General features: G+C 35.4%; 3 protein-coding genes across 4 annotated transcripts in view; 1 reads left to right on the top strand and 2 right to left on the bottom strand.

Moving 5' to 3' along the window:
* LOC125645696 (CD9 antigen-like) overlaps window positions 1-23340 on the bottom strand; it is a 27064-nt gene extending 3724 nt beyond the window's left edge. Inside the window, exons 1-9 of one of the 2 annotated variants that reach the window (XM_048871474.2) lie at window positions 23188-23340; window positions 21855-21928; window positions 19114-19323; window positions 12656-12730; window positions 5521-5616; window positions 3667-3732; window positions 3348-3476; window positions 3019-3102; window positions 1-1577 (exon numbers count right to left, since the gene is read on the bottom strand). The exon at window positions 1-1577 is cut by the window's left edge and continues 3724 nt beyond it. In XM_048871474.2, coding sequence (XP_048727431.1) covers window positions 1524-1577; window positions 3019-3102; window positions 3348-3476; window positions 3667-3732; window positions 5521-5616; window positions 12656-12730; window positions 19114-19323; window positions 21855-21917 — 777 coding nt within the window. In that variant the 5' untranslated portion in view covers window positions 21918-21928; window positions 23188-23340 and the 3' untranslated portion in view covers window positions 1-1523. Of the gene's footprint in view, window positions 1578-2680; window positions 3103-3347; window positions 3477-3666; window positions 3733-5520; window positions 5617-12655; window positions 12731-19113; window positions 19324-21854; window positions 21929-23187 lie in introns of those variants that run through there. The other variant, XM_056140935.1, reaches the window with a different exon arrangement.
* Window positions 23341-52283: 28943 nt separating this feature from the next.
* On the bottom strand, window positions 52284-60591 carry LOC125645691 (zinc finger protein 93-like). The gene is made up of 2 exons (XM_048871466.2): window positions 59918-60591; window positions 52284-55255 (listed from the first exon to the last, which is right to left on the bottom strand). Exon 2 carries the CDS (start codon window positions 55236-55238, stop codon window positions 53007-53009), a length of 2232 nt encoding a protein of 743 aa, XP_048727423.2. The 5' UTR covers window positions 55239-55255; window positions 59918-60591; the 3' UTR covers window positions 52284-53006.
* Window positions 60592-72083: 11492 nt separating this feature from the next.
* Window positions 72084-72089, top strand: part of LOC125645688 (general transcription factor 3C polypeptide 2-like) — an 86128-nt gene continuing 86122 nt past the window's right edge. Inside the window, exon 1 of the mRNA XM_048871462.2 lies at window positions 72084-72089. This exon is cut by the window's right edge and continues 216 nt beyond it. The gene's annotated coding sequence lies outside the window, so the exon portion shown is untranslated.

Raw genomic sequence — 72089 nt, 5'->3', positions numbered from 1 at the left:
TGAGAAACAGAATTTATTTTGATTGGCCTTTTTCTCTCTTCAATACACTCTTTTTCTCTCAATAATAATTTGAAATATCAAAATTTAAAATATAGATTATATAATAAAATACTGCGTGTTTTAATATTCATATAAACTACAAATTTTTCAACAACCTAGTTTTGCATCAAACATTTGATAACAAACATTTTAACAACGATTATATATCAAATAATAACAATATAGCGAGGCTGTTCAGGCTTACTCAAAGCACAAGATACATAATTGAAAATACAATACCTCGTGATGAAATGATGATGAATTCTAATTAAAATCAATCCACTGATAATGATGATTGATTAAAAAAAAATTTCACAATCAATTACAAGTACAGTATGTATGTACTATCAACACCAAATATCATTTTGATCAGTCAAATAAATCTTGTTACACACATATAAATATACAAGTCATATCAGTGATTTTCCAAAATTATTTGAATTTTTAATTAATTAAACAACAGAAAAATAAATCCCATTGTAGAAAATATTTCTTTTCAATTAGTACTAAAATATATGCCGAGGGAATGAGAACTAGGAAACACTTATCTAAAGGCACTAATGTCTACTACTGATATTACCCACTTATTGACACCATATGTCTTCTAAAAATATGACATGTACATTTGGAATGATTTTCAAATCAGTGTGAACATCTATCTTCACATGAAGGTGTAAAAATGACAAAGCAAAGATGCAAACTGCCCCGAAAATTATTACAATTTCTTCATTACAGGATTTCAAAGTCACTAGCAAAACAGAAAAAAAACACCAATAACTACAAGTAATATTTCACCCTGGGAAAAGTTCAGACCATTCCATGTTTTCCTTCCTTTGAATTCATCGATAAACGGATATTATGTAATGGAAATAATGAGAGGTTTTGACTTGTGTATCAAAAATGATTTTCAACACATTTTCAAATCTGACTCTTTTCCTTTCTGGTTATTTTAAAAATTTCTTTTCATGGGATTTTATGTCCATTCTATATTAATACCATGAGTGGGTTATTTTCACAATAATATGAATTTCATAGTGTGACCTTACTCTGGCAAAATTAGTGAAAATTAAAGAAACCAATAAGACTGTACACAGTTCTAGTAAAACATATAGCAGAATGGTGTACAAACAAGAAGGTGTTAACTTTCATGAAATGATGACTCAATCCCAATAGTGGACCAAAACCAGAATACATAGAATTTAAAACTTGGAATGGTCTTCTACTTCCATATACACCCATCACACAAGAGTGATACAGATTTTTCATCAGGATACTTAAAGCTTACACAATAACAAATCCTGTCACATTATCACAAACAGCCACTCTGGCTGCTAAATTAGAAAATATTTCAGGAGTTCATATTACATTGATAAGATCTTCATTTCTTCTTTTAAAGCTTATTGTATAATTATAATTACATGTAAAGGTTTTTGGTGATACTAATAGCATATTGGTTTGGTGAAAAACTTGATACCCATCCAGCACTAGTCTTTATTGATTTCCCGACAAACACAGATGGCAAATATAATGCCTACGACCTGGAAAGAGAAATTTTCAAGACTTGTTTTAATCCTTTTATAAAAAATATCATTTTGTCATATATTACGCAGCAGGGTTAAGGTGTCCCGAGTAAAGTTAAACAAACATCATAAAATGTACCTCGGTGCACTTCATACTATATGACGTCACAATATAAAAGTACGTCACGACGTACAGGTCTATAGTTGTATCGCGGGGAAAATGTCATAATATTTTCTCGCTATTTATTGCCGTTATCTAGTGTTCAAGCTGTATGTGTTTTAATCTGTTTGACAGATGACCCCCCCCCCCCCCAAATTTCTTCGATAATATATAAGTCTCATATATTTATATATAATATGTGCACGAAAGACTGTAAAGTAATCTTTACATCACTTTGTGACCTTGATATCGCCCCTGATGTGTATAGTCATTTGGAATAAAGAAAACCAACGCATGTACATATCGACTCGTTACAGGTGAAAGATGACGATATTTTATTTCAACCTAGGCATATTCAGAAAGGTAACTAGTTGCAGATTTAGGATTTTGATACGGAAGGTACAACATTTTGCCTCGTTTAGATATGATTTGGATGTGAATGTGGAAAATGCCCAACATTTGAGTTGAGATTATGGAAATTGCTATATTTGAGAGGATATTGTACCGATCCGTATCACTCTTTAAATTTACCATATTAATGTTGACATATCAAGCCCAAGCTGCAAATGAATTGAGTGCATCTTTCACCTGTACCGAGGTGATAAACAACTAAAAGTCTAGCGGATAAAAATAGCTCTACGTCACTTGTATGACGACGTAATAGGTAAGCAAAGGATTTCCCCACGTGATACGATGTTTGTTAATGTATTGACAAACGATTTTTACTAAAAATATGCGACACTTGAAAGAATTTTACTTTTATATGAATATGCTGTTATTACTTGTTATTTTACTCGGGACACCTTAACCCTGCTGTGTAAAGGTTTATCAACACATGAAAGAATATTGTATCATTTTACAGATTAATGAAACCGATGGTTTTAACCAACAATGAACTGACAGACAAATGAAGTTGTGCCATGTTACATAAATACTAGTATATACAAACTTTTTTTCAACGGAAATTTCAGTAACAATTAGAAATGTTGTAGAAATAAACTAAAAACACAATTAAAACATCCTAAAAAATTTTATGATGTTCTTTAATCTTTAGAGTCTACAGAATTTAGGAACATCTTAATTTATTCTCAAATGAAGTAATAGAATGCATTTTTCAAAAATTTAAACTTAGATAAAGTTATCTGTCTTTGGTAAATTGATTCTGAGAGAATTAAATCTAGGCTAATTAAGTGGAAACAAAAATATCAGACCAGAATTCACGAATTCTGATGAAATAAAGTTCAATTTTAAACTTTTATTAAGATCAATGACTGGAACATTTGGTTTGTGAAAAAATACCTCAAGAGCTGCAATTCCAATAGCAACTCCAAATATAATCCAGTTGTATTTGGCTATTAGGTCTTTCAATCCATCAACACACCCCTGTAATAGAGATCCCCGGAATGAGTTCATACTTCAGGAAATTAATGTCATACTTTTATATATTGTTTCTAAAATTATAACACTACCATGTTGAAATGATTTTTAAAATGAAAAACACAAAATAATCATCCTCTATATATGAATATCTTATTTTTTCATAACATGTCCATCTATTATTGAATGAATTTTTATTTTCGATGAGGAACAAATTTCTTAATATCAATTAATGAAAACAGTATACTTACCTTTGAATGAAAATAACCATCCTCTTTGCCAAAACATGCAGTTGAATTCATTGGCAATGCACTTTCCAGATCATCAATGGCTTTCTCTTTGTCTTTCAATACACAGCACGTTGAAGGAAATGGCACATCCTACACAAAAACAAAATGGGTCACAATCACCTACGTTACTGGTGTAAATTTCACAGAGTAAGAAAAAGGAAAATTTTGGCCACCATTTTAATTTCATTCAATTCACTCTTATTCAAAGTCTAGGTGGAATTTTCCCTGTATGCAGTACACCTGATGACTTCAGGAAATGAACATTACAGACAATAACTACCTCGCCATTATATGGGATGCTCAAGTTTTTCCAGGTGTCAGGAGACTCCGCCCCACAACAGTTCAGCTGTAATAATTTGAAATAATATTCAGGATATGATACATGTACTATGTACTTAGAACTGACTCATTCATCTAATCTCCATTTGACCAATCTTATACTAAATTCAGCTTCATTGTGAGTTAATGATTTAATATCTAACCAATCTTATACTAAATTCAACTTCATTGTGAGTTAATGATTTAACATTTAACCAATCTTATACTAAATTCAGCTTCATTGTGAGTTAATGATTTAGTATCTAACCAATCTTATACTATGGTAAATTCAGCTTCATTGTGAGTTAATTATTTAGTATCTTGTCAATCAGTATGGTAATCAACTTTCATCTGAAATTTTACATACTACACTGAAAATGTACATTAAGTTTCAGATGTTGACTAAATACTGTATCAGAAAATATGCTTGGTCAAGTTTTATGTGCAGTAAAGCAAACCAAGCTAGCTACATTTGCTTCTAAGCAAAGACTGAAGGCAGGATATTTCCTGACATTCAGTAAATAACCTTTCTATTACACATTTTTCAAATTCTGTGAATTTCTAAATTAAGAAATGCACATTCGTTTACCTGGCCTGGAGGTTATAAAATGTTCTGAGTACGTACTCCATGCATACTCAACCCCATAATCCTTGCTCCCGAAGCCATACTCATACTCAACCCCATAATCCTTGATCCCACAGCCATACTCATACTCAACCCCATAATCCTTGCTCCCGAAGCCATACTCATACTCAACCCCATAATCCTTGCTCCCGAAGCCATACTCGTACTCAACCCCATAATCCTTGATCCCGAAGTCATACTCGTACTCAACCCCATAATCCTTGATCCAGAAGCCATACTCGTACTCAACCCAATAATCCTTGCTCCCGAAGCCATACTCATACTTAACCCCATAATCCTTGATCCCGAAGCCATACTCATCCCCATAATCCTTGCTCTGAAGCCATACTCAACCCCATAATCCTTGATCCCGAAGCCATACTCATAAGTTAAGCATGAATTAGAGTGGAATATTGAGTGTGGTTTGGAGTACTGGGGATGTGTTAAAAGTATGGGGTACACATAAAAGATTTAAAACTTTCAGGGCTGGTGACATCTCGAGGCTTAATATCCTTGCAGGCAGGTCTGGTAAAAGGACCCAGTCCCAATTTAAAATTGATTGTTTTCTCCCAAATTCTGATTGAAAATTTCACAAATTATCATCTCACACACATAGTAAGAATGACATCAGTATGTGTTACGTAGAATCTGCAACAATCTTGGGAATGAGTTATTTAATACGATGGATAAAGTTCACTTATCTAAATGAAATACATCGTTGGAAACCCACGGTTGATTATGCTTCGTTCCTCTCTCCATCACCCGTGGGTCCATTCATTCCTACTTGCTTGTTCTATATAAGCACATAACGAAATGAGTCAAGCCCCCCCCCCCTTTATTTACACAATACCCTTAACTTTTATTTATATCCAACATAAAACTTGGAGCATGTATACCTTTAATCCCAATATATAAATGACTGCATTTTCTTTTTCTACCTACAAGGCATTATTTTTTTGTTGAAGTAATTTTCCCAAAATATCAGTTTTTCGACATAAAATTCCCAAATTGAAATGGTACCGGACCCTGTACCAAAATACGGTCAATTAAGCCCTGCGTCTCATTATGAGTTTGAGTACATATTCTTAAACTTTTATAACCTTCTGGCCAGGTTTTTAAAAGCTCAGTAAAAGACTGGGTACTATCTATAAGAAAAATTATTAAACCATGCAACATGATACAACAGCCCACCTCAATCTGCACGAAGTCCCAGGCATTTCTCATGTTCTTCTTCACTTTATACATGTTCATGGTCTGCTTTAGAAGGTCATTCACCTCGGTCTCCACCTGCACAGAGAGGACATTTATACATATACATGCATATATTACAAACTTCCCATTCATCAGAATGAGTTAATGAATGGCTATCAGAATGAGTTGATGAATGGTTATCAGAATGTGTTGATGAATGGCTATCAGAATGTGTTGATGAATGGCTATCAGAATGTGTTGATTTACTGAAACTTGTTTTTGTCATCAGTAACAACCACAGAAATAATGGAAATGGGCATTCAATGAAAAGAAACCATAACACACGTTCATAGCAATACCATCAACTGCATGGAAAAATGAAGAAACCATAACACACGTTCATAGCAATACCATCAACTGCATAGAAAAATGAAGAAACCATAACACACGTTCATAGCAATACCATCAACTGCATGGAAAAATGAAGAAACCATAACACACGTTCATAGCAATACCATCAACTGCATGGAAAAATGAAGAAACCATAACACACGTTCATAGCAATACCATCAACTGCATGGAAAAATGAAGAAACCATAACACACGTTCATAGCAATACCATCAACTGCATGGAAAAATGAAGAAACCATAACACACGTTCATAGCAATACCATCAACTGCATGGAAAAATGAAGAAACCATAACACACGTTCATAGCAATACCATCAACTGCATGGAATTTGAAGTTGAACTTCTGGTATTTCTTGGCAATATATAGGTGACGCACATAGCTACCTATTGTAAAGGTATGACCTTACCCAAGACACTGGTGGACAGATGATCCTTAGCTGTTCTACAAGCTCAGTAAGTGACACAAAATCTGTCTGACCAGTTTTGCATTGTGACATCATCACATATTTTTGTGTGTTCCAAACAGCTGTGATCCTTGACCTTTCCTTATCAAGGACTTTGTATATATATATATATATATATATATATATATATACATATCCTATTAGGACATGAATATTACAAGCAACTGTTACAGACAATTTATGTTTGTAAAACACACTGCCCTCGAATATGGTTACAGTTATCAACTGTGATATATTGGACATTAATGAATGACCTTGACCTTTAACAGTCACATTGCAATGATTTTGACCTCACCTTTCAGTTCACCAAGAATGAAGTAAATATCTTGTATACTTCAAAAAAATTATGACCAAGGTGAAAGTTACAGACAGACCAAAAAGATATCAACAAGAAGTCTATTGGCATTGAAATACAATGAATAGCTGTTGCTATTACATTCAGGTATGAGTACAAAAAAATATTAGACAAAGTCAGCCGCCACCAAGATAACAAGCAAATGTATAATTTACACCTAACAGGTGATGTATGTCAAATGTGTCAGAAAGCTGTGTGTATATTGGTTTGTGTAGCTCATCACATGATATCATGCTCATTGACCACCTTATCAGAGCAATCAAATACAGATGGTAGATGGGAAATTTATTGTTATCAATCAATAACTGTCAGTGTTCAAGGACCAAGTTTCATGTTAAAAAAATGCCACACCCAACAATTCTCATAACAGACTACAGATAATTGAAATATGATCCATCTGACTGAAACCTTATCCACGGTGTTTATAATGTAACTGAATGGTAGACAACATTTACTGAAGTTGTTCACATTGAAAAATAACTCTACACATTGTCTTAGTACTACTAAGTATTTCAAGCAGCAATTATCAAAACCTTCCCGAGTTTTGACATTCTGACATTTTCTCCCAGAAATTGGGGAGTACTTTGTGCCCCATCATTGCAGCTACAGCATTTTGTATCCTCCTAGAGCAATCAGCATTCAATTACATTGAAGGGCATGATATTAAATCCTTAGAGCATGTATATACATGTGTAGGTGTATGTACCTAGCATTTGTCACCAAAAACAGATATTGTGAACATCTCGCTGCCAATCAATACAAATACTGTAAACGTACTTTTTTCCACGGGTTCATAAGTCCGCGGAATCACAATTTATGTTGATTCCGCGGGTAGAAAATTGGGCGGATTTCTTAGATTGCCACTTAATGTCTTTCATTTACTTTAAGTACGCCGAGATAAATTTCCATGGAAAATTTGTGACCGCGTACATAGCGTAAAGTAATACTGTGCGGAAAAAAGTACTTCTACAGTATCCACATGTATATATTAGTATTATACAGTACTGTATACAATACCGATTTATGCTATATTCTAATTTTTAGTTTTTGTTGTAAACCACATCCATGAAAAAATTACAGTAAATGTTACCTAGTTCTAATATTAACAGAGAATGAATTACACACAAATTTAAAAGTACTTAAAGGGGCATTAGCTGTGAAAGTGATGGCAACCTTTCTCTCTCAAAATATCGCAATGTCAGTCAATGACAAAGGAATATATATTAATGATTAATAAAAACATTTATTTTGTACAAAAACAAAAGAAGCTTAATAAAACTACTAAAATCTGTTATCTAAGGAAGAATTATTGTCTTGCAAGACAATCATAATTTAATCAACAAGTTTAAATATTATGTACCTGCTTTTATATTAAAGTGTTTGAAATAATTAAATACTGGTGTTATTACTGAAACATATGACATAGAGCAATTTTCATTGAATTCAATTTTTGGTAACAAACTGACAGCAAATGCCCATTTTAAAAATTGATATAGACAAAAAAACCACAATTTTTTTTCATATTAACCAAGCTGCAAAATTTAAAAGATGGTTCTCTAGCAAAAATATTGCAAAATCCCAAAATTCCTCACCAGAGAATGTAACAGTTCTGCAGCTAAAAGAATAACTATGATCAAATTCAAAGCTATTTACAGTGTATCACAGTAACAACAAGAGGCTCATGGGCACATCATTCACCCGCGTCATCTTGGCCTATTTTAAAGATTTTTCTATATAATTGCATGTAAAACTTTGATCCCTATTGTGGCCCCAACCTACCCCTGGGGGGGGGGGGGGGGGGGGGGGGGGGAGAGACATGATTTTTACAAACTTTAAACTTTAATTTGCATTATGTCAGGAATAAGCTTTGATGTTAATGTAAACTTCTTTGGCCCAATGGTTCTTGAGAAGATCTTTAAACATTTTCTCTATATATTTGTAAGTAAAACTTTCATCCCCTATTGTGGCCCCATCCTATTCCCAGGTACAATGATTTTAACAAAGTTGAATCTGCCAGGAAACTTTCAAGTAAACCTCAGCTTTTCTGGTCCAGTGGTTCTTGAGAATATTTTTAAAGATTTTCTCTATACATTTGTATGTATAACTTTGATCCCCTATTGTGACCCCATCCTGCCCCTTAGGGATCATGATTTGAACACACTTGAATCTGCACTATGTAAGGAAGCTTTCATGTAAATTTCAACTCTTCTGGTCCAGTGGTTCTTGAGAAGATTTTTAAATGACTCCACCCTATTTTTGTGATTATTTCCCCTTTGAAGGGGGCATGGCCCTTCATTAAAAGATACTTAAAAGCCCTTCACCCAAGGATACTTTGTGCCAAGTTTGGTTGAAATTGGCCCATTGGTTCTGGAGAAGAAGGCAAAAATATAACAAGAGGCTCATGGACCACATCACTCACCTTAGTCACTTTGGCCCAAATCTGAAGACTTTCCATATATATTTTTGGATGTAAAACCTTAGTCCCTATTGCAGCCCCAACCTACCTCTGAAGGCCATGATTTGAACAAACTTGAATCTGTACTATGTCAGGATGCTTTCATGTAAATCTTAGCTCTTCTGGTTCAATGGTTCTTGAGAAGAAGATTTTTAAAGATTTCCCCATTATATTTCTATGTAAAACTTTGACCCCCCTATTGTGGCCCCATCCTACCCCCCGGGGGCCATGATTTGAACAAACTTGAATCTGCACTATGTCAGGAAGCTTTCATGTAAATGTCAGCTCCTCTGACCCAGTGGTTCTTAAGACTATTTTTAACTGACCCTACCCAAATTTTGCATTTTTGTGATTATCTCCCCTTTGAAGAGGGCATGGTCCTTCATTTGAACAAACCTGAAAGCCCTTCACCCAAGGATACTTTGTGCCAAGTTCGGTTAAAATTGACCCAGTGGTTCTGGAGAAGGAGATGAAAATGTGAACAGTTTACAATGCCGACACCGACGACAGACAATGGACAAATTTTGATCAGAAAAGCTCACTTAAGCCTACGGTTCAGATGAGCTAAAAAGTTTACAGACAGACAGACTACCAGATTTATCATTATCACTAAATATTGAAAAATTTCCCTTATAAATGTTTCAAAACCACATTTATATCAACATACATGTATTGTTAAATTAACTTCATGCATATTTTGACCCAACATATATAAAGCATTGTTTTGAAAAGAAGAAATTATAAGGTATGAGCTACATTATAATTTACATTGGGGTCAACTTTGCAAAGTATGTAAGATGCAACTCTTAGAATTATGTTTGTATAAAGAACTACAAATGATATAGGCGATATTTGTCCATCAAATTCCAGTTATACATTTGTTAACAAAATTAATAGCATTTTTTGCATAAATCTTCTTGCAACACAGGTGTTCAATTCAATTTCATGAAAATGATTTAGAACCAGAATTATGACACTATGGACAAAAGTTGTTAAAGAACTCGGGGTTTCCGTTAACACACATGTGCAAAATTTACGCACAAAAATTTCATTTGACCCCCTGAAAAAAATTACTTCATCAAAATGATGCACAGTCGGGGGGACCCCCCCCCCCACCCCCCCCCCCCCTTCCCCGTTAATGCCGATGTTTTAATGCTCTGTTTCGATAACATGGATAAACAGATGTTTGTTTTCTTATATTGGTACTCCTCGGATATTAATTGGTACTCCTCAGATTTTTACCTTAAATTCACCTGAATGAAGTCAACTTGTTCGTCAGTTGGTCAGCGAATTGTCCGATGAGCGAGTTGTCAAATTATTGTTCATTCCCGCCTAAGGTACAATTTCTTTCCTACTTCGGCATGGATTTAGTAAATCATCTACCAAAATCTCGGAAGATTCAGTAGAAGACGTCAATAATAATAAAACGACTACGACTCCAAGTTCAACTTCGACTGTGGTCAGCAAATCAGTCTGGAATTTTAATCAAACCGAGTACACGTGGTTAATATATGACCGAAAAACGGATTCTTTTGTACATAGGCAATGTGAACGAGTTAAAAGAAAACTTATTGAAAATGGCACAAACAACTTTACTGAAAAAGTAAAAAGGAGGAAATATTAGAGAAAGGAAATAAACTGAGCACTTATAATTGTGTTTTTATTTACACTGACTATGGTGCACAAGAAATGACCCCCACTATTTGAAAATGACCCCCTGATACTTACCCCAGAGGGTCAAAATGACCCCCTATTTTATAAAAACCAAAAAAAACACTGGAACTTCACACAATTAGACGTTTATATAAACGTCATGTATGGATATCTAAGGATGTCCTCGTGGTATGAACTTTACACCATATCGAGATTATAAAAGGCAAAGCAACTGTTTCGTAACGCTCTAAATGAAGAATATGGAAAATACATGTGTAAGGTTTACTGTGACCTTGACAATATAGCAGAATGTGACATACATCTATTTTGGAAATTAGCCAAACGCAGAAAACCCCGAACCTCTAGAATTTATCCCGAAATAGAAGACAACAATGGTCAGATTCATAATGACCCAAATAGTGTAGCAAAAGTCTTTGCTTCTTATTTTGAAAAAATTTATAGTCCTTTAGAAGAAGAACATTTTGATTTTAACTTTAAATATGAAGTTGAGAATAATATTAGCAACATTATAAAAGAATGTGAGGTTGATGTTAGTGACTTACCGGGTGGTAAAATAAAACTGGAAGAACATACACCAATTATAAATAATCTAAAGTTATGGAAAGCACCTGGCCATGATTCACTAACAAATGAAAATATTATTCACGGAGGTAAAATTCTTCCTCTCTGTCTTCTGAAAATGTCCAATGCAGTCAAACCCTGCGGTAATATTCCCATGAATGGAAGCAAGGCTTAATAGTTCCATTATACAAAGGTGGTGACAAATCGAAAGCCGCATGTAACAGTTACAGGCCTATATCTCTTTTGCCCTGCTTTTTTAAAATACTTGAGAAAATAATTCTATCTCATATCTCAAATTCAACTCTTGTATCAAAACATTTCCCAAATGCTCAACATGGTTTTCAAAAATATCTAGGTTGTTAACCACATCGTTCAATTTACAAGAGAAAATTTTTCATAATATAGAAAATATACTTGACCCGATTATTTTCATATTGGCAAAACCTATCAGAAGTCCAATATGGTTTTATTCCAGACGTTATTAAAACCTTACAAACATACAATCTTACCAATTATTTAAGTACATGGCTTGACAACAGAAATACTGTATCATTGTATCCCCAAGACCAGCGACAATTGAGGATGAACAGTCCAGATTTCCATTCATTCAGAAAAATATTTTCAGCTATAAAACCTGCGACAATTTGGAAATTAGCTAACATTGATCTTTGCAAATTCATACGCAAAATATACACAGGTATGCATGTAAATGGCCTTGTTCATTTATGTGGTAATTCGTTCACGGATGTTTTCTGTCATTCGTCTTGTTCATGTCCAAGTACCGCCTGCATACGAGAACAGTGGTGGAACGCCATTGCTAATAACTTCAGTGTCGAACTGTGTGCAGAACTCTGTGGGCTTTCGGAATTTGAATGGTACCTTGTTCTTCTTGGTGGCCAAATATCTACACCTTTAAATCAGATGGCTGCCACATCATTCCGTCTGATGAACTTTAAATTGGTGCGCAGCACATCAGCCCTATACTACAGATGCTCAATGCATTCATTTGGGAAACATAATTACAACTTCTTGAATTAAAGTATGGAGAAAACAAGTCCAGAAAACCAAGTTGTGACTGACGGAAAGGAAATTTGTAGTTCCCTTTGGCTTTGCCAGTAGGGGATCAATAATTATATTGCAAGACCAAACAATGACTATAGAGCGACACCTAGACTAGTCCTTTCCCTGTATACAGTTCTGCTGTCAAGCACTTACCTTATCTTTATAAATGTATCCCAAGACGGCAGCTGCAATTTCTCCACCAATGATGAGCATCAAGAAGAAGACATACTGAAAGAGACAACAGTGTTAACGATCTATTAATTGATGGCAGTATAATTGTACAAGCATTACTTTGGCCTTAAAAAAAAAGGTGACCTAGGGTAGAATTCAGAACAGCCTAAGAATGTGAAAGAACAAAGATTGCAAAGTGCATGATAAATCAAATATTCTACAGTAAAGCATGAATTTTGTGTGTACATGACGTAATGATTCAGCCGATTTTTCTCATTTGTTGAACAACACAAGCAAATGAATAATTTCAGTATGTTTTCCTATGGAAACAGTGATCACATATGATATTGAGCAACACCAGATTCATGAATGTTATAACTGATGATTACATGTATGTATATTGTAGATATCTGTGTGGTTCTTAAGAAAATTCTAAAGTACCCCTATCTAGGGTCATAGTGTAAAATAAACTTGAATCTACAGTTCAGGAGAAGGTTTCATATCAATTATAGAAACTTACAATGCCCTTGTAGTTCTTGAGAAGATTTTCAAGAATTATCCTGTATATTCCAATATGAAAATTAAAACCCTAGAATTGTGGCCCCATGAAGATTTGAGGGGTTATGGTGTAAACAAACTTGAATGAATGAGTGAATGTTACTTCAACATCTTATACCCTTGTGGTTCTTGAGAAAAAGGTTTTCAAAGAATGTTCTCAAATGTTCCCATGTAAAACTTTAAATCACATGTGTTGCCACACCCAAGGCTGTTAACAAACTTACACCTATATGTACCATAGTATGGTAACTGGGACAGTCACATGATTGAATGTGGATATCCAATGTACACAAACAGAGGGCATTTTTTTAAATAAAAAAAAGTCACATTGACAGAGAACTCTGCAATACTTTAATGGATAAAATTTATTATCCTTGACATATACCTTTATCTAGCTGCAATAATGTAGCCCTCTCTGATTTTTTTTTTTAGGGAGAGGATAAAAAAAAATTGGATAGGGCTACATTATTGCAGCTAACCTTTATCCTGTTTGATCCTTGACCTTTGTGACCTAAAAATCAATTGGGGATATCTACTTCTTAGGAGAAACAAGTGTTCCTAGTTTGATGTCTGTCAAGCAAAGTGTTCTCAAGATATTCAACAGATTACCATCTTGACCCTTGACCTTGTGACCTAAAAATCAAAGAGTCATCTACTCTGTAGGGGCAACCACTGTCCCAACTTTGGTAACTGTCAAGCAAAGGTTTCTTTAGATACTGAGCAGACAAGACTTGGGTCTACAGACCAAAATGACTGACCCTTTGACTTTTTGACATGAAAATCGATAAGGTTCATGCACTTTCTATGGGCAACCACTATACCAAGTTTAGTACCTGTTAGTGTTAAGCAAAGGGTTTTCAGATATTGAACAGACAAGACTTGGTCAACACACCAACCAACCGACAGGTGCAAATCAATATGTCCCCTCTTTTTTCAAAGGGTGGAGTCATAAAAATAAAATTATGAGATGTTCACTGCCAATGGCTTCTTAATATGATTATGAGATGTTCCATGTGCAATAAGCCTTTCCTTTCGGTAAGACTTAGTCAAATAAATCACTAGTTTAATCATAATCATGAATGGGTATTTGATAACACTGTGAATGCCCCTTTAATAGTTTGACAATGACAATATTGCATGCATCTATGTCTGTTTAATGACATGGACCCCCCCCCCCCCCTAAAGATTACTAAAGGTAAATAATTTAAATATTTGATAGCAGTGAATGCCTAGTGCACTGTTTCTGAAACAGAATACTGAGGAACATTACTAATCAACCTTGTTCTTCATGAAGTGTTTGCATTTTAAAAAATCCTGTATATTTACTAAATAAGAATATAATGAGCTGAATCAAATATACTTTCATTCATAATATCCCAGAATTGTTAAGAATAGTTATTTTTCCTATTTAAACTAAACTCTTCTTGATTTGCCAATGAATAAACTGAAATTTACTCATTAAAAATACCGTCAAATATTGCAAGTTGTGCAGCAAGAAAAAAATTACAGCAATAGTAAGCATGTATAAGTCAGACATAGTCGTCACAGCCAAAATTTACCTCACAAAATTTTTTTAAAAATTACAAATGAGTATATACAGTACATAGTTTACATTAATCCAGTTAATATTTTGAACAAGTTCATCATTCAGATATTTGTTAAGATGATATTCATTTGAAGCTAAATAAATATGTAAATGCAGTCTCAAAAGAAAGATGAACCATTTAAAGTCAATCTAAGGAGAGGAACGCTTAGCAACCATAACTTATATAAAATTAAGAGCTGCAATACTACAAAACCAAGGATAAAATGATTGCTTCATTCATCATATCAACAAAACAGTTATCATATTGATCCGAGTTAGTTTTAATTTCACAACAGAGAATCAATGTAATAAAATGTGTTTACTTCCTACGTGGTGTCTCATTTAATCAGATATCATGACAGTTCTATATCATGCATGTTTTCATATCATGTAGTATGTGTAATGTGATCATGCTTTGTCAGACTTGGTGTAACATTTAATAAAAAAAAAGACTATAAACAGCCACACCCTTAACTATGTGACACAATGTTGTCATAGTTACGTGTATGAAAATAGAAATGAAAACATCTACGCAGCTAGGCAACACTTCTGTCTCCCACACACTGGGTATTTTACTGGGTATTTTACTCCATGTCTAGAGGCAATGAAAGTTTAGTGAAACACTTGCCCACGAAAAAAATGCAAAATAAAGATAAAAAAAGGATAAACATAAGAATTTTAAAGTTATTTGCAGATGATGCTTATTGGTAATTCAAATCTATTAATTTACAAAAAATCACCATTAAATGATTATTTGCCTGAGAATCTAAAATATTGCAACTCTTTTTATTTTCCATAAACTGACATAATGTTCATCAAACAAACAACGAACAACTACATAGTCTCAAGTTAGCGACACGTAAATGTAAACAAGTTCACTGCCCAATAAACAAATAATGAGTAAGCTTTCATATCAACACATCTCCAATTGCTTTCTTAGTTTACATACTTTTTATTCCATCCTGAACACCTATCTACCCTAAATAAATAAGTGTGTATATACGTCAATGGTAGGGAAAGAGTTAAGACATGAAATACAATACCACTTCCCTATCCAATTTTAGATTAAATTTACTAATATGTGGATTTTTGCCCCTTTTTATTCCGTCCATGAGATACATAGATATCGCTTTTCTTTCCTCCTGTACATCTAATATTAATTGATAAGGAAGTCTATATAAATAGACACAGTAACATTAGTAAGTTTGGATCATCATGATGAATTATAATTGGTACACAAATTCTAAATCTGTATATAATGTAAATATATGTCATAGCCATAGCGAGAAAATACACCAGTAGGATTAACATAAGAACAAAGACAACAGAACTCTGCTAAAACTATCAAAGCTTATTAATTCATCCTGTTTCTGGTAAATATATCCTATTCGATAATTGGATCTCTTCCAAAAATATATCATTTGTTGTTAAGATTTAAATTTGGAAAATAAATTGTAATCCTAATAACAAAACAAGAGGTCCATGGGCCACATCACTCACCTGGGCCCATATTTAAAGATTTTCCTTACATATTCCCATGTAAAACTTTGATCCCTATTGTGGCCCCAACCTACCCCTGGGGGACATGATTTTTACAAACTTAAATCTGCACTATGTCAGGAAGCTTTCATGTAAATGTAAACTTTCTGGCTCAGTGGTTCTGGAGAAGATTTTTAAACATGTTCCCTACATACATGTATTAGTATGTAAAACTTTGATTCCCCCCTTGTGGCCCCATCCTACCCCCGGGGACCATGGTTTTAAGAAACCTGAATCTGCTCTATGTCAGGAGCCTTTATGTAATTTGTACTATCCTGTCCCAGTGGTTCTTGAGAAGAAGATTTTTAAAGATTTTCACAACATATTCGCTTTTAAAACTTTGATCCCCTACTGTGGTCCCATCCTGAATTTGCACTATATCAGGAAGCTTTCATGTAAATTCAGTTCTTCTGGCCCAGTGGTTCTTGAGAAGGAGTTTTTTAAATAACCCCACCCTATTTTTGCATTTTTGTGATTATCTCCCCTTTGAAGGGACATGGCCCTTCATTTAAATAAACTTGAAATCCCTTTACCCAAGGATGCTTTTTGCCAAATCTAGTTGAAATTGACCCAGTGGTTCTAGAGAAGAAGTCGCAATTTGAAAGGTTTACAGACAGATAAACAATGGGTGATCAGAAAAGCTCACTTTCAAGAGCTTTCAGTTCAGTTGAGCTAATAAAAAGTAAACAAACTAGAAAACTGACAGACCACCCCCCCACCCCCCGATAAATCTGAAAATCAAAAGGGGTCTTCCTCTGCATAATCAACAGACAGACAGATAGACAAACAGACATTACTTTAGGAACCCAAGCAGTCTATGCGAAAGTTTTTTGGACCACACAGGACATTCGGTCCTATGTAATCAATGAACACACCGGACCAAACCAAATTTTGTCAGACCGAAAAACCTAATGTAAAAAAGTGAAACACGTGAAAATGCAAAACCAAGGAAATCTTATTTATTATACTATACCTGGGATCCCTCCCGCATAATACTTTAGACGCCCCTTGCGGTTTAATCACATTCATTTACGTATTTGGATTTGTGTGATATTTTTTACTTATAACAAACATTTAAATGACTCCCCGTCATAATAATAAAGCTTAAAATCGGATACTGAGACATCGGACATTCCGGTCCGGTGTAAAAAATGACACATCGGACCTGAGGCACTGCACATCGGTCAGGTCCGACGGTCCGATGTCTTTCGCATAGACTGCCCAAGCATTACCGTTATTTTCTATAAAAATCTCTCTAAGCAATCTCAGGTTATTGTGTGTGATAGATAGTGCCATTATCAGGCCATCATTAAAAAAATTTTTGTTTGATGTACTCCGACCCACATTTTTCAAGTCAGGTAGGTAGGTCGGTATTTTTTAAAAAAATTTTTTGAATGTCATGGAAATCAGATTTACAAATTTACTGATGTTTTCATTAAACACATAACGCTGCCAGACAGAATAGAGTTTAGAACATTCATTTTGTACACATTGTATATTATACACATAAATCTTCCAAAGTCTTCTGAAATTTTCTCAGGACGTTTTGTATTCGTCACGGATGAGGACCTCTACCAGTAAACCGTTGTTAAGAAATAAATTAACACCCTTTATTATTACCACCAATTGATTCTTCTATTTGTGGTTCGACATTCATAATAGTAACACATAAATGTGATCCATGAATATCCAAGTGAATTACATGATGATGGCAATTCACAATCAGTTTTAATATTGCCCAATATAATTTTAATGCCGACTTCTCCGCATCGTTCAGTTTGTTGTGACGATCATGTTCCATTCGTTTGTCTCAGTTTAAGAGCAAAGTAAAAGTGCCTTTCACCTATTAAATCGTCATAACATTTAAATAATCCCATATCAAAATTTTATGCATGCTTTTTCAAAAATATATATAGACCATCAACTTGAACGCAGACTCATGGTCCGCCATAATTTTGGTGCGCTCATGTGATTTTTGATTTAAGTAACATGGCTTTCAAACTTTTGTACACAAATACGATCAGCCTCGACAGGGGACTTCGTAGCTCCTTGTTCTATCTTGTTGGTAGATAATGTGGTAATTTGGGGCAGAGATGCGGTATATTTGATCGTTCATATAGATAAGTGTTTGAAAAGTTCCCGGATTAACAAATGGTCATTATCAAAGTGAAAGTAGAACCGAAAGATGTCCAAAGAACATTTTGATACAGTGTAACAAAAATTCTGTAAAACAAGTAGTCAAAAAAAATGGCATCAAGTTTAAAACTAATTCGAAGAATGTCTACTTTCCAGGAAGCAAAAAAAATTTAAAAAATTTAAAAAATTAAAAATTTCGAAGTGTGGAAAAAACGATTGGGTCGGGGCAAATTTCACGGGTCGGTCGGAGTACATCAAACAAATCAATTTTTATTTTAAGCCTCATATCAATATTAAAGAATTCCATGTCTCAAAACACTGTAACAACAAGACTATAAATCTGAAAATCCAAAGCAGTCTTCCTTTACCTAATCCGAGTATCAGGAACAAAATATATAAATGTCTTCCCAAGAAAACTTAAACTTGTGTGCAAATGTACTGTGAATACTGCACTTTCTTTTAAGCAGTGATATGTTTGCTTCACCCAAAGAGGAATGAAATCTTATTCATTTAATAAATGTAGATATTGCACCCCAAATATCATTATTCATGGTACAGGATTACTTATTGACATTTTGTGTAATTCATGGTCATTAGTTAAATAGTTTAGAAGAAAACTTACAAATCCAAGCAAACATTTGCTCTCCCTGATGGCACCACAGCACCCACAGAAACCTACGAGGAAAACGAAGGCGCCAAACCCTATCAGGACATACACGGCGTAATCAAAGTATGGGTCCTGTGTGTCCACATCGACCACATCGAAGTAAGAATTGATGTTTTTGTCGACTTTGAACCAGATTCCAACACCCAAAAGAGCTGCACCAGAAAGCTGTAAAAGATGACATCTAGTTATTTGAGAACATAATGATAAGAAATACTATCTTGCTAAGATAAACTGATAAAATAAATCAATACTGAACCAAGTTTTCTCTTGGAAGCCAAATACAAAACTGTAGTACTAGAGGACATGTACAGTGGAATCATTCAAATTCATAGGTGCCAATTTTCAGGGAGTATCTAAATTTTAGTTTCATTGGCATGTAATTTTGTGGATATAGTAAATTTTCTATTTCAATGAACTTAGTGAGGTCAGGATACCCATGAAAATTAAGCTCACACACAATCTATTGATTCCACAGTACTCAGACATGTACAGATGCATTTTGGAATTTGTGTGTTTAGTAGCATGTCGATCTGCCCTCTAAACGATGATTGAATAAGATTGGTATGTATTAATGTATAGCAATGCCAAAGTATATAATTCAAAATAATTATTGTTTTCAGTCTTTCTCTCTCTCCCCCCCCCCCCCCCCCCCCTTGGTCTCAATTATATTTTTTAAAAATAAGACGGTGAAATTTAGAAGAAAATATTATATAGAAATTAAAAATTTTTATGTGCTATTAAAACTGAAAAATATCAATTTACATTAAATATCAATTTATTTAACGTTAAATATTAGATATGTTTTAGCAAAATTCTAATCATCTGACGCGATAGATTTTTACCTTTGATACAAAACCATTGCATAGAGAAACAAAAGTTGTCAGTAACCATCAGTCTTCCAGGTGGGTTAAAATTTGTGAAGAAGAGCAATATTATGTCAATCTGATTAGAATCATATTGACATATATATTTTAAATGAGGACTCGCAGTCATTGAGTTAACCGAATCCAAATTTTAGGATATCAAAGAATAAAGGGAGATTTCAAAATGTAGTTAATAGTTAATTAAACAGACTTCAAACTTTAATCTTATCTAATCCTCCTACAGAATTTTCTTTACTTTAGTGAAAAATGCATTAATGCTAGCTAGCCTGATAAGAATCATCCATGCAAGTTTGAATTACATAGAAACTACATTTACTGAGAAATAGACCTGTTCTATATAACCCAATCACTCATCTGGAAAATATAGGTCAGTAGCAACATCCAAAGTTGTGCTCATCCATATATATACATCAACTGTGCAAGTTTAAATCATGAAGGGTTAAAAGCTTCTTTTAATACTTAATAGACTGACTGATCATATAGTATGACATTACCTCTCCAAATATTCGTCCCTGTGAGCTTAAATGGGGGAGAGGTATGATAATTATCAAAATGTTAAACTAAACTTTGTGATTGGTTAGCTATAACTGGTATCATATATTTGTGAGAATCCCGTAAGTTGAAAGAGCTTGTGTTCAAACCTTTTGTATAACATACTCTTATACAATAAAATATGTTCAAATCAATCATATATTTGTTTTATTTCTTTATACTTGTTGTAAAAGACAACAGTAAACTTCATTGTTCAGACTGGTAAAATTTAGATCACTAAAATGACAGTTTATATCAAGAACTCTGGAAATACTTAGATCATTCTTGCTTTTTCAATGATCAAATTTTTAAAATCAAATATCATAACTGTCTTTTAAGACTACTTACTTCCTAATTTTGGTATTACGTGTACATATGAAGTATCAAAAGGTGGAGCCACTGCACTACCTCATCCACATGGCAAACAATGGCTTAGCCCACATCATTGAATGCAACTGTGACTGACACTTGCTACTTTTTAAAGCAATTCCTTTTTGATATGCTTATACTGGAGGAATACACATAGGCTATAAAACAGTTAATGAGATTCAAAGGCCAAAAAAATCCCATAGCACCATACAAGGGACAAGTGCTATTTCTGTGAGGGCAAACAAACATTTTACAGGTACTAACTCATGGACACAAGTAAATGCTTAAAGGGACAACAAATAAAAGATAAATTCTGTGTGTTTGATCTACTCCGATTATCAATCATGACTCTGATGTTCAAGGTACATGTACCTTAGCATGAACTATGAACCAACGGAGATGTAAATTAAATGAATATTTCAAGAAAATTTCACTTGATAGAACATAATGAACACTATTTCAGATGGTAGTCTTACTTCTCTGTGTATAATAATGACACGTATATCACCATGTCTGAGAGGTACCACCTTGGAGTGATGGATTACATATTTAATTTATCAAATGTGGCAGACAGTAGCAAATGACACATAATTAAGTATCATTTCGATCACATACCAGAGTAAGCAGATTCTTTTAATGAACAGCGATGCAAACGGTAGTACTTTTTGTTGAAAGTTTCTAGCTATTGCAAACTCTAAAAACATATGTTTACCTGAATATTGAATAAACTTGCTACAGTCTGTACTTTCTTTTAATGGCAACTGAAATTGCAAAGTCAAGAAGCAATAGGGACGTCCCACTAGAGCTCATATAACCATTTTATTAGCCACTGCAGGCAAATTGAAAGTGCTCCCCACATCTTTAAAATTTTGGCATTGCTATCATGTATTTAAATTTGTCATCACATGTTACCCAAAAGATGATGTTGAACAAAATCAGCAATCCTCTTGCTATGGTATTACAACAGCCTGCCATTTTTGGTTTTTCTACAACATAGAGATATACATGTAACAATGTCAAATTAGATAATTCACTTCCTATGACTCTTGTCTAAATCACAAAAGAGATTGATTGATTGGTGTTTTCCGCCACTCAACAATTTTTCAGTTATGTGGTGGCGCCCAGTCTTTATTGGTGGAAGAGAGAACCCAGATACAATGTACCTGGGAAGAGACTACTGACCTTCCAAAAGTAAACTGGGAAACTTTCTCACTTACCGGCGCAAGCGGGATTCGGACTCGCGACGACCAGAGGTGAGAGGCCATGTGATATTGGGTGCGATGCTCTAACCACTCGGCCAGGGAGGCCATGTACTATCAACAAGTGGCCTATGACCAAAATGCTTATAAAAACACAGCTAACAGTTCAGATGATATTGCCTAGACCAACTCTTCTCAAATGTAGATCAAGATCCAAAGTAAAAATTTTTGGTACCAAAAGAAAGGTCTTGTCACAAGAAAATTATGAACCACCACACGATGCATTTCGCTAAAATACGCTATCTGACACTATGAACGAAATTAAAATACACTATCTGACACTATGAACGGAATTAAAATACACTATCTGACACTATGAACGGAATTAAAATACACTATCTGACACTATGAACGGAATTAAAATACACTATCTGACACTATGAATGGAATTAAAATACACTATCTGACACTATGAACGGAATTAAAATGTTGTTTATAAAGAGTGTCCTGACCTATAGATGATAGAACACAAAGCTGTAACTGACAATATCCTTGTCAAGCTTCCTCTTGCCTATTTAATCCTCTTAAAGCAGTCCGAGTAAGACACACTATACATGTAGCGGGCACTATGTAACACTAGTGTGGTTATACTGTACTTGAACCATAAAACACACCATTTCATGATTTGAAATTTTTTCAAAAAGTTTTGTTAATATTTTTATCTTTTGCTCCTGGCCAAACTACAACTTCAGTATATGTTTGTAGATGTAACCGGTTTTTCGTTCACTGACACCCTGTGGTGAATATGAATACTTGTCAGTATTCCCACTACTGTAGATCTATATAAAAAAAGCAGTAATACTTCACTAAAACAGGTTGGGCGGTGGTATAACCTATATAAACCTAAGAACAATACCGTGTTGTTAACACTAACAGTTAGCTACTTGAAGGATAAAATTAAAACAAAATTTCTAAAAATAACGCAAGAGACGAAACTGCTAAATATAACTAATAAATGGTTGTTACAATTTACAGAAATATATTACCTGAGTCACTACGAATAATATCCTTGTGGTTAGAAAACACAGTAATACACCTTGGAATTTGGGCGTGTTTTGTTTTGTGTTTTCTGCTGCTTTTTTTCTGCGACAGTCTCAGAAAACGCGCGCCACCTAGCGGACAAAATCAAAAATTCTTTTATCCCGAACCCGATTGCATTGCATAATTTTCAAGTTGATGCGTCACGCTGTGTTTACGTTACATGGGTGTTTATATTTAGAGTAATACATGTCATAGATATACAGAATATGCAAGAATCAAATGAACTTCAAGAGTCCACTTGATAGTCCTTATTTCTCGTATTGTGGACGCAGGGCTTCATTTCTCTCTCTCTCTCTCTCTCGACTGAGAACAAAATGGATAAGAAGTCCCTGTCGTTGGGCGTAGTTCGAACAGAACACCTTGTTAAAGACATTGGTGATGGAAAACACAGGTGCTAGGGTCTAATTAATATATGAATTGTGGGCACATAATTATGTGTTCACTACTTATTGGCTCACCTGAGCTTTTCTGATCCCCGTTTGTGTGTCATCCTCCATTTGTCCGTTAACTTTTCATGTTAATTTTCATCTTCTCCAGAACCGATAGTCTAATTTCATACAAACTTTAATTGTACTGTAACAGGTAGAGAGAAAATGTAATGGACCAGACTAGGATTCGAACCCAGGCCCCCTGAATCTCTAGATAATCAGGTGCTCTACCAAAGGAGCTATCTGGCCATCGGCGATCAAACCCAGCTGACCGCTACATTCCTACCTCCTTAAATGTCTTCACACCTGAAGACATCAACCCAGGATCTTTATCCCCTGGCAGGCATTTTCACCTGTCAGTTCCAGGGGCTGGTCACGGCACCAAATGTAACAGGAAGGGAGAATATGCAACGGACCAGACCAGGATTCGAACCCGGGCCCCCTGAATTTCTAGTAAGGTGCTCTATCAACTGAGCTAAGTACCATCAGTGATCAAACCCGGCTAACTGCTACACTCCTCCCTCCTTAAATGTCTTAATTCACCCTTGAAGACACAATCCAGATTCTTTTTGCCCATGGCAGTGCTTCCCTGGGTCTGGTACTTACTGGACATTTGGTCCAGTAATGGTTGAGATATTACTGGACCAAATCACATTTTACCAGACCAAAATTTTATAGGCAAATGAATCCCCTATTATGGCCCCACCCTACCCTTGGGGGCCAGGATTTTGACAAACTTGAATTTACACTATATCAAGAAGCTTACAATTAATGAACTTTCTGGCCCAGTGGTTCTTGAGAAGAAGATTTTTAAAGACGTTTCATATATATTCCCATGTAAACCTTTGATCCCCTATTGTCACCCTACCCTACCCCCGGGGGCCATGATTTTAATAAACTTGAATCTGCACTATATCAGGATGCTTTCATATAAATTTGAACTTTCTGGCCCAGAATGGCATTGGCGACATACTTTATTAGCCCAAGCATTTCACTTCAGATTCATCAGTGGAGTAAAGTTTTCCAACCCGTGTTCAACACCAGTGTTATGAAATACACGTGGTTTTTTTTAAAACCCGAGCAATTCGTGTAACTCAAATGCAAATTGTTCAATCAAACTTGCCCATGTTGTTCAATGACAAGTACTTCTTGATCAGAGTATAGTTTAAATGCTTTATTTACCTGTTATTTATTACCTAATTCAAACGCTTCAAAGACGTCTGTAGTTTCACGGGATATTGGGGGAATTGAAGATGATTGCAAGTTTGATAAATATTTGAGTTAAACGTAAACACGTTTTCTGTTTGCAATGACTAAAGAACAGAATAAATTTTGGGACATGCTGCTAAAATTGAAAATTTATCTAATCATGTATTTTATTCAATGGGGAAAAAAAATTATCGGACACTTGGTCTGGTCAACAACTGATATTGATCGGACCAAAACAAAAATTACCAGACATTTGCCAATGTCTGACGGACCTTCGGAATCACTGCCCTGGCAGGACTTTCACCTGCACGTCCAGGGGTGGTCAACGGCACCAAATGTCACAGGAAGGGAGAAAATGCAATGTACCAGACCGGGATTTGAACCTGATGGCAGTTAGCTCAGTTGGTTGAGCACCTGACTAGAAATTCAGGGGGCCCGGGTTCGAATCCCGGTCTGGTCCATTGTAATATTCTCTCAGCTGACCACTACATTCCTCCCTTCTTAATTGTCTTCACACTTAAAACAGAATTCATTCAAAAACTTCTACGTGAGAACAAAAAATCTTTTGCTGTGGCTTTTAATTCGACATTTACATATATCGACAACGGTTTATCTAAACAATAATAACTTTCATTCATATGTTGATTCAATATATCCCTGTGAACTCAAAGGCTTGTTGAGCTTTCCTTTTCCGAGCTTTTATGTCTTCGTCGGTTCCACCTGAAGTGCTGATGATACTGCCCAGGTATGTAAATTCTTCTATATTTTTTACTTCTTTGTGTCTTATTTGTAGTTCCCTGTCTGAGCAGTGTTTATTGTCATTATCTTTGTCTTTACTGGATTGATTAGAAGGCCTGTTTGTCTTACTGTTGATTTAAGACTGATGGTCTGTTCTTTTGCGTCCTGAAATCTATGTGATAGCATACATACATCATCAGCAAAGTCAAGATCTTCCAGGCGGTTTTGCATTGTCCACTGTATACCTTTTGGGTTTTTATATGCTGTTTTAGTTACCCAGTCTATAACCATCAAGAATAGGAGAGGGGACAGGAGACAGCCTTGCCTTACACCGGTGGTGACATCAAACGGATCGGTCAGGTTTCCATCATGAACTATTTGGCAGTTATATCCATCATAAAGCTGTTGAATGATAGAGATGATTTTATGAGGTATGCCATAGTGTTTGAGAATATCCCACTGTACTTGGTGGTCGATACTGTCAAAAGCCTTTTCGAAGTCTACAAAGATCATATACAGAGATGTTTGCCATTCAACTTAAGGTGGCTATCTGGTCTACACAGGAAGGCAAGCTTCTGACTAACAAGTTCATGGTACAGGATTTTCAACAGTCTTGTTTAAAGTCAGCATTTCGCAAATTCTATGGTCATTATAACGATCTATTTTGCCAATACAACCCATCATTGGGTCAAATGTTGTCTGACATGTTTCATACCAATTGTTAGACCGTTCTTGACACACTGATTTTAACTATGGATAACTCCGTTTACCTGATCAAGATATAGGACTCATGGCGGGTGGGACCGGTCGACAGGGGATGCTTACTCCTCCTAGGCACCAAATCCCACCTTTGGTGTGTTGGGGGGTCTGTGTTTGCTCAACTATCTATTTTATATTGCTAATGGGGTTTTTCAGATTGATTACTGTTCGTTATCTCAACTTATCTTCACCTTTCATATGTATATGAAAAATCTTTAAAATAATGATAATGATAAAAATATCTCTTGAACTATTTGAGTTAGGGCTTTCATATTTTGTTTCTACATTCTCTATGACAAGACCTTTCATGTGATACAATGATGTATGACCTTGACCTGGAAGTTTGACTGTTTTAAAAGAATACAGACCTATTCAATATTTTCTGGACTATTTAAGGTAGATCTGCCATCTCTTTCTAAAACCTTTCATATCATATTCTGTGACTTTGAACTCCAGAGTTTGACCTGGTTTAAGAAAACATAACCTAGTATTAAGTATGTCCAGAACTATTTTGTGTAGGATTTCATATTTTGTTTATATATTCTTTATGACAAGACCTCATGACACAATGTGAGTTTGATCTACTTTTTAAAAAACCTGACTTATTCAATATATTTATTGAACTATTAGGTAGGGCTTTCATATTTTGTAAATGGATTCTTTATGGGAAGACCTTGTTATAGTTTGGTCATGTTTGGTGTTTCACTTTGACCTGAAAGTTTGACCTACATGTACTTTTAGTAAAAATCTTACCTTTTCAATATCTCCTGAACTATTTCAGATAGAACTTTCATGTTTTGTATATAGATTTCTTATGACAAGATCTTTTGAATCATACCATGATCTATGACCTTGTGACCAGCTGGTCTTATCCAGAACACCAAGATCATGTTAGTCATATTGGTGCTCGGGCATCTCTGTGTTATGTGAATTAATTTTCAGTTATGTTGTCATCCTTTGGGGCCACAATATTGGATCAAATTTTTCATGGGAATAAAGATTAATAAAAAAATCTTTTAAAAATCACAACAGCTGAACAACGGCAGGTGGTTCAGGTGAGCGATATGATCCATGGGCCTCTTGTTTATCAAGATACACACACATGTGGACTGCACTATGGACAGGGGGCTGCATCGAGGTTTTATTTATATTTTATTGTTGATCTGCGCTATGGACAGTGAGATGGATCAAGGTTTTATTTTTATTTTGTTGTTGATCTGCACAATTAATTAATTGAACTTGAAATAATCACTTGGGATATCAAGCACAAGATGCCCTCTGCTACATTAGTATAAAAAAGATTCAAAATTAATTAATATCTTTAATCTTTACCACAGAACTTTGATCATTGGGTAATAAATAACAAAATATTATTTTGAATGTTCAGCTTTTACCAAATTAATCAACAAAATAACGGTATACAAAATATGTAGCAAAATAGTTGAATGGCAAGCTGTTCAATCTTTTTCTTTAATTGGGGGGAGGGTGGGTATGTACATGAAAAATATATGTCTGATATGAGTTTTTACTCCCCTTGGGTAATCATCGATGTTGTAAGAATTAAATTATGAGTCGTAATGTCAGTGACAGGTATCGAGGGGTAGACTGAAGCGTGTTTAAATGGAAAGGGCCAGTACCGGATAACTGAAAATCTGCTATACAACAAGAAATGTTTATAAAACATATACATGTATTCCCCCATGGTGCAAATGTAACGATCAGCCGTGTTCGATCGCTGGTGGCCAGATAGCTCAGTTGGTAGAGCACCAGACTAGAGATTCAGGGGGCCTGGGTTCAAATCCCAGTCTGGTCCGTTGCATTTTCTCCCTTCCTGTTACATTTGGTGCCATAGACCAGCCCCTGGAACTGATAGGTGAAAATGCCTGCCAGGGGATTAAGATCCTGGGTTGATGTCTTCAAGTGTGAAAACATTTAAGGAGGGAGGAAGGTAGTGGTCAGCCAGGTTCAATCGCCGATGGCCAGATAGCTCAGTTGATAGAGGACCTGACTAGAGATTCAGGGGGCCCGGGTTCGAATTCCGGTCGGGTCCATTTCATTTTCTCCCTTCCTTTTACAGAAAAATGGAAAGGGTTATACACATGCATCATTTAATTGATAGTAGTGCCAAACCAATTCAAGATATTGAGCAGACAATATCTTCCTATGTCCAGAGTGGATTGACCATGTGACATAAAAATCAATAGGGGTCATTTACAGTCTGATTAAAACCATCCCCCCTTCTCCTGACGACGATAGGAGAAGGGGGACTGGTTTTAATCAGACTGAGGTCATTTACACCTTAGGATGTACCAGTGTACCAAGTTGGTGTCAATCAAGCAAATGATTCTTGAAATATAGGAGACAATATATTACTGTGTCCAGTTTGACCTTATGTGATTTCAAAATCAATAGTGGTCATCTACTCCTAAAAGATGTACCAGTGTACCAAGTGTTTGATATCTGTCAAGATATTGAATTGAATGGTCAGTATATTCCTATCTTGTTTGACCATGTGACCTCAAAATCAATAGGGGTCATTTACTTCTCACATAAATGCACAGAGTGGATTGACCCTTGAAGTCAAAATCCATAGGGGTCCTCTTCTACTCCTAACCAACCCACATATAAAATATCATTACAATCAAGTGAATATTTCTAAAGATATTGAGCAGACAACATGTGGTCTCCTGACCAACCAACAGATGCAAAGCAATATACCCCACTTCTTGGGGGGGGGGGGGGGGGGGGGGCATAAATAAAGGCAGGTAAAGACACTAGCTTTTTTATGTAGTGTAGATTTAAATGTGTTCACACCATGATGCTCAAGAGGAAAACTGGTCAAAAAGGAAGGAAAGCACCTCACCCTACTTGAAAAAATATCATTTTCTGTCACTTTAGATGAAACCCAGTGTTTCTTTTTTTTTTTTAGAATTGAGACAATCAGAGGATTTCCTCTGAAAAGAGGAAAAATCACACCCCTGCAGTTGTGTATTTTCAAAAATGAAATTTATTTTTCATATTTACATTCTACATTCTTTTCTGTCGGACTTCCCACCGGAATGACTATCAAGATTGATACCCTGCATTATTCATATATATTCACTGCAATGCATTCGTGAGGAAATGACCATTACAAAAATTAAAGGCAAAAACATTGAAAATTTAACGTAAATATGATCATATACATGTATGATTTAATACGACTGTGATGACACGACGAAGTGATGTAAATGAAACATCGGAAACCGTTGACAACCTATCAAAAGTGGTGTATATAAACCCAAAGAGGATTGTACTATACTTTTGATCATAACTGGTCAGTGTACTTCTGATTTTTTTAATTGGCTGATATTTTGAGAGGGGCATCATGTACAATAAGTATATTTACCGAGTGTCTAGTTTGTTGGGTATATGAGGTGATTAACTACAATGGAAAACACCATATGATACATATTTCATATATAATGGAGAAAGGTTCAGACTAGAGAACTATAGATATATACAATTTCTTGTAAATCTACACACACAAAAAATGTTTAAACCTTATTTTTGCAGAGATAGCCTAGCTTGAAATTTTATGTAAAAATAAAAGTTTTCTCAACTGGAAAGTCATTTACAGTTCCCAGATGAGAATTAATACACATGAATATAAGTATCATAAATAACTGAATCCAACAATAGCCACTGTTACACAGTCAATGTATGGATGGAAAACATTTTGTGCATACCAAGACATATTTTGCCCAGCTACTCAATGGCAAGATTTGGTAAGTTCAATTTAACTTAGTTTGATAATTATAAGTTTAGTAAAGAAGATGGGTGACTTTATTGAGCCGAAAACCCACAGAAGGACAAATATCAAAGTTAGAATTGAAACTCTCCAGAAAAAGAAAAAATTTGCATTCTAGTTAAAACAATCAATCCATAGTTTCCAAAAATACTTTTTCGATATGCCCCATTTCAAAGGAACATGGAAAAAATCCTATTTGAAATCATGTATATGTGAAAAACGCACAAAGTAACTGTACAGTATAAATTTAACTTTTCCATGCAGGTTTTCATTGGGAGTGGGCCAAGTCTTCATTGTGAACTGAGGTAAATATGCTAGTAAATGTTCAGGTGTAATATATTTTGTAAATAAAAGTATGGAGACTTGACTCACTCTATGAAAAAAACTTACTTCTTGTGTATAATGTTTGTCGTATTATCAAGAAAATTTCAATGTCCACGACGGGTGACTTTAGATAACTTGAAATTCGATAATTCTTCATGGGATGGATAGCCGAGAAGGTATAGCGGCAGTCTCAATGTAGTTTTGGACAGGCCCAGATTGTATATCTGTGGTTCGAATACCAATTTTTCCTACCTATTTATTTTTTCAATGAAATATTAGACTTCCCATAATTATTTGTCTCTGGCATTTTGTGCTAAGTTTTACTCATGGCATGCAGTCTTAATGACGATCACAAGTAATTGATTCCAACATGCAGCTAGTGAATAAATGTAAACAAGTATGGGGCCTTCTGTGAAGTATGGATGTTGTTTATGTAGACGACAACTTAAAGGAAAGTTTAAGAAAACAATTTCAACAATGCTTAAGAATTAAGTTACTTGAAGAGATCATGACAAAAAGCCAAATATGCAACCAACTGGTGCAGACTGTCTAAAGCCTAGCACAGTGAACTACAGTTCAGTACAAAAACAAAAGCAAACCAAGCTAGTGTCTGTTTCTGCCCCATTTGTATTTGCTGGGAAATCTAACCGCAAATGTGTGTACTGTAACTGTAAAAACGGCCTCAGAGTTGTACCAAAAGAGGCGAGAACTGATGCCTTTATTATATTCGGTATACTAGTACCAGTTGTAAAACTGTTCAAAAACGTTTGTTGGAGAAAAACTAAATCCAAATCATAGCATTAATACTGCACCATACAGAAAATGCCATTCCACATTAATTTTGATTTACACCACAAAACATGCGAGGTTTTTCATTCACATCAGTTAATATGTCAATGGAAATGCCGGAGCACGTACTGTTGGATGCTGCGAGCATATACATGCAGTGTCATTTGGTACCTTGGGTACGCCAGGCATCAGTGTGATTATGTATGTGTTAAAAACCGCTTAATGTCCGATATACATGATCCTGCCTGTGAAACAAATTTTGATGATGATTTTGATTAAATATCCTTCTATATATATTTTTTTACGTTTTAGTACGATACTGTATCTATTGTAACTATGGGTACCATCAATGCGGATTTTAAACTCCCGATTCGCGACTGGTGCCCAACCATGAATATAAGCTTATTGTTTGCCAAGTTCACCCATCTTCTTTGGAATAATGATCAAATTTATTCATGTTTAATATTTATTCATCATAAAACCAGAAGTAGAAAGGCTTGCTACATAATATGTATGATATATATATATATATACATGAAAAAAAATAGTTTTTAATTTTTGCACTTTGAATTCAAAATACATGTCACTAGTAATACATACAAGATACAATGGCACAATGACATGCAACAAGTTGTCTCCCTTAGTTTTCATCCAAACCATTTGATGTGCTGAATTTCTACACATGTACAATTAACAAAAAATCTTCTGGGTTTTGTAGAATAACAGATCTCTTTTACTGTTACAGATATAGAGTTGTATGGTAACTGCAACAAATGAAATTTAACACTTTTGAATTTCAGGATTATGCACAAGTGTAAAATATTTCCAATAATGCTCCTACTGACATCATTTGATAATACATGTATTCATGTCTGCATTTAATTAACAGATATGGAATTTAAAATTTGGTTTTTTATTTCTATATGATTTAATAATACAAGTAATGGGAGAAAAGAATTTGTCAGCAGTTGATATCCAAATGAAAATAGTCTAAGAATCTCACGTGAGGGGTCTGTATTAAATCTCACGTGAGGGGTCTGGATTGTTGTTTTGAAACAATACATCCAGACTGTCCGCTTTTCGGTGGGAAGGGGAGAAAATCAAAACATGAAAAAGCCAAACACAATTGAGTGATCCCAGAACAATAAAAGTCCTACAGTCCAAACAGATGTGACTGAGGGGTGGATCGTTTGTCTTCTAGATAAGAAACTACAGGCATTAAAATTCATATAGGTTAAAAAAAAAATCTTTTTCTGTGTACTACTGGTAGATTGACCCTGGTCCAAGGCCAACCTGTGACAATGGTGATTGTTCATTATGGGAAGCTACCCTGAACATATTAAAACAATAACTCTTGATTATCAAAAGATGCTAGTTAACCTAAAATTGAACACTTTGACCGTGACCTGGTTTCAAGCTTACATTAATGGAAGTGATTGACACTGAAAGATAGGTCTTCAATTTAGGATACTTTACATCAAATATGAAAATGCATATCTCGAGCAATAATGTTTGGGAATTAATAATAAGTAAAGCTTTAATAATAAGTGAACAGTCATTCAACTTATTTTTGTACAAAAAATTTGACCATAACCAAGAGATATGAGGAATTTGTAAATACACATTCTGGTCCCTCAATATCATACAATGCTGAAAAGTTTTATGGAATTATCTTTTTAAAAAAAACTGCTGTCCATAGCCAGCTCAGAAATATCACATAAAGTCTCCAAATATTCATCCCAAAAAGCTAAAAATAGGCAACTTTTTTGTCCATGTCGATCATTAACAAGCATTGATTTACATCATTCATACAAACATCACACTTTTATTCCAACAATTATGAAAATAATCATTCTTTATGTACATCATAAAATCATGAAGTTAATGCATACATTTATACATAATGGTGATGAATGTTTTTATACAAATGCAAGACTATAAAAACAGTACATTAAACCATACCATTGAAAAAAATAATAGAACATATCGTCTCAGCGTATTGTACAGAATTTTGAATTTTCACAAGACCAAAATATGTCGGAAATCTTGCACTGCCAATTAGTTGTAAAATACCTATTCCCTAAACCTGCGTAATGATGTAAGTTGTCCCATGCTGAAGTTTCAACTAAATATGTGTATCTATTCAATCCCTGCAGAATAGAGGGTTACATTAAAAACTGCAACCTAGCTGTGGTTACTAATATATGTAACACAACAATATTTTGTCGGAGTATGGAGGTACTGTACATTTTTATCTTATGCTAGCTAGTACATATATCATATTTTTTTCCACATACATGAACCACATTGGATTGTAATTAAACATTACCAATTACATAATCATTTCTTGAACCTCCAAATATTTCAATTATCTGGACTAATGTCAAAATTCATCTTGAGAGTATAATAATAAATATGGCTTACATGTATAAGAAAAAATTCAGGAATGTGGATCGCATAATAATGACTATTCAATGTACATTAATAATAGAACTTCATATGATAATGAAGAACTTGTGCTGCGATCATGCACACAACACAACACATGGAAATGATTCCACCCATTGCTGTGCCTTTTGCATATGATCCATACTTGGAGGCCTTGATGTATTTGCACCTGTTGAAGTAGTCCTTGGACATTTCTGAAAGGGAACAGCATAATGTGTACTTATTGGAATCAATATCCAAAACTGCATATTTTCTGTCTTTTTGACTTATTTATAGACATGTCATCATATCTTTCATAATGAAATCATATTCTGTGCTGATTAGTGAGAAGCTCTTTCAAGATGTACTGTGAGCCACCTTAAATAATATAACTCCAATTTTGAGCTACCGATTATGCCTATAATTTTATTAATTAATCATATGAATTATCGATTATGATATCGAAATATTCAACAATACTGACTAAAAAGACTTTTAGTTAAATTGAAAAGATAAACTTCAAACATATAATTAGATGTAAATCATGTTTGACAGAGGACTTGTTATTCCCCCTCAATCTTTCCAAAAAAAGTCTTTTGAAATGAATTTGTTATTTATTGATTCTTTTACTAAATTTAAAACCAAATTTCACTTGGATAATAGTGGGATCTTTTTCTATATTCACCTGTAGAATTTATGACATTTTGTTATTTTCATTTTGATATTATTACATTTTTGTTGGGTTTTTTATTTTATTATTTTTCCACACAGCCCATATTGTACGTACTGAATGTTTTAAAATTGCAGTTTTGTTAGAAATATACAATGTTCAATTTCATCTTAATATATTGTAATACCTCCTCAAAAGATGGTAATTTGTTTTGTTTGCAACATAAATATTTATATCGTTAGATATATAAAATTATGAAATTCAGATTACTTTGTTTGAATTTTGTAATCGGACAAATGCCAAATATAATATTAAATACATTGAAACCAATTCTATTTGTTGTTTTCTCATAAATATGTAAGCTTAATTGGTTCCACAAAGTTCCTACCTTGTAACAAAACACAAAAATATGTTCGATGTTTTCTGAGCTGTGTCCACAAAATGAGCAAATATCATTATCAACAACTTTGATTTTTTTCAAGTAACTTTTAACAGGTATAATTCTATGTAGAATTCTGTATTGCAACCATTGTGTTGCTGAATCTGGTGTTAATTTAAAACACATTTCAAAAACTTCTTTGGTAATGATATATTCTTATAGCCCCTCAAAAATGAACAGGAATTTTAATTCCATTTAGCAATTGAAGCCAGAATTTTCTCTTTATAAGTAATATTCTTATAGATATAATTTGTGCATTTCTTTATGCATATCTTCATAGTGAAAAGGTGTGGATGGACCATTAACGTATTTTCTCAACTCTTTTGACACACACAGTTTTTTTGCCATTGTTGAAATAGAATTTATAATACTGTTGTATTGCATAAAACAAACATGATCAATATCAAATTATTTTTTCAAATCCATCCATTATTAGAAAAATAACATTAGAGTCTACAAAATTATTGATTGTCTTGACACCCTTTTCATACCACTTTTTCACAAACACATGACTTGCCAACTTTTACTTTTGAATTGTACCATATTGGAACATTTACAAATTTTGTTTGCATCTGAGAATTCAATGTTAAGTGTGAACTCATAACCTTCAACCATGTTGTAAAAACATCAGTCCAAAATGAATGAAAAGTATTTTTTATCAGACAATATATATATTCATCCCCAAAATCTAAGACTTTATTCAACACTCCTTTTCCATAAGAAGCTTAAAAAATGTTTATCCAGGATTGGTTGCATGTTACTATATACTTTTTGAATCCATGAGCACTTAAAAGATATTATGAAATTATTTATATTGGTCATGTTAAGCCCATCCAACTTGTATTTTTGAGTAACCGTTACTCCTTTTTACTTTATCACATTTTGCTTTCCATATAAATCTAAAGAGTTTATGATTTCTTGACTGGGATTTGGTAGTGCAGAAAATAAGTGATTAAGTTTTGGAAGGAGAAGCGTTTTAATGACTGTGACTCTTCCTATAGGTGTTAAAATCCTTCTACTCCACTGTTTAATCATTGCATGAATAGTAGGAATCTGAGGACTATAATCTAATTCTACAATTCTTTCTAGATCAACTGAAAAATGTACGTATTCCTAGGAGAGTGAAGCTAGTGGATCCCCAGTCTAGTTTCCATTTTGAGTGATGATAGACATCAGCAGAAAACGCTTTTGCTCCAATCCATATAATTTTTGTTTTTGAGCTGTTTATTTTTAATCCTGATAGCTTTGAGAAGAATTCCAGGGTTTCCAAAGCATTAAAAAGTGATTTATCTGAGCCATCAAGGGTCAAAGATGTATCATCCGCGTACTGAGACATTTTATGTTCTTTATCATTAATAACTATGCCTTTAATATCTTTATTTTGTTTAATCAAATACAAGTACATGTACTTCTGCACAAAGAATGAATAAGTATGGGGCAACGGGGTCACCCTGACAGCACCTTCTCTGAACGTTTTTGTTAGGTTTGCTTTGTTCCATTTGCTTTGACATATCTAGTATTTGAAATTCAAATTACATCCATGAATAAATTTTGCTTTGCAAGATTTTCTTTTTAAAATTCATCACAATTAATATAAGGTTTTATGCCAGACTGCTATTTTCTATATCGATCGATAAATACATTTTTGTATACTCAGCCAAGTTTGGCCCCGTCAAAGAGTCAGAACCTCTACCCAAGGGATCATGAAATTTACAATTTTGGTAAAAGCCTTCCTCCTCTACATGATTATGCATTTAATTTTCTTATAGATGTGCGGTTGTAGAGAAGATTTTTGAAAATTGGTCAATTTGTGACAGTTTTTGTCCCCCCCCCCTCCCCCCAGGCCCTGGGGGTGCAGGAGTCCTGGAAGTTACAATTTACATCCTGGATGTATATCCAAAGATACTTCATACCAAATTTGAAAAGAATTGGAAAAGCGGTTGTCAAGATGTTAAGTTAAAAATGTTCATTTCATAATGCACAACAACGAACGCAGACCATTTGTGTAAGGTTACCTGAGTAATTCAGTATATGTAAATTTCAGAAAGTAACTTACGTGAAAGAAAAATTGCAATAATCCCAAATATAGGATTGCAGAACAAGGACAGCATGGCAATACCGAAATGGTCGTCAGGTCTCTTCTCTGGATTGGGCGCTTTTTGGACAATTGGGAGGAATGTTGAAGCCTGGGAAGGGGTATACATGGACAGTAAACTCTTGTGACTGCCATATGGGGTGATGGACGCCTGAGAGGAGTAGTAGGAAGGGTACTGTCGCAGCTCATACATGCTCCCCGTCTCGGACTCGGAGGCATAGCCTCGCGGCTGTGACAAGTACTGTGACATGGCAACAGCTAGCAGAAGAGGTCTACAACCAAAGGAAAAAAAACATTCATTGTAAAACGTTCAATGTTAATCTCCTAGCTTAGGTAGCTGAACACCTGCTTCATTATAGATAAACATTTCTATAGTTCAGTTCTACATCATGAGACCTATAGCTGAACTGAAATAAATGCTTATGACATCACAGCTAGATGTTTTATGCTTCTCACTACAGTTCTAAACCACAAACATGCAATACAACACACTGTTACAGTTCTTAATCAATTAATCTAAATTCATAATCAACATGGGTTTTCTTTCCTTTAACCATTGCAGTATGCCAGTACAGGTTGATGTTTCATACAAGATATTTCTACAATTTATCCTTGTGACCATGACCTTAATAGCACACACTAAAAACCAACCTGTCAAGTACAAGTGTAGCACTACAAATTCGTGCATTTTGACAGGATGTTCTTAGTCTGAAAACTTCTGTAATTTTGACTTAAATGACCACAGGCACTCAAGAGTCGTACACAATGAAGTGTAATTCAATTACATTACAGTCCTTGTACCTCTTCACTTAGTATCGTGCAATGTCATGAAACATGCCATCCATAGGCAGAGAAAGGATCACAATATGACAGAAATGATACCCTCACAGACAAACAGTACAGTACCAAACTAGGGAAAGAAGATACTGTGAGACGGCTAATCATCACAGTGCATGGTATGGAAAACAAGTAGATTATCATTCTGCTTGACATCTTCAAAGCTTTTGACAATGAACTTGTACCAACCATCAATGCCTATTGCACAAGATACATTATATGCGACTTTCACTTCTAATGCAAGGAGCTTGGCAAAGGAACAGTCTCTACCTATGTTAAACATGATAGAATTCCAGGATTATGAATGACACCTTTCAGATTCCAAGCGAGCCCTAACCACTAGGCTATTAAAACCGGGATGAAGGAAGTCCTGAATGTACTATGCAAGAGTAAGGGAGAAAATTTATGGCTGGAGCGGGAATCAAACCTGATACCCCTGCATTACTAGTCAGGTGCTCTAACCATTGAACTATCCAGGCCTACATCCACAGTCCATGTAGCCATATTACTACTACACTGTACAGAAGTCTGCTCTATGACACCAGGGGCGTCATTCCATGCCCCCACCAGAGATTAGCAATGGACACACTGGAGTCATAACGGCAGACTCTTCATACCCCATTGCCTCTGAGGATTGGTACACGCCCCCTCCCGTCCCCACCCCTCTTATTCTGAAACCTTGCATCCACCTCTGATTGTGTGCCATGATAGAACATCAGATTCCTTTAATTAACTTGTGATCATATGGATTGTTTATATTGTGATGTTTCAAAATGAAGTTGTCCTTCGGATATCAAAAGAGTCAAGTTAAAATATGAAAATATTCATTGCTAACACGACCTCACACAATGGCCGAGAAGCCATATTGACTGAATTATAAAACTGGTCTTTTTAAAGGTACCTAATTTCAGGACATTATGATGGTGTAAACTGAATTAAATCAATACATGTTTGTATTTCAATACACATGTAAATTGATTATTTTCTTTTCTTTAACCATTATAGTATGCCAGTACTGGATCTCACTATATAACACCAGAAATCCAATCCTGGGCCCCTGCATTACTAGACATGTGCTTAAACCTTTGAGCTACCCGGGCTGCTGTCCATGGTCCATGTAAATGACACAATTTTTACATTTATTCGTCTTTAAAGATATCTCATAAATTTTATAAGATATCTTACAAAAGATATGAGATATCTTATATTTTTTTCTTTGTAAGATATTTTATGTTTTCTAAGACATTTCATAAACTTTATAAGATATCTCATATACTTTATAAGATATCTCATAAATGAATTTTCATAAGATATTTCATAAACTTTATCAGATATCTTACAACTTTTATAAGATATCTTGAAACTTTTATAAGATATACTATAACTTTTATAAGATATACTATAACTTTTATAAGATATCTTACAAAAGAAAGTTTATATCTCATAAACTTTAAGAGATATCTTTTTTAATATATGAGATATCTTATAAAGTTTATGAGATATCTTATTTAGTTTATAAGATATCTTATATATTTTATGAGATAATTTATAAACTGTATGAGATATCTTATAAACTTTCTTTTATAACATATCTTTTAACTTTTATAAGAGATTTTATAAGAATTATAAAATATTTTATCAAAATTATGAGAGATCCTATAAAGTTTATGAGATATCTTATAAAAATTAATTTATGAGCTCGAGATTTATCTTATAAAAATATATGAGATATTTCTTATAAAATATATAAGATATCTTATACAGTTTATGAGAATTAAATCTTATAAAACATATACGATATCTTATGTTTTATAAGATATCTTATAAAGAATATTTTGTTTAAGATATCTTATAAACTTTATGACATAATTAAAAAATTAATTATCTTATATAGTTTATAAGACATTTTCTTAGATATTTTATGAGATATCTTATAAACTGTAAATTATACGAGATATCTTTTGAAATTTATTAGATATCTTATTGAAAATAGACGATATCTCATAAATTATATAAGACATCTTTATAGAGGAATAAATATGGCGTGCCATACATAGCCCTATCAAACTACTCGTGCAGGGTGATTTAATCAGTTATCTCCCTTAAAAACGCAACTTCATGACATGACATTACAAAACTAAGCATGAAATGCAGATTGTTGAAATGTTTACACTTTATGAGGATACATTATTATTTACAATTTATAACCCTCTCTGTACATGAAAACAACATTGGCTCCGTGTTTTCAGAATGCGGATATGTGTTCACCTGTATAAGTATAAATTTACTTGCCCTGCTATGATATTAGAAAAACGATTAAAATTGAAGTGTTCCCCATCTTCAACGCAAACTTACTTGTCTTGGTTCTGGGGGTCTTTATCACATCTGCTTCAGGATACGGTGGCTGTTCACACTTTTCTACATTATTTTTCAAACTATACAGGTAAAACGGAAATAAAGCGGAAGTGCATTAAAGGCCTATTGCGCCTGCGTACAGGTGCGAATGAATGACAGAGTCATGAATCACGCCTTTTTTCTTTCTCTCTTTTTTACAGAGACTCGATCGTATGTTTTGAAAAAGGAGTGATATATCAGGCATGAGTTCTATTTAATTAATTTCTGATATAAAATTGTATTTAATTTTTTTTTATCAGAAAATAATTATTCTTTTTATCGAATTTAGAAAGATTAATTTGTTATGATGGCCCATAGAACTGATATCAGTAAACGAATTTACTGATAGTAAAATAACACCTCACATATCAATTAATAAGCTTATGTGCGATGCATACACATGATTTTGTTTTTCACAAGACATATATATATATAAGATAAGATAAGCCATGGGATAAGATAAGTTTATTCCAATTTTGGGCCCAGAGGGCATAACAGTAAGACAGTTTATAAAGAAGGAAATTAAAAAAAGAAAGAAAGTTTACAACATTAACTACAGGTTACATAGATTGCAAACTGCATGTGGATGCAGCATGTTGGGGAAACAAGTACATACATATATGAATTGCTAATCATGTGTATACACAAGTAAATGGACAGTATCAGTATTATACCAACATATGAATAATAAACTATAATGATTTTTGCAGTTTTAAAGCATTACTTCTTTTTCTGAAAGTTTGCACTAAATATTCATTCAATTTGACAATTACTGGTTTGTCTTCATTAATCATCAACCAAGTAAATTTGTCCTTATTTGTTAGATAGATAAAATTTTTGTTGAGCTTGTATATACCATTAAAAAACATATTTCTCTCTTCAACATAGAATGGACAATCAGTAAGGAAATGAAATTCATCTTCTACACAATTAAGGTTACATAATTCGCAAATTCTTTTGTTTCTTTCTAAAGTTTGTAAATTCATATCTTCCTCTTTCAATTCGAAGGTCATGTGCACTAATTCGAAATCTACTTAGAGTTTTTCTTAATTCTAATTCTAGGGATTCTAAAAATATGTAACTTTCCATAGTAAAATTTTCTTTATACGAAAAATATGTTATGAGTTTTCCTGATTTCTGACCCTCTTCGTGTCGTTTTGACCAGTAAAGTCAAATTTGTTTCCGTACTTGATTCTTCATTTGTTTTTTGAAAAATGAGAATTTGAGATTTTTACAATTGGGTACCAAAATGCCCATTTTTTCCTTAAAATAACTAATGTTTTTGTACCAACAATTTATATTATATGAATTCAGATTGATGTTCTCTGTATAAGCACTGTATAACAGGGATGATTCTGGGCAATTCTCAAGTCTATGCCAATATAGTAAAATACTTTGGATTATAGAACAGAACATAGGATATATATATATATATATAGAGAGAGAGAGAGAGAGAGAGAGAGAGAGAGAGATCATTTAAAACATGTACATGTAACTACTTTTACAAACTTGTACTTTTAAATATAGTTCTAATTAATACGCCATCAATACCATTATTGATATGACTGTAAGAATACCAGTTATCTAGACTGCGTTGAGAACTTATAATATAATTAAATATTTGTATACATCACAGGCACTGTGGAAAAAGACAAATGACTGTTGAAAATCACATACACATGTATTACATTTTAATAGTTTTAATGTACACTTTCATTTGTGAATAATCAGTAGAAAAGACATACAGGGTGTTATTTATACATGTACAACTGCACGTTTTTACTTGTTACGATTAGTTTCAACATTCATCATATTTACAATGTAGTTTTAAGGGAAAGGGGGGGGGGGGGGGGTCCTTGGTGAAAACTATGCAAGTTTGGGTTTTGTCAGACATTGAACTTTTGATCACGCCCCCTAGTAAATCATAGTATTTAATAAATATCATCAAGATTAAGTAAATCGTCTCGAAACAAAGGCGCAGTCACGCGGATCTAAAAGGCGTACTAATACATAACAAAGCCGTTATATATCGTGAAAAAGGGCTTAAAGAGGTTCGCACCTGAGATTTGGAGTAATGTCAATTTTTTGGGAAGTGTATTTTTTATTTCTACATTGAAGGAGAATTAGGAAATTAAAAGGAAAAATTGGGGTTGCAACGCTTGTTCTTGAGCTATAATGTTCTAAACATGACCTTTTTGCACTTAACATTTATTCAATTAAACTTGATATTTCTGTCGGTGTCAACACAATATATGCAACACAAATCAATCATTACTTAAAATAGATGCATAATCATGTCTTCTAACACTACAGATAAAAAAAAAAAAAAAATCAATACTAGTAATAGAAATAAATGATGACCTTTTTGCACTTGATATACGAAAAACTTCCTGATATCAAAATTGATAGTTTAAAAGGACATATTAGGAGTAATGTCAATTTCTAAAATTTTACACAGTTTTCAAGGTCTAGTCTTACAATTTAAAATGCAACTTTAAAAAGTGGGGGTTGGAGATTAAAATTTTGAATTATTGGCAAAAATACTGAATTTTTATACAAAATTTCGAGTAAATTAATTTAAACAATTTTAAGAATCGGTGTTCTGTTTGGAAAAACATATCAACCAAGTTAATAAATTATAACATTTGAACTAGTTCCAAGTCTCAACTACCTGTATCATAAATCATAAAACTGAAATACATGTATAGGTGTATAAAAATAGACGATCCATTGGATGAAACAGAAACTGTACTATCATGCAGAATTAGAACTTTTTGATTAATGAATCCTTCCGTCACAAAATATAGTCCCTGCCAAACCCTTTCAAAATTTGAATTGACACCAAAAAAAATTCACTGGATAGGGTTCAGCAATAAATGTGCGATATGTTTGCACCAATGGGATCAATATTGAACCAGTAAATATTTAGTTGTAGCATCCTGTGCAGTTGTACTGAAAAGCTCGGGAGCTAACTTCCTTAATAACGCGAAACAAAGGCGTATTAACGCAAAAGAAAAGCGTACTAACGCGAATGAAAGGCGTAATAATGAGAAGAAAAGGTATAATAACGCGAACGAAAAGCGTATTAACGCGTTAGAAAAGCGAAATAACGCGAGTCAAAGGCGCAATAACGCGATACAAAAGGTGTATAAACGCGGATTCAGCAGGTGTAATAACGCGAGAGGAAGGCGTAATAATGCGAATGAAAGGAAAATAAATAGTGTGCGTTGAGTTTGTGATAGCGTATTGTGCAGTTCAATACAAAGAATTAATGAAGCCATATTCGAGTTGTGATTTAGCAGCAAAGAAATTTCAGCGATGTGTAAACTTATTCCGACAGAATTATCATTAACAGTTCTACATGATTGAAAAGGTGGTACCCCTACAGCACCGTACTGAGGGTGGTAAACGATAGTCCCAAGGGTTCCCTATCTTGCCTGAATTTTTTGCGGTATAACGCCTTTTCATTCACGTCATGACGTCTTTTGATTCGCGTTATTACGCCATTTACTTCACATTATGATGCCTTTTGAAAGACGTAATGACACCCTGTGATTTGCATTATTACGCCGTTTCACTTCACATTATAATGCCTTTCAAAGGCGTAATAACGCCTTTTAACAATAACAATAATATCCCTTTTTTTGCGATATTACACGTTTTCACCTCGCATTATAATGCCCTTCAAATGCGTAATATTTAATGCCTTTTGATTTGCATTGTTACACCTTTTATCGCGTTAAATTACGCTAGTTCTGAAAGGCATTTTTAACTTCGCGTTATTATGCCTTTCACTCGCGTTATTACGCTTTTCTTTCGCGTTAGTACACTTTTGCTCTTGTTATTGCGCCTCTCATTAAAGTGCCTTTGTTATTCATTATTACGCCTGCGTTAATTTGCCTCAAGGTTTGTTTCGCGTTATTACGCCTTTGCTTCGTATTATAATGTCTTTGTTTTGCGTTAATTTTGCGTTGTAAAGCCTTTGATTCTCAATATTACATGTACTTTGTTTTCGTAAGTGGGAGAATTCATCTGTGTTATTTTCGTACTTTGACCTTCCCTGTGACATTCACACTACGCCCTATCTCTCATCCGGAATCGCGTACAATTTCAAAGAAACTTTTCAAATGTTTTCAGCAAACTTCACATACAGTACCTATGTGATTGATTGTATGTTGTTAAACGTCCCTCTCGAAAATCTTTCACTCATATGGAAACCACAGGCAATTATATCGCTTGGGTTCAAATTTACTAGTTTAATAGTAAATTGGAATCCAAGCGATGTAATTGCCTCTTGTGGAGACGAACGTCACCATTGCCATTGTGAAGGGCTGCAAACTTTAGGCCTTTGCTCGGCGCTTACGGCCTTTGGTCAGGGAGAGATCTTTATCGTGCCACACCTGCTGTGACACGATACCTCAGTTTTTGTTGTCTCATCCGAATGACAGCCCCATTTAGTTGCCTCTTACGACAAGCAAGGGGTACTGAGGATCTGTTCTAACTCAGATCTCCACGGGTCAGAGTGAGAGCAATTCGTCTACATTATTATTTTTTTTTTTATCTTGACCTTTTACGATTTATAATTCATTTCTACGATTTAGTAATTGAAGCTGGAGATCTGTAGCTCTCTGGGAAAATATTGGGACAAACCACATTTGCATAGGGAGCTAGAGATCGATCTGCATACAAGTAAATTGTAGAAACGACTTTTTGAATTGTTTACACAATTTATTAAATCGTAGTAAAAACAATTTATTTCATTTTTTTTTTTCACTGAGGTAAAATGACACAAATTATACGTCATCATATCCTGTCGTACGACACTCTTTTATTTTTTTCAGAATTCGGTGATCTGTCGCGAAAAAATTAATTGAGTCTATCTTAATTATATTATTTCCACACTCTCAGACAGGAAAACCTTAATAAAGCACTTGGAAATACGGCATGATTTACAAGATCAATACAACTGAAAGGCCATTAAATAGCCCAAAGTCATCCTGGTTAAGTAATTGCGCTTGTACAAATCATCAGGACAAAATGCAAATCCAAATTCCTTATACAGCATTGCATCGAGTGGAGAAAAAATCGTAAAATTCCTTTGGGACATGCAGTTGTGTTTATCACTCGTCACATGAAAGAAAGACAAGAGGCCTATATCGCACACCTGAGTCACCTTGGCCCATATTTAAAGATTTTCTATTCATATTTGTATGTAAAACTTTCATCCTCTATTGTGGCCCTATCCTAGCCCAGGGGCCCATGATTTGAACAAACTTGAATCTGCACTATGCCGGGGAGCTTTCATGTAAATTTCAGCTCTTCTGGCTCAGTGGTTCTTGGGGAGATTTTTTAAATACACTGTAACCCCTCCCTATTTTTGCCTTTTTGTGATTATCTCCCCTTTGAAGGGGGCATGGCCCTTCATTTGAACACACTTAAAAGCCCTTTACTCAAGGATGCTTTTAGCGAAGTTTGGTTGAAATTGGCTTAGTGGATCTGGAGAAGTCGAAAATGTAAAACAAAAAAAAAATATACAGACAGACAAACGACCGACAACAGGCGATCAGAAAAGCTCACTTGAGCTTTCAGCTCAGGTGAGCTAAAAAAAAACGGGGTGTGTTTATCACTCGATCGTCATATGATCCCTCTTTCACTTCGAATAATATCTCGAAATTTGCTCAACATATGATTGCTGTTCAATGAGTAAGTGTGGTAGTATCTAACGCAATCTAGTTAAAATTAGCTGTTTTGAATCCACTACCGCTTCTCAAACCGTTTGAGAAGCGGTAGTGGATTCAAAACAGCTAATTTTAATTAGATTGTATATAATAAGAACAAGAATACAGAATTTGAAATAGAATTAAGTAATTTTAAAAGCTTATTAGATTGATTTTGGTACAAGTTTTATAGTATCCCAAGTTTAATACTAGCTAAAGGAGTGACCCACTCTCCATAAAAATATGTGAATTTCAGTGATGTAAACAAGAAATGTCATTGTCTTCCAGATTTCATTTCATCACAATGGCTTCTGAATTGGTTCATATGTTGTAATTTTCTGCAGATAAAACGATATTCTTGATCTTTCTTCTGTGACAGATCAGGTAAATGCAATATGTAGTGTAATGTGCATATCCGTCTTCGTGGAAGTGGGTACAGGGAGATAATTCATCTGCGCTTTCTTAATTGTCAAAAACGGAATGTCTGTTTTGGTGCATGTATACATTACTTACATATTGTAAATGCCCATGGGCTCAATTATCTACAGTTTAGTATCTGTCAAATGGGTTCTGATGACGATCGTCTAAGGTCGAAACCGGTCAACCAAATAAATGTGAAATGCATTTTCATGATGTGTTGATCTGTTTTTTATCTTAAAGTTTTTACTTTGGATGCAGACCTTATTGAATACTACGTGGTATCCACTCTTGAGAATCCTCCGAAATTTTAACCTCAGGGTGTTCCAGTTATTTTAACTTAGTATCTGTCAAATGTGTATAGATAAATCTCACATGGTAAGAAATTTATTATCTGATTTACATTCAATGTACATTGAGTGTGCATCTATGCACATTCACATAAGTATTCCAGTCATATATTATGCCTGTACAGTATTCTCCACCTAGCTGCAGAACTGTAGCTCTCTGAAAAAAATATTGTGACGGACACAATGTTTTTTTCAGAGAGCTTCAGTTCTGCAGCTATTCTCCACCATGTCCACTTTCACTGGTCACAGAACCTGCACAACATTGAAGCCTTGTACATGAGTGATTGATGTATCAGAGATAATGTGCAGTCTTTGAGGGGTAAGCCGGCATACCAATCAAGTGTAACAAACACAGTGGAGTGTACATGATTTCTTGAATAAATATGCGCAAAAACATGGTAGGTAAATATAACCTCATGTCAGCTTTAAGAGTCAAAGGTCGCGCCCAGCTGCAATATACCCAGAACCATGTACGGAATATAACACTCTACACAGACTTTCTTTATGTACAACAAAAAGAAAATCGAGTTGTTAATAGAGGTAGTGACTATTCCTCCCCCTACTCGAGTTGTTAATAGATGTAGTGACTATTGCTCTCCCTACTCGAGTTGTTAATAGATGTAGTGACTATTGCTCTCCCTACTCGAGTTGTTAATTGATGTAGTGACTATTGCTCTCCCTACTCGAGTTGTTAATTGATGTAGTGACTATTCCTCCCCCTACTCAGTTGTTAGTAGAAGTAGTGACTATTCCCCCAACTATTCCTCCCCTACCCGAGTTGTTAATAGATGTAGTGACTATTGCTCTCCCTACCCGAGTTGTTAATAGAGGTGGTGACTATTCCTCCCCCTACTCAGTTGTTAGTAGAAGTAGTGACTATTCCCCCAACTATTCCTCCCCTACCCGAGTTGTTAATAGATGTAGTGACTATTGCTCTCCCTACCAGAGTTGTTAATAGAGGTAGTGACTATTCCTCTCCCTACTCGAGTTGTTAATAGAGGTAGTGAGTATTGCTCCCCCTACCCAAGTTGTTAATAGAGGTGGTGACTATTGCTCTCCCTACCCGAGTTGTTAATAGACATAGTGACTATTCCTCTCCCTACCCGAGTTGTTAATAGAGGTAGTGACTATTCCATCCCCTACTCAAGTGGTTAATAAAGGTAGTGATTATTCCTTCCCCTACTCGAGTTGTTAATAGAGGTAGTGACTATTGCTCCCCCTACTCGAGTTGTTAATAGAGGTAGTGACTAATGCTCTCCCTACTCGAGTTGTTAATAGATGTAGTGACTATTCCTCTCCTTACCCGAGTTGTTAATAGAGGTAGTAATTATTCCTCTCCCTACCAGAGTTGTTAATAGAGGTGGTGACTATTGCTCTCCCTACCAGAGTTGTTAATAGAGGTGGTGACTATTGCTCTCCCTACCTAAGTTGTTAAGAGAGGCAGTGACTATTCCATCCCCTACTCAAGAGGTTAATAAAGGTAGTGATTATTCCTTCCCCTACTCGAGTTGTTAATAGAGGTAGTGACTATTGCTCCCCCTACCCGAGTTGTTAATAGATGTAGTGACTATTCCTTTCCCTACCCGAGTTGTTAATAGAGGTAGTGACTATTCCTCCCCCTACCAGAGTTGTTAATAGAGGTAGTGATTATTCCTCTCCCTACCAGAGTTGTTAATAGAGGTGGTGACTATTGCTCTCCCTACCAGAGTTGTTAATAGAGGTGGTGACTATTGCTCTCCCTACCTAAGTTGTTAAGAGAGGCAGTGACTATTCCATCCCCTACTCAAGAGGTTAATAAAGGTAGTGATTATTCCTTCCCCTACTCGAGTTGTTAATAGAGGTAGTGACTATTGCTCCCCCTACCTGAGTTGTTAATAGATGTAGTGACTATTCCTTTCCCTACCCGAGTTGTTAATAGAGGTAGTGATTATTCCTCTCCCTACCAGAGTTGTTAATAGAGGTGGTGACTATTGCTCTCCCTACTCTGATCTTGAAGTTTTATTTCATAAGTGATACCTGGTATACTTGACAATGTTATTAATAATACTAAATGCTGTGAAACTCAGGTGACTGTTAAGGTCTATGGGCCTCTCATTTTCTCAATAGTTACAGAAAGTAAGTGATGTGCAGTAACGCTGTTGTGAACTGAACTTCATGCATGCTTTTATTTTTTGAATATATAGAAGATATATACTCTCTGAAAATAATGATTGTTTATTTTCTGAGAATGTAATTATGCGTGCAGTTTATTGTTTTGATATTGTAGAATTTCATTGTATTTGATGATAACAAACTTGATGCTTGATTGGAGTTTTTTTGGAGAACCTCTTGCTTATATTGAGATATCACCAGCTTCAGGTGAAGTGTCATCACCAAATTGAGATCTTTACTAAATGACTAGACTCAGACTTTTACATCTAATGCTGAATTCAACCCCTACCCCTGGGATCATGAAATTTACAATTTTGGTAGAGGCTTTCCTGCTCTGCATCACTATGTATTTAGTTCTTCATAAACATGTGAAGTTCTAGAGAAGAAGATTTTTGAAAATTGGTCAATTTTGGGCAGTTTTTGCCCTGCCCCTAGGATGCAGGAATCCTGAAATTTACAATTTATGGCCCCCTTGTTCCAAAAATGCTTCATACCAAATTTGAAAAGAATTGGAATGATAGTTATCAATAAGTTAAAAAAGTCTATTGTTCACACATTTAATAACTGACCATTTTGGTCCCACCCCGATACCAAAACCCCTATCCTTGGGATCATCACATTAACAATTTTGTAAAGGACTATCTGTTCTTTCTAAATATCCATTTAGTTTCAATGTAGTATCAATAACACTAAAATAGATGTTATTTAAGTGTTTTCTTGGCAGACTGTGGTATGCATATACATCAATAATACTGACTGAAATTTAGAAATTGTGCAATGCCTTTGCAGATAAACAGAATTTTTATCATCACCCTAATAACAATAATCATTACCTAAGCTTAGGATAACCATTATCTAAAATTCTTTCTACAAGGATTGTAAAGTATAGACTCAAAACTTAAAACTTGCTGTGCTAAGAATATTTTACTTATGGTAGATTGATCCTCATGTTACGTCATAGGCTTTTGCAAAATCTTTATTTAATTAAACTTTGCACATGATACAAATATATCTTTTGGAAGAATTTTATCTACTGTACAGAATAAAATAAAAAATCTGGTAAACTATTAATGTTACTGAAAAAGTTTATAATTTCCATTTTTAAGTAATCAATTATTCTATAATGAAGAAAATGCTGTCAAGGGCAATACACGGCCTCTCACCTCTGTCGGCGCGGGTTCGAATCCCGCTCGCGCCGGTAAGTGAGAAAGTTTCCCAGTTTACTTTCGGAAAGTCGGTGGTCTCTTCCCAGGTACATTGTATCTGGGTTCTCTCTTCCACCAATAAAAACTGGGCGCCACCAGATAACTGAAAAATTGTTGAGTGTGGCGGAAAACAGCAATCAATCAATCAATAACTATTAAGCTGGCATTTCCTCTGCTGCATGTCTGTTATACAATGCTTTCTCTAATATCTACAATTATCGATAATTTAAACATATTCATGAATTAGCAGGGTTTTTTTTAATAACTGTTGACATTTAAAATTTGTCGTTTTAACAAGTTTTTATCAAGACTATCTCCATCATTCTGTTTAACGAAAATATGTGATTTTCTGATGTCGAGATATACTCCTGTTTTTGTATGGATGACATCTTTAAAAAGATGGCAACATACAAATTTTCTTTGGTTATCAATTAAATTCATCTATAATGAGAGGAAATTAATCCAGTTTTTCCACTTTCAACAAGTCACTTAAGGATGGTGCTACTTTAAAACACAAATACATTTAATATACTAGTATGTTATCCATAAATATATCCTCCCCCAATTATCCATAAATATATCCCCCCCCCCCCCCCCCCCCCCCCCCCCCAGAAGCATTCAGGGTACTTCATAAATTGAAGCAATATAGGTCCAAGGGCCACATACCTCACCTGAGTGATTGCATTCCAATGTAAAATTTCAAATTCTAATTACAGTAGAGCAACAACCCTGGCCTAGGATCATGGTGCAAGTGCAAAAAGATTTTTCCTAAATATTCCTTTGTAAAACTCCGAGCCCCTGCTCTAGCCTTAGAGAGCAGAGTTTGAACAAATTCAAATCTACACTACGGAACAATGCTTGCATATATCTATTTTAGATATCGTAAACTTGTGGCTCTTGAGAAGTTTTTGAAAAGAATTTTCCTACATGCTCATTTGAGGTTATTGAGAAGATTTTCAAAGAATTTTCCCATAGAATCCTATGTAAAACTTTGACATCCCCCCCCCCTTTTGTGGCCTTACTTCAGGTCATGATGTACATGAACAAACTTGAATTTACAAAACTTGAGTACTCTTGCATAACGATTAGACAAACTAGTATTCTCACATATTGTTCTTAAGATGATTTTTAAAGAATTTTTCTATCTAAGGCCACTTCAACTTAATTATTAGATTATCATCCGGGGTCACAAAAAAAAAAAAAATGGGGCGGGTGGGAGGATTTATTTTTCAATTTTTATTTCACCGAGAAAAAAAATTAATGACAAAAGGCATCACACAAAGTGTTAATCAAGTTAACATTCAAAGAATCCTTGGTAGAAGATATAAAACCAACATTCTGTGACTTTAATCATTCACTCATACCACTGGGAAGCGAATTTGTCTGAAATCGTTATTTTTGCGAAAATAAAAAAAATATGGGTGGGCCCTTTTTTGAGGGGCGAGGATGATAATATATCAATTAATTTTAATTGGCCTAATCATAAGTAAAACTTTGAAACCCTACTGTGGTCCTATCCTAGCCCTGAGGGGAAATGTGAACAAACTTTAATCTACATTAAAATGATTGCATGTGCATTTGTTTTATAACCCAGTAGATTTTTACAGTTTTACACAACTGTATTTTTACTTTATATCATTATAGCCTACCATGTAGCTCAATTTTCTGATCCAGGGGCCATGCATTTAACAAATATTTGGTAAAGACTTCCATCAGTTTCCCTGCAATAGATACTGGAGAAGGGAAGGAGAATATTCAAAGGTTTTTACCCCAACCCTCTGGTCTAAGGGATTCTGTGACTATGATATCCACAACTTTTGTTTCTCTCCCCCCCCCCCCCCCCCCCCCCAAATGCCATACCATATTTGCTATGTGCTTTAAAATTAGTTGATTCTGTTCCAATAACTTTAGGATGATGGATTGCAATAAAAGACAACCATTAATCACAATAGCTAGGTCACTTGAGTCAGATCATCTTCATTAGCCAACTACGGTTTACGATTCGCTCTGCTACTCTACAACCCTTGGCTACGTTAGCACGATTTTCGTGATAACAATTTCCTGCATATGATTGGATGCAGGCCAAGTCCCCTGCATTTAATCAGAAAGCGTGTTACATCAGAACACATGCAAGACGAAGGAACGTGTAAACAATTAGTCATTGTCTTCAAAACGCTTTCATTTAATAAGATTTCCATAGTCTCCATACAACATGGTGGTGTGTAGACTGTGCAATGAGGCCTTGCCTACGAAAAAAAGTTTATTGATTTTAAATGATTTACATATAACATAGTGTAACTCACTGGTTGCAGCCATTTTTATTTTAACAATTAACACACAAAGTGTAGTTGAAAAACGCATTTTCATTGGTTGAACATGATGTAATCCAAACAGAGTTTGTTTTCTCCATCCGCTAGAGAACACCACTCAAAGCTACAAAAATCGTGCTAACGCAGCCAAGAGTTGTAGAGAAGCAGACTGTAAAGCCTTGGTTAGCGAAGATGGAGTCAGATGACCTACAAAGCATAATAGAAGGGCCCAATTTTCATGAAATTTAAAATAGTGAGGTGCCTTACAAGGTTACGGACAAATGTCGGTAGAAATACAGTACAGGTAATTACATGCCATGGTAACTAAATTTAATATCTTGAATACAAACATATTCTATACACTTAAATCACATGCATCATAATTTACACATTCATATATATACTACCTTTTACAGACTGTCCACCACACTCCTCCCCTATCATCTTATAAGACTGTGGGGGGAAATACAAATCAGGAGAGAAGGAAACAACCTTTGAACAGGACTGCCACATGCATGTATATAAAATTTCAACATTTCTTTTTTCATCTGAAAGCATGGTACAGTCGTCATTTACATACATAAAGAAACTATGTTATAAAGTTGTTATGGGGTTTGCATGTTTACCTATTACTTAATAAGTTGAAAATTGAGGAGGAAGCTTATATACAACCGTAGACCACTTGTATAATGAAGTGCAAGTCAGAAATATGTCGCCTAAGAATTTTGCATGGCACTGGATTTCACACTTGTTAGAGTGTGTAACCGGCCATCCGTGTAAATTTGGATATATTTCACACCTCCCTCAATTTGTGTAGCTGTAAGTTTCTCTTCATTTTGAACCAGTTCAGACTGGTTTACAGCTACATGTAGATTAGACTGTATTTCAGGTTTGCCTTTGAATTCTTCCATGATATTTGTTCCTTCATCAAGAGATATTTCAGGGGCACCCTCAGTATCATTGGGTTCTCCTTCAAGTTTCCTCTCACTCTGTGCTAGCTCAGTGTTGGGTGATGTGGCACTGCTGTCTGCTTTATCTATCATCTCACTCCGTCCTAGCTCAGTGTTGGGTGACATGGCACTGCTGTCTGCTTTATCTATCATCTCACTCCGTCCTAGTTCAGTGTTGGGTGATGTGGCACTGCTGTCTGCTTTATCTATCATCTCACTCCGTCCTAGCTCAGTGTTGGGTGACATGGCACTGCTGTCTGGTTTATCTATCATCTCACTCCGTCCTAGCTCAGTGTTGGGTGATGTGGCACTGCTGTCTGCTTTATCTATCATCTCACTCCGTCCTAGCTCAGTGTTGGGTGACATGGCACTGCTGTCTGCTTTATCTATCATCTCACTCTGTCCTAGCTCAGTGTTGGGTGATGTGGCACTGCTGTCTGCTTTATCTACCAGCTCTACCCTATTGTCTTGTTCAAGAGTGGCAGATTTGTCACTGGCAATCTTAGATTTCTCATCTTTTGAATCTTCATTTCCCAGAGTACACTGTTTAGGACTGACAGATTCCTCGATGCTGATTTCGGCTTTACAAGGAGCAGTATTGTTTTCTGTCATATTGTCTTGCTCCTGAATATAAGATTTTTCATTGGAAATTTCAGGTTCATTTGTTTTCTCTTGTTTTGTAGGGCTTTGTGGGACATGTTTAAAAATGGATGCAACATTCTCCTTTTCCTTCAAAACTAAAACCGTGATAACTTCCATCTTGCTGTGGCCCCCACTCTCTTTCTTTACAGTATGCAAATTCTTTTCCTTTTTAACTTTGACATCAACAGATTTGGAAGTCCCATGACATGTTTTCATATGCATTTTCAAATTAGAATTGCTGCTGTAAAATTTGTTGCAGATATCACAAAGATAATTGTTTCCAAAGGCATGTTGTGACAAATGCATCTTGTAATAAGCCTCTGTTTTGAATTGTTTTTCACATACTGCGCACTGGAAGGAAAGTTTTGTGTGAGTTCGTTGATGCATTTTCAACTGATCCTTTCTAAGAAATGTCCAATCACAAATGTCGCATTTGAAATGTCTGTCTCCCTTGTGAATAAGTTGGTGTTTTCTTAAGTTTGACTTGTCCCGAAATTTCTTTCCACATGTTTCACATTCATGGGGTTCAATTTTAAGATGGTATGACATATGGTTATCTAAATGTGCTTTCATTTTGAACTGTTTTCCACACTCCACACACATAAATGGCCTCTCCTCTTCGTGTGATTTCTTGTGTGCCAGTAAATTTGACGAAAAGCGCAGCATTTTCCCACAGATATCGCACTGACACCTGTATAACCCTCGTTTCTCACTATGTATGCCATGTATAATCAAATGCCTTTTCATATTGCTCTTAGTGCGGAACTTCTTAGGACAGTGTTGGCATTGGTGAGGTGTTTCTCCTGTATGCATCAGATAATGCTCCCTTAAAACGCTTTCATACCTGAAGAATTTCCCACACTCTTTGCATTTATGTGTTTTTCGTGTGTGAATCTTCTGGTGTTCCTTGTAAGATTTTACATTCTTTAAAATGGATGGACAAAGCTCACAAACAATAGGTTTTGTAGAATCATCGCCTGGCTCCTCGTGTTTCTCTCCCTTGTTTCTGCTGCAGTCTTCATCTTCATCAGCTGTTTTGAACTGGGTATTTCCTTTTTCCTTTTTAACGACATCACCTACAGATGGTTTTGAATTTTCCTCATCTTTGTTTTTATTTTGTTGCAGCATATCATTTCTGATCTTTGGCTTTCTAGAAGTGCTTGTTTTACTGTTGTGTCCCGTGTTTTCATCAGTTGATTTGACAGAGGTCTGCCCTCGGGTTTTCCTTTGTTCACATTTAACATCACTTAAAGAGGGTTTTGAATTTTTTTTTCTACCTTTCCTTGACGTTATTAAATCGTTCCTTGTCTTGGGTTTTTCGGTAGTTTTTCTCTTGGGTTTAGTTTTTCGTACCATTACTATTACCACTTAATCTGAAAAAAAATATATATCATAATCAAATAAATTATCATCATTATGTCATAAGCATCAACACCTATCTCACGTACATGTATGGTAATATTCAAATTCAAGTTTTCCATTCAAAAACTGCAAAATTTCTATTTACATGAAATTGATTGCAAAAATTGTTTTGATTTTATAGCATTCTGAATATGGCACCATGAAGTTACTATAGTGATTTTGTGCATTTTCCTGGTTTTGAATATTTAAAACAAGTCAATTATAACATGATTGATTGTATGTGCCCTATACTTTCTAAAGCTAAAAGGTTATGAAAAATAACAATTACTAATTGATAATTTCAAAGAAAATGTGAAAATTCATGTGTTTGGGATGTCATGTATAATTGTAAATTTAATGCAAAATTAAATCATTGTTGTAAACTTTCAAGTTACTGCCTTGAATTTACACACTGTCACCTGATTTTGAAGTTTTACAAGCCCTCGATACGTTTGGTATATATCCATGGTATGAGTTCTTAAACACAATACTACTGAGTTCCTGAGGGTTGTAACATCAACAGAAGAAAGAAAGAGTGCAGCAAATACAACAACAGTCTGTGGTAAGTGGAGTGGCAAAATGTGAATTCCATTGTACACACAAGTATAAAACCTGTACCTGGTATATGTTGACAGTTAACAGGCAGGTGCATTGAACCTATCTGCTGTTGCCAAAGACTCGGCATGGGAGTCAAGAAATTCAATTTTCGGGCACTTTCATAGAGCTCAGTGAGAACTATCAATACTTGGACAGTAGTGTTTGAATGTTTGAACTGAGGATCTGCTGCATTAAAATATATCAATGTGATCTGTGCTGTTTTCCTAAATACACGTGTGGCAGATCTGGCGTTTGTATACTTCACGTTGTATTTGCTTTATTTTATTTTATGGTGGCAACTTCGAAACAAGCTAACTGCACTGTGATTAGAAACTTGAAAAAAAAAACTCAATAGAAATGAAAATAAGATTAACAATACTTTATGAATTTATTACCAGTATAAATATGACAAATACACACCCCTAAAGCCTAGAATTTAGCCTATATACTATATTAAGGAAAATCTCCCAACCCTTCGATAATATAATGATTTAGTAAGTAAAAAGGGACAACATATAGGAACAAAACAAGACATGATTCCAGTATTGGAAGAATGGAAGGAGAATATAGCTAGCAATGCCAGCTGTCTCACTTTAACGAATTGTTCGCTGCATGGCTTTATATAGTAACTTGATCAATAGAAATTCTCATTAAAGTTATTGACTGAAAGATAAAGTGGGTTTGGTTAAAAAGAACGGGTGAATAATTTAAATTGGGATCAAAATTCAGGTATAAAAGTTAAAGCAAAATTACCACATTTGTATTTACAATTACATGAAATGTAAATTAAAACATATAATTATAAAATTAAACTTTGCTTCATTTCATATTGTGTCATCAGATTAATGACAAAAAAAATGTTATCAAGATGCTGGTGGAAAACTAGGCCTAATTCTGCCTTCTTAGTTCTTATAATCGACTTCCTAATTTTCAATATCTTTTGATGCCTCTGGAAGGTATGATTTTCAAAATATGATGTAGATTAAATTTTCCCCTTTCCCACCCAAAATAGAAAAAGGACCAAAAGAGTAGGCGAGCTTGGCTGAGCAGAAAGATTTACAACCCACAGGTTATCAAAGTTGCATTACTGTACACCATAAGTCTGTAGTTTCTCATCCATACATTGGAATTAGTCGTGTTTTAATATATTAGAATAAATTTCTGCAATATTTATAATAGGTGTGTTCACCACATCCTGCAGTGCTTCCCAAGGTCTTTCTGGTATTTACTGGACATTTGGTCCAGTAATGGTTAAAATATTACTGGACCAAATCACATTTTACCAGACTAAAATTTTATATGTAAATTAATCCCCTATTGTGGCCCCACCCTACCCTTGGGGGCCATGGTTTTGACAAACTTGAATTTAGACTATATCAGGAAGCTTAAAATTTCATGTAAATTTGAACTTCTGGCCCAGTGGTTCTTGAGAAGAAGATTTTTAAAGATGGTCCATATATTTTCCCATGTAAACCTTTGATCCCCTAATGTCGCCCTACCCTACCCTTGGGGGCCATGATTTTTACAAAATGTCAGGAAGCTTTCATGTAAATTTGAACTTTCTGGGCCAAACTTTAGCTGCAGAACTGTAGCTCTCTGAAAAAATATTTTGACATAACATCTCTGTTATGTCAAAATATTTTTTCAGAGAGCTACAGTTCTGCAGCTAGGCCAAACTTGGGCAATTCGCGTAACTCAAATGCAAATTGTTCAATCAAACGTGCCCATGTAGTTCAAGTACTTCTTGATTAGAGCAGGGTTCGAAATTAACTCATGTCCGTAAGTCCGAGACTAGTAAAAAACGTGTCGGACTCGTGAACTCTCTATAGCACTAGTCCGTATGGACTAGTGAAAATCCGGAAATCAATCTTGAATATGGTAAAGATTTTTAGCAAGATTTGTCCGAGTCTCTTAGATGTTTGAACTTATGGTCGATTAATTACCTGCATGGTTAAGTGTATGCATGACTATGACATCTGATCTTCCAAACAAATGGAGTGCATTTGAGACCGCCGTTCTTCGAATGTGCACAAATTGTCAAATTCCTGCCGATTCCGAACGCCGAGTACACATCACGAGAATGTGTTCTAGGTGCAGGAATTGCAGGTAGTGTGGTCTGAGAACATGCACGTTTGTTGACTTGGTCAATCGAGTGAATTTTATTGACTTTATTGATAAAATTTCGAGCTCCTGTGGCTCTAAGATCTGAGCACCAAAAGAACAGGAACGTCAATCTCGAACGCACTTATGGATGTTTATAAAAGGATTAACTCGAAGGTTAATATTGTATGCTTCTGAAGATCTTGAATGCGAAATAAAATATGGTGGTCTCTTTCTTCTGTAGGTGTCAGAAATTAAATTGATTGCAACTGTGATGTGTTTGGTTTCATTAAATAATGTTGAATAAAATGAAGATCATTTAATATGATGTACTGGACGGACTAGTAAAATGCTTTGCGGACTAGTGAACATCAACAGTGACTAGTCCGTATGGACTAGTGCTTGAAAAAGTTGATTTCGAACCCTGCAGAGTATACTTAAAACGCTTTATTTATGTGTTATTTATTACCAAATTCAAATGCTTCAAAGACGTCTCTAGTTTCACGGGATATTGTTCAATTGTATTATCACTATATTGAAGATGATTGCAAGTTTGATAAATATTTGAGTTAAACGTATAAAACATGTTTTCTGTTTGCCATGACTAAAGAACAGAATAATTTTGGGACATGCTGCTAAAATTTGAAAATTTATCTAATCATGTATTTTATTGAAAAAGAAAATTATCGAACACTTGGTCTGGCCAACAATTGATTTTGATCGGATCAAAACAAAAATTACCGGACATTTGCCAATGTCCGACGGACCTTCGGAATCATTGATCCTGAAATCATGGGCTGGTATCAGTAGTATACAGTTCTATTGCAACTTCACATAATCCACCAGATCTACTTTGTCAACCAATTAAAGTACATGTAACTGTACCCCATTCTTGAAATGTTGTTTGAGCTTTGATATCTTTAAAGTGTAAAAATCTGTCATGTTTTTCATTTTCTGTTTACATTTTACTAGAATGACCTTGCAAGACAAAGCTCCATATAAGGTGCATATAAGCGTAAATACTCATTAAATTTTACCAAATATGCATTTAAATTGAAAATCAGGCATACAATTACACATTAGAGAATGTAGATATGCATTAATTTGGGTGTATAACTAGACAGTTATTGACTGGCCCTGAGGACAACAGCTGTTTTGTTTGACCCATGAACGGATCTGTTCGAGGGTCAAACAAAATAGCTGTTCTTCGAGGACACAGTCTATACCTGCTTTACTATACACCCTCATTTTTTGAGGTTGTTTTACTAGATGCACATGGTTTGTTGATTTTGAACTTTGGATAGGACAGTGTGATTGTGTACAATTATCACCGTATCCACTAGTTTAAAAGAAAGCAATATATCAATTAATATGAACAGTTATCGGGTGAACTTTGCCATGAAATATACAAAGCAGCAGACTGAGACACGACTCATGTTGCCAATAGAAATATGGCAGATTATTAACCGTGCGGTCATTTAAGCCAATCAATAGTATGTAAATTGTTGGTCAGTCAAATAGACCAAGAGTAACATTTGAAATTTTGGTTCAAATTGTATTAGGTTTATTTAGGGAAAAAATTGCGGTATAAAACAATTTAATTAAAATCTATAATCACACAGAACTTCCTATGATGAAATAGCCATGGTTGAAATGGAGTGGACTCAGCTAATAAGCCTAACTTAAGACGATAAAACATTGTAAAAAAAAAAAAAAAAAAAGAATAGTCAAAGTTTGATCGAGAAATTACTTTAAAATCTGAGAGAGAGAAAAGATGACAATAGAATACAGTTAGATATCGAACAGCTACGGTAACCCTTTTGTTTGCGAACTCTCTTTTGTCTTCCTATTCAACAGTTCAAAATGAATGGAGCCAATTCAGTTGAATTCAAATGCAGCTCAAAAATGATATTGGAAAACTTCAAAAGAAAACTCACTGCCTGTGATCTTCAATTTTTCAAATTTTGTACTTTTTGGGTATCGCCAACGGGATAAGATTGATCTGTCGCTAAATGTCGAACCGTAACAGTTGAAATACAAATTCCGGATAAACCAGTTCCAGATCAACATGTTACACAAATCTCCAAAATAAACCGAAACCCTGAAAATTAGAATCAAAATCCCACAGCTGTTTAGGGCTCAGCAGTAGTATAAGGACAAGTAGTTCTTAAGCCAATTTACATTTTATAAACTATTGCGCCATAGTTTATAAAATATAACACCACAGGGGCTTGTCTTCCGGATTGTGGCAAATTAAAACAATAGCAATACGGTAATATGAATCCTCTTTACAATCACCTTTGAAGTCGTTTTGATGGCGACACGTTTTGGTAATTAATACATTTTTTACAGTGGCGGATTTAAAGGGGCACAGCAAGCGCCCCCTCCCCCCTCTTGAAATTGAGGTAAACTGATGTCTCTTGTTTAGAAATAATGTAAACGATAAAAGAAGCAATAATTTCTTCCACTCTCGGAGAAATAATTGACAAAATTCTTTGATTCATTGAATTACTTTTATTGGGAGAACTAACATTTTTTTCCAAAAACTCTAAAATTTGTGTCATTTCACTTATTTCATCTTATCAAAAATGACAGAGAATAGTAACATTAACTACATAGGAGACATACAGGGCCGTAAATTACATGGAGGCGGAGGAGGCAGCTGCCTCCTCCAACTTTTGAGCCAAAAAAAATTAAAATTTAAAGTTCATTAGAATTTATGTTGTTTCCAATAACTACGAACGTGATACCTCCCTTAAAAAGCATTCCAAATCTTTCCTTTAGAATGAGTTAGTCAAGTAACATCTTAGAAGGCCCTAGAATCAAGGATTTTGCACGAAACGTGTTCAGTGTGCACAAAATGTGCTCAGCGTCTGGGGGGCCCCCAGACCCCCGCCTAATTTCCTGCCTCCTCCAAATTGAAGATTAATTTACGGCCCTGACATATATCAAGCCCCTTAAAATCTGTAAAGAAAACCCATACCCCTTGCATGTTAAAGTCCCCCCCCCCCCCTAACTGCAATTTCTGGATCCGCCCATGGTTTAAATTACCTCACCCCCACCTCTTGCACGTAGTACATCTTTATCATCATTTTATATCTCTTTATTCTTTATTTTCCCACAATACGGACGACCCCCCCCCCCTTGTGGAGTTGACAAGTAGACGGATGGCACTTATCACAGTTAATGATTGAAAGGTCGATATTTATCAAAGTATCGGTTGGTGATGGAAAGGTTCGACATGCAGTTGACAATGCCAGCGGTCTGAGGTGACAGGTTGACAGATGTATAACATGGTCTCGGTTGATAATCGACCCGACAGACGACAATTTTCAGTGGTATCGCTTGGTGATAACAGGGTTTTGAGATGCAGGTCGACAGTTGACAATGAATGTTAGCGGCTTGAGGTGACAGGTTGATGATTGACAGGTTGACAATGTGAACGGTAAGGGTTGATAGATCGACAGTTGACGATATCAAAAATTCTTTGTATGCAATATGTATTTTATTATTAGATTGTGTTCGTATTTTATACCTGTACCGTTTGATTTTTTTGAAGGAGATTGAAACCATGATTAAAATAAGAAAATGATATTAAAAGTGTTATAATTTTATCAACAATATAGGAATGTGAAAATCATAGGAAAATTATTTTAACTAGCTTGGAATTGTGAACCGTCGACAGCTAATGGAACTGTCAACTCACAGGCACTTCATTGTTTCTGTAAATAAGTTATGACCTCTGTATACTAATATTATTAATACACAGAGGTCATAACTTATTTACAGAAACACGTGTCTGTGTGTCAACTGTGGACCTGTCAGCTGTCGTTGAATATTAGAAATCTCAACTGTCGACCTGTCAACCATATGACACCACCACCTCCATTCAGATCTACCATCTTCGCAAGCTTGATACAGATCCACATAGACTTGTCTTTCGGATAGTGGAAATATATATAAAAATATGAATCCTCTATAAAATCACTTAAAATTAGTTTTAATCACGTGACTTTTGAGGATATATATGTATATAGATCTCAGTAATTTAAATTCACTGCTAGGAATACCGTTAGTTTACAACAAATAAAATGTGATGCTCGCGTCCTGGAAACAATATTTAGAGACTATGATATATCTACAATTTCTTAAAGCTGATTATCGTTGAAATTAGGATAAGATTTTGCTTCCATTCCTTTAGGCATGTTTTCTTTTTCTTTTTTATGGAAATAAAATAGAATCACGACTCCAGGAGAGGAGGCCTCTACCTGGAGATTAAAGCTGACCAGTAACACCAGGGATGATAAATTTTATTTCATATTTCGTAACAACCTTGCATTGTCGGACACCCACGGTCTGTCTTGCCTCCGAGTTGCCACCTCTTAAAGTATTTAAGTTGTAGAAAGACGGACGTGTGTTAGTAGGACGGACGTGTGGTAGCAGGACGGACGTGTGGTAACAAGAGAGACGTGTGATAGCTAGAGAGACGTGTGATAGCTAGAGAGACGTGTGGCAGTAGGACGGACGTGTGGTAGTAAGAGAGACGTGTGGTAGCAAGAGAGACGTGTGGTAGCGAGAGAGGCGTGTGGTAGCTAGAGAGACATGTGATAGCAGGACGGACGTGTGGTAGCAAGAGAGACGTGTGGTAGCAAGAGAGACGTGTGATAGCAGGACGGACGTGTGGTAGCGAGAGAGGCGTGTGGTAGCAAGAGAGACGTGTGATAGCAAGAGAGGCGTGTGGTAGCGAGAGAGGCGTGTGGTAGCAGGAGAGACGTGTGGTAACAGGACGGACGTGTGGTAGCAAGAGAGACGTGTGATAGCTAGAGAGACGTGTGGTAGTAGGACGGACGTGTGGTAGCAAGAGAGACGTGTGGTAATAGGACGGACGTGTGATAGCTAGAGAGACGTGTGATAGCTAGAGAGACATGTAGTAGTAGGACGGACGTGTGGTAGCAAGAGAGACGTGTGGTAACAGGACGGACGTGTGGTAGCAAGAGAGACGTGTGATAGCTAGAGAGACGTGTGGTAGTAGGACGGACGTGTGGTAGCAAGAGAGACGTGTGGTAATAGGACGGACGTGTGGTAGCTAGAGAGACGTGTGGTAGTAGGGCGGACGTGTGGTAGCGAGAGAGGCGTGTGGTAGCAAGAGAGGCGTGTGGTAGTGAGAGAGGCGTGTGGTAGCAGGAGAGACGTGTGGTAGCAAGAGAGACGGGTGGTAGCAAGAGAGGCGTGTGGTAGCAGGACGGACGTGTGGTAGCAGGACGGACGTGTGGTAGCAGGACGGACGTGTGGTAGCAAGAGAGACGTGTGGTAGCTAGAGAGACGTGTGGTAGCAAGAGAGGCGTGTGGTAGCAGGACGGACGTGTGGTAGCAAGAGAGACGTGTGGTAGCAAGAGAGGCGTGTGGTAGCAGGACGGACGTGTGCTAGCAGGACGGACGTGTGGTAGCAAGAGAGACGTGCGGTAGCAAGAGAGACGTGTGGTAGCAAAAGAGGCGTGTGGTAGCGAGAGAGGCGTGTGGTAGCTAGAGAGACATGTGTTAGCAGGACGGACGTGTGGTAGCAAGAGAGACGTGTGATAGCAGGACGGACGTGTGGTAGCGAGAGAGGCGTGTGGTAGCAAGAGAGGCGTGTGGTAGTGAGAGAGGCGTGTGGTAGCAGGAGAGACGTGTGATAGCAGGACGGACGTGTGGTAGCGAGAGAGGCGTGTGGTAGCAAGAGAGGCGTGTGGTAGTGAGAGAGGCGTGTGGTAGCAGGACGGACGTGTGGTAGCAGGACGGACGTGTGGTAGCAAGAGAGACGTGTGGTAGCTAGAGAGACGTGTGATAGTAGGACGGACGTGTGGTAGCAAGAGAGACGTGTGGTAGCAAGAGAGGTGTATGGTAGGAGGACAGACGTGTGGTCGTGTGGTAGTGAGAGAGACGTGTGGTAGCAAGAGAGACATGTGGTAGCAAGAGAGATGTGTGGTAGCAAGAGAGACGTGTTGTAACAAGAGAGAGTTGTCGTAGCTAGAGAGACGTGTGGTAGCAAGAGAGACGTGTGGTAGCAGGACGGACGTGTGGTAGCTAGAGAGACGTGTGGTAGCAAGAGAGACGTGTGGTAGCTAGAGAGGCGTGTGGTAGCAAGAGAGACGTGTGGTAGCAGGACGGACGTGTGGTAGCAAGAGAGACGTGTGGTAGCTAGAGAGACGTGTGGTAGTAGGACGGACGTGTGGTAGTAAGACGGACGTAAGATAGACCATGGATTTATGACGATGCGACCTTGCTGTTAAAATGAACCCTGCAATCTTATCGACACCTGCATGTACTGGTTTTTTTCCCCATACATTTATTTTTTTTAGTTGCCTTAGCGACACTTGCTAAAAACTTTTTTTTTCAAAGATGATAAGAAAACTAATTTGATGGTTTTTTTTTTAAATGTATATAAGTTGAATGAATACATACATTTTACTGTATGCGATGTAATTTATTCCTATGATTTTTTTAATTGAGTCTAAAACAGCGGGGATATTTTATACGTGTATAGAGTTATATTAGGACCCGGTTGGTACTTATTTGAACACCATGGAAAATTTACAAGTCCTTTTATATCTTTTAGAAATTTTGTATTTGTACTTATTACTGCGAACTAAGCCAAATATATCTGCGTATCCATCCCCCTTTTTTTGTATCAAGTGTGTGGATGTAAATTCCATTAATAATGCTTATAAAATTAGTTTCATAATCATGACTATGCTCTTTGTTAACGAGTCCCAATATTCTTGGAAAATTTAGGAGGATGTGAAAAACAGGTGGGAGGAGTGGGGGTGAAAGTCCGTAAGGTGCCAAGTACAGAGTGGGCAAGGTGCCAAGTACAAACTGTTAAAGAGACGTGGGAGTTACAAAGAGCAAAAGGATGGGAAAAACAGGTGGGGAGTGAGACTGAAAGTGGGCAAGGTGCGAACTACATACTGTGCGGCACCAAGGGGTTAAGTTAACTTCATACTCGAATTTATTATTTGATTAAAGTATGGAAAGTGTATTTATTTTCACTCATTAGAGGTTTTAAAAAAAAACCTAATAAATTATCAAATAAAATATATAGGTCATCACACAAGACACAAGACAGACACAAACAGAATTATATATCAATGTCAGAAAATTGCAATTTCCCTTATAAACGGTGTTATTTAAAAAATCTCACAAACACAAGACAGACACAAACAGAATCATATATCAATGTCAGAAAATTGCAATTTCCCTTATAAACGGTGTTATTTAAAAAATCTCACAAAAACTGTATTCAAAAACATGTATTCATAACATTTTTATGAACCTGTTAAAAAACGTTTCTTTACAAAATAGCTATGAAAAATAAAGGAAATCTATCGTTATACAAGCTGTAACTGACGGTATCCCCCCCCCCCCCCCCCCCCCAACTATCCAATTATGCACCAAATAACACCTATCGGTATAACTGATATATCCCCAAGATCTGAAGAAAAATTAAGTAAAATAAACAAGGAAATATTGTTTGAGAGCATACCTACAATGAGTGTTTCGTATAAACCGCCATTGTGTCGTATACACGGACATGGGAACGACGATTGCCGAACATCATCGGATCACTGTGACCGAGGTCATATACAAAGACGGTTACCAGTGGCGGATTGGGGGGGGGGGGTGTCCCCCTCCTCTTCTTTTTTTTTTCGCCACACCCAAACCTATAGAGGATGTGGTGACAATTAACGAAAGGAAGAAGGAACAAGAATTTCAGTCAGAAATGCATTAAAATGCCCCATTTTAAATAAATCCTTTTTTTTTTTTTAAATTCCGGGAAGGAACAAGAATTCCAGTCGAAAATGCATAAAAATGCCCCATTTTAAAACAATCTTTTTATAATTTTCCCAGGGGAGGAACAAAAATTTCAGTCGAAAATGCATCATTTTAAATAAATCTTTTTTAAAAAAAAATCCCGGGGGAGGCCCCGACCCCACCCCCCCCCCCCATGGAAGAGGGTTAACACCCTCCCCCTTCGGGCCTCAACCCCACCCTTCCCACCCCACAGTAAGGTCTAGATCCGCCGCTGGACTAACTGATGTTAAGTACAACTTTAATGGTAAATTTTTTTTTTCTGTTCAACTTTATTGGTAAAAATTCACTACCGACTCTCGCGGCAAAACAAACAGCATCAAACGAGCCATCAGAGTGTATTCATAGGATTTTAAAACGCCCAGAGCATCACATTCTTATTTTTCGATTTAAGACCCACTTCAATTTGCACGGGTCAACTTGCCCCCAACAGCAATTGAATCTAAGAATCTCCTGCAAAACTGGATGTCGATCATGTTATTTTTCTGGTTCTGCCTGGTAATGGCCACAGTCATCAGGTTGATTATTCTGCAATTGAGAGAGCGCAAGTAAAAATTCAAAAATAAAAACTTAAAATCTGTAGGTTTCAAAAATTTTGTTTGAACACTTGCTCCTTGAAGGTTTCAGGCGTTTTGAGAGACACGATTCCTGGTGGTAATACGTTCCATTCCCTGATGGTACATTATGTACGTGGGAAGAATGAGAATTTGCGATAGGAAGCTTTGCTTGATGGAAGTTGTGAGGGAAGATGATGAGAATGTCTGTCATTGCGCAGGGATGATGTAAGTCCATCTCGCTCTTGTCGAAATTTACACTTTTATATAGTGTGGTGAGTTGGCGAATGTTATATAGTAACGATGTTCTAGTGGTGTTAAGTCAAGATGTTCTATCATATCATATCCACACTACATATGTTCCCGTATCTGTTCTGACGTAGCGGGCTGTCCTTTGTACTACGTCAAGACCTCAAACTATGGTGTCCGGATAGGACGATTTGTAAAAGCGTGGTTGTGCGTTAGTCGCAACACACGGCCGTCACGCCGACAAGCAACGCGCCGTCACGCTAACACAACTTTACACAACTCACCCTTGTCTGCGCAGACGAGTTGTGTTAGCGTGACGGCGCGTTGCTTGTCGGCGCGTTGTGTAAAGTCATGTTAGTGTGAAGGCACGTTGCTTGTCGGCGCGAAAGTGCTTTGCTTGGCGTGACGGTGCGTTGTATGTCGGCGCGAAGGCACGTTGTTAATTGGCGTGAAAACGCGAAGGCGCGTTGCTTGTCGGCGTGACGGTGTGTTGCGACTAACGCGCAGTCACGCTTTAAATTTGCAAATGGCCCTATTCGGACACCCTATTTACTGCTTATTGTATCTCTATGGTCGTTTCACTTCAAGTGTTATAATTATAAACAAATTTACAGTGCCTATATAGAGACCATCTTATACTAATCCACCTACGTGTTCTTGTTCTTCATCTTCTTTCAACTATAGTCCAGCTAGACATGTCGTTACTGGTGACGTTGATATAAAGTCCAGCTGGACATGTCATTACTGGTGATGTTGATATAAAGTCCAGCTGGACATGTCATTACTGGTGATGTTGATATAAAGTCCAGCTGGACATGTCATTACTGGTGATGTTGATATATAGTCCAGCTGGACATGTCATTACTGGTGATGTTGATATATAGTCCAGCTGGACGTGTCATTACTGGTGATGTTGATATAAAGTCCAGCTAGACATGTCATTACTGGTGATGTTGATATAAAGTCCAGCTGGACATGTCGTTACTGGTGATGTTGATATAGTTGAAAACTATGAGGCGCCGTTTTAATATTTTTGAAGCATTTTCTGATATCAAAAAATCAGTTTTTGATATCAAAAAGTATATTTTTTGATATCAGAAAATGAGTTTTTGATATCAGAAATTCGAATTCTTGATATCAAATAATAAAAGTCATTTTCTGATATCAAAAATTATATTATTTGATATTAAAAAAAATGATTTTCTGATATCAAAAATTCGAATATTTGATATCAAAAAATCATTTTATGATATAAAAAAATACATCATATTTTCTGATATCAAAAAATATAATTTTTTATATCGGAAATTCACATTCTTGATATAAAAAATATAAGACATTTTCTGATATCAAAAATTCGAATTCATGATATCAAAAAATCATTTTCTGATATAAAAAAAATCGATTTTCTGATATCAAAAAATGATTTTCTGATATCAGGAATTCAAACTGATTTCTTGATATCACAAAATACATTTTCTGATATCAGAAAATAAAAGAAAATGGCGAAAAATCTTTACATAAATAATGAATACTCCCTTGACCCATAGAAAATCGCTGAACTAGGCCTACAGTCTACAGTGCCCGATTTGCTTTCTAAAATTCGTTGATATTTCAGATTCTTTGAAGATTTTTTTTTAACGATAGAAGAAATTTTATAAGGTTCTTGATAATTCTGGACATATTCAAGTTCGGGTTACTTTCTGCATCCGGAGTTTTGGCGGTAGTCTATCTATTTTGCTCTCCTCGTTTGTCATTGAATTAACAATCAGGTAAAGAGTTCATATATACATGTATATATATATATATATATATATAAAGTCAAAAAATAAAATCCAATACTCAAACTTTTATCTATAGCGCTTTCGCCCTGCGGGCTCGTCAGTAGTGTGTGTGTGTGTGTGTGTGTGTGTATATATATATATATATATATATATATATATATATAATGCAAATGTAATGAATATCAACCCTTTTTACCGGTAATCTTATTTATGATGACTTGTTTTCTTGAAATCCTTCTATAACATCAGTATATGTGATTTGAAAAATGGCGGATAATGGGCCCGCTGAGCATGACATGTTAAGGAACATTCAACAAGCCATCATGACTGGTAGCCGTTGTTTTGTACAGTGCGTCTCCATGATCATCATTCTCCACGGGTCTCGTTTGCACATCTTCAGGATCGACCCCGTTCACTTCATAGCGAATTGCGGACAAAGCAGTGCTCACCATTGTAGATATGGAAGAATTTGCCATAATGAATTAAATCTAGATTCACCATTTATTCCCCACGTGCATGCAAGGTTCGCAACTTCAGGCGGGAAGCTGAAGGTTGCATCACGGGGAACATTCATTAAGTCGATCGTAGTTTTATGAGTCTTATTTTCTGATATCAAAAAATCGATTTTCTGATATCAGAAAATACAAATCATTTTTTGATATCAAAAAATCATTTTCTGATATCAAGAAATCTAATTCTTGATATCAAAAAATCATTTTATGATATCAAAAAATCAAATTCTTGATATCAGAAAATCAAGTTATTTATTGATATCAAGAATTCGAATTTTTGATATAAAAAATGTGATTTTTTTATATCAAAAAATACAAATTCTTTTTTGATATCAAAAATTCAATTTTTGATATCAAAAATTCGATTTCTTGATATCAGAAAATGATTTTTTGATATCAAAAATTCGATTTTATGATATAAGAAAATCAACCTTATTTTCTGATATCAAGAATTCGATTTTTTGATATCGGAAAATCATTTTTTGATATCAGGAATTCGAATTCTTTATATCAGAAAATGATTTTTTTGATATCAAAAAATCAATTTTTTGATATCAAGAATTATTTTTTTATATCAAGAATTATTTTTTGATATCAGGAATTGGAATTATTGATATCAATAATTCTTTTTTTGATATCAGAAAATACCTCAAAAATATTAAAACGGCACCTCATAGAAAACGAGGACCTCAAAGCACAGATTCTAAAAGGTACTAAATACAGAGAACCTCGGTCTTTAAATTGGGGACAGAACTTATTTCTATAGATATGAATTATGTCGAGGATTATGCCAGACAATGGGTTAAATTATGAAAAAGAACTTGATATATTGTCAGAATGGAATAAAAGTATAAGAGGAATATTAAAATCCTGCATTAGAAGTATGAAAACAAAAGTACGTACCATCTATCCTTCTGTGTTTAGTAAACCAGAAGTGATGAAAGAATTAGACATGTTTTGGTCCCAGCTGACAAAGCTTGTAACAACATTGTCTTTGTTTGTAAGGCTCATTTTTACAACTGTATTTTAAACGAACTTGGCATTAATTCCACTTTTGGTAATCATACCTATACTCCAACTGCCCTTTCAAAAAACGAAGTTCTTCAAAAAACATGCTTCAGTTTTAGACACATTTAATATCCCAGTCAATGGGTCGGAATAATATGAGTTACCGTACCTATACTGGATTCCTAAACTTCATAAAACCCCTTACAAACAAAGATACATCCCTGGATCCAGGCAATGTTCTACCAAGCCCCTATATTTGCTCCTCACGAAAATATTAACAGCTGTGAAGAAACTTCAAATGTACTGTGCGACTACATATGCCAGAAGTAGTGTAAATCAAATGTGGATTCTAAAAAAAATCTAAAGAACTTTTAGTATACTTGAAATCACAAAACTTTTCTCAATAAACAACATCAAAACGTACGACTTTTCAACTCTTTACACGACCATACCTCACGATAAAGACTAGACTTTTTGACATCATAGACAGTTGCTTCTTCAACAAAAATGGAAAACGCAAATATTGTTATCTAGTGATCAGTCATCCAAAAACTATTTTGTTAAACGCCACTCTGATTCCACGCACAAGTACTATGGAGTTGAAATAAAAAAATCTGCTGGAGCTCCTCATTGACAATATCTTCGTGGTCTTTGGTGATCAGGTCTTTCAACAGTATGTTGGAATTCCCATGGGCACGAATTGTGCTCCTTTGCTAGTTGGCCTGTTTTTATCCTATGAAGCAGAATTTATTCAAAAACTTCTACGTGAGAAGAAAATATCTCTTGCTGTGGCCTTCAACTCACATTTAAATATATTGACGATGTATTATCTATTAACAATGATAGCTTTTTTGCTGTGGCCTTCAAATTCGACATTTAGTTATATTGACGATGTATTATCTATTAACAATAATAATTTTGATTCATTTGTCGATTCAATATATCCCAGTGAACTCGAAATAAAAGACACCACAGAGTCGTCCACTAGCTGTTTCTGGCATGTCATTTATGTAGGTAAGAAAGGTGAAGATAACGGAGAGTGGTCAGTCTCACAACTCCTGTAAGCAATACAAAATAGAGAGTTGGGCAAACACGGACCCCTGGATCTACTAGAGGTGGGATCAGGTGCATAGGAGAAGTAAGCATCGCCTGTCGACCGGTCACATCCTCCGTGAACCCTATATCTTTATCAGGTAAACAGGCCTATCTGTAGTCAAAATCAGTGTACCAAGAACGGTCTACCAATCGGTATGAAACACGTCAGACAGCATTTGACCCAATGATAGGTTACATATATTGGCAAACTAGATCGCTATAACGACCATAGAATTGAGATATAAACATCATATGCAGGTGATAATGGGATATTACTACATAAATATGGGGAGTTGACGATGGAGAAGCTGAAATCATCCCGTTTGTCATACAGTTGAGTTGTTAGTTTGCCGTTAAATGGACTGGTTCACGTTTTTTGAAAGAAATATTTTTTTCACTTTTGATGTTAAAAATAAATATATAACTCATATAATGTTGACAACCAAAATTTGGGCTGTCTGAATGCAAGGATAAGAGCAATATTTTAGCTCTGCATTATTCTGTGTTATGTACTGGGCGCTGTGTGAGTCTTTTCATGTAAACAAACAAACCATTGAAACGGTTAATTTTGTAATTTAAAGCATCTTCATTTTGTACAATCACAAATTTTAACTTTTAAATGACACATTTTACCTAAAGTATACTTGAGATGTGATATGTATCATAAACTTGGATCAATATCCATTTATTTTGAAAACTTCGTAAACAATAACACACTCAATCTTTGTTTTCAAAACAAATAATAAAATCTCTATCTTGAGAAACCTTCTACACATATTAGACTGTAGATTTTGATCATTTAAAAGTGAAAAATAAAAGGGGGGGGGGGGGAATCGTGAATCAGTCCCTTTCATTAGTATCTACTTTCCATAAAATATCTTTAGTATGAAGCAGAAGTTTACGACTATGTAAGATATTTGATGAAAAACTAAAGTATAACGATAAATCAGCAAACGAACATCGCGGGACATATATTTTTCCAGGACTGTGTACAATTTTTTCATAAACTGTACGTTATCGGAATATCATTTGGCCTTTTTCGGGGAATTCTCCGGGGAA

This window comes from Ostrea edulis, chromosome 6 (genome assembly GCF_947568905.1).
Source record: "Ostrea edulis chromosome 6, xbOstEdul1.1, whole genome shotgun sequence".
Lineage (NCBI taxonomy): Eukaryota > Metazoa > Mollusca > Bivalvia > Ostreida > Ostreidae > Ostrea > Ostrea edulis.
This window is presented reverse-complemented; position numbering and strand designations above follow the sequence as displayed.

Bases quoted from the DNA above. Each gene is read 5' to 3' on its own strand.
- LOC125645691 (XM_048871466.2), bottom strand. From the start codon at position 55,238: ATGGTACGAAAAACTAAACCCAAGAGAAAAACTACCGAAAAACCCAAG.